We start from the raw sequence: 72,089 nt of genomic DNA, 5'->3' as shown, positions 1-72,089 counted from the left end.
TCTAGTACCCGGAACTCCATAGTAAATTCAACCGGTCTTATTGTCAGTTCAAGCACGATATCGCCAATAGAATCTTTTCCCCCTCTGTCAAAACCTCGAACACATATATTGTTCTTGTGGATCCTTTCAGTATCAATTTTCAACTTTTGCAGAGTGGAGAGAGGGAAAATGTGTGCACTAGAACCATTATCAACTAGCACCCTCGAGACCATAGAATCCTCGCATTTCACTGGGAGATAAAGAGCTCGATTGTGTTTTGTACCCTCCAAGGGAAGCTCGTCATCCGAGAAGGTGATCCTGTTTGCCCCAAATATCTTGTTGACAATCTTCTCCAAATGGTTTAGTGTGATCTTATCAGGGACATGAGCCTCATTCAAAATCTTCATGAGGGCCCGGCAGTGCTTTCTGAATGTATAAACAATGATAGACGAGAAATCTGAGCGGGTGTCTTCCTTAATTGTTCCACGATGGAGTAATCCTGCACCTTCATTTTTCTCAAGAATTCTTCGGCCTCCTCTTCGGTGACTGGCTTCTTCACCGGAATTGGATTATCTTTGAGTGACTTAGCTTTCCTTAACTCCTCTAGGTAAAGCATCTACCCGAACAAGTCAACCCCCGGGTTTCATTAACTTCCTCTTCCACTTCTTTCCCTTTATAAGTTACTATTACTTGTAATTCCATGGAACAACCTTGGTGTTATCTATCGGCAGCTGGGTCACAGGTTTGATAATAACAGGGGCAATGCGAGCCCCTTTCACGATTATGATAGGCTTACTTGCTACCCCCGACACGATCACCTTCGGCTTTCCTTACTTTGCTTCAACATCATCTGGGAATCCCTTCACGAATACCACAGGTGGCTTAACATTGGGCGTGATTAGCTTGTCTGTCAGCCCTTCAGCTATCGAAGAAGTTGCTTTTATAACAACTGGAGTTTTGACTGAACTACTTTCACTGGCGCGGATCATCATGACAGACTTTGAAGGCTTCTTGGGCTCCACATCCTTATGCTCAATCTCAATCATGTGTGTTACAGCATGGGTTGGCAATGGATTTTTTTTGATGTTTGGCGCTTTCGGGCTTTGGACCACAATTTGGTTTGTATCGATAAGCTCTTGGATGGCGCTCTTCAAATGCCAACACTTTTCTATGTCATGCTTGGGAGCATCAGAACAATATGCATATCTGAGGGAATAATCCAGGTTCTTCGGAGGGGGATTTGGTAATTTTGACTCAATCGGCCTTAGAACGTCCAACTGCCCCAACCTCTGAAACAGACTGGTGTAAGACTCTCCAAGTGGGGTGAAAGTTTGTTTCCGCCGTTGCCTTTCCTTTCTGTACTCCGACTTGGGTCGAAAGCTTGGACTAGTAGGGTTTCGGTATGTTTGTGGAGGTGGATAGGGATTTTGTGGAGCTGGGGCATGCCATTGCGGGTAAGGATGGGGTATAGCATATGACTGTGCATGGTGGACATGGTATTGGGGTGGCCTGACTGAATATTGAGGGTCTTGTGGTGGAAGTAGTGTTGGGGTGGATTATATGGAGCTTGGGTGTAGGTTTGAGTTTGGGGTCGAGGCCGGGTGTAATGGTGTGGTGAACCCTTTGGGCCATGCCACGATCCTGAGATGACCATAGCAACATCTTCTTTCTTCTTTTTACCTAACACGCCCCCGGTGCCATTCTGGATTGCTTGTGTAGTTGCTTTGATGGCAGAGTAACTCATGATCTTGCTTGATTTGAGTCCTTCCTCTACCACTCCTCCCATCTTCACCACTTCATTGAAAGACTTACCTATGGCCGAGATCAGATGACCAAAGTAAGTGGCTCCAAGGCCTGAAGAAAGTACTCCACCATTTCATCTTCCTCCATTGGAGGGTTGACACGTGCCGCCTGTTCTCTCCACCGGAAACCATACTCCCTGATACTCTCACTGGGCTTTTTCTCTATCTTTGTCAAGGATAGGCGATCTGGGACAATTTCTACATTGTACCGGAAATGCCGAGCGAAAGCCTAAGCCAAGTCATCCCAAGTGTACCACATGCTGTTATCCTGGTAGGTGTACCGCTCCAACGCTGCACCACTCAAACTTTGACTAAAATATGCCATCAACAATTCATCTTTCCCACCAGCACCCCTCATTTTGCTGCAAAATCCTCGTAAGTGGGCCACGGGGTCTCTATGCCCGTCGTACAAGTCAAACATGGGCAATTTGAACCCGGCAAGTAGCTAGACATCGGGAAACAAGCACAGATCTTTATAAGACACACTCACTTGGCCTCCAAACCCTTGTATATTTCTCAGCGACTGCTCCAAACTCTTTACCTTCATAAATATCTCCTCCTGTTCTGCGTTTTTGGGTGGCTTCTCTATTTCGACAGGAAGTTCAAAGTGAGGAGTGTAGGAGTAATGATCCGGGACTTTGAAAGTGTGCTCTGGAGCATAGTATTGGTTATCTTGGGCTTGGAATACTGGCTCACTAGAAGATCGATGGAGGGTAGCTCGCAGCGGGGCTACGAAGACAGGGGTAGCTGGCGGAGCAGGGTGTGTGGTTGCTTTGGCTGAGTGAGCTTGGACAATTTGGTTGACATACCAGGATAGTGGTAGTAAGGGGTGAAGCCTGGTGCATGTTGCGGGGATAGATCAACAATAGTGGGATCTTGGGATTGAGATAGTGGTGGATGAAAGCAGGGTTTTCCGTATAGTTGGAAGGGTAGGACGGTGGAGGATACCGCTTGATCCATGCTTGGTACATTTCGGCCATTTGGTGCTTCAGCTTATGTATCTCTTCTTTCAAACCAGACTCAGATTCCTCCATCCCTCTCGGCGGGTCAGCAACACTTGTGTCTAATTCTTTGCTAGCCATGATCGCCTTATTTAGACCTGGTGTTATATGGGTGGCTTGCGAGAATGCCAAACAAACTAACCACCTTCCTGTACTCAATAACAAGAGCAAACTTGTTAGTGTTTAAGAGTTTAACAGATAGTCAATCGCACGTTTGGGATGTAATGCACCTGAACAGTTAAATGCTTCTATCGTGTGTTTGAATGGTTGCATGCTTCATCCCAGCCTTAACTAACTCTTTTCACTTTGCACTTTCTTTTCTTTCACTCCTGCCTTTCTTTAATCACTATTGATTTTCTCACTTGGTTCTTGTCGCTCCCTTTTTATTTTTTGCACTCTCTTTTGTTCTCTTGTTTTGCCACTCTTTCTTCCCACTCAATTTTCTTTCCTCACTTTTCATTTTATGGTTATGATCGAGTCCTATGAGGATATTCAAAGTATCATGACGCCGCATGAATCAGATCATTACATAGTTCAGGGGATAAATGCGAAAGAAAAGAAAGAAATTTTTTGGGCTTTCAATCTTTAATTATATAAAATCTTTTTGGGTTTTTCTAATACAAGGACTCTGAATACAGATTTTAGAAAAACAGAACACACCTGAAAAATAGCTAACAGACTCGAAAAAAATAAAATACGGACTCAAAACCAAAGAAAATCAGGAATACATAATAGCCTCCAACACTACTCCAGCGGCCCGCGGGATATCGGTCGGTCTCGATGCAAGCCTGCGTGCAATATCTTCTTGGAGACGGTATAGGTCGTCCATCACCTGACGGACAAATGTCATCACTGCAGCAAAGAATATGGACCTGGTCATATCCTCGCATTTATTGCACTTCATCACAATATAATTAGCAATCCCTTTAATCCTCTCTCTGATGACGCCATTCTCTTGGAGTAAGCGCCTAATTTACTGAGACCTGACATCCAAAACCTGTGTGGCCATATGGTTTTGCTCTCGCAACTGCTGCATGTCCTCTTCTAGTTGTGACATTAATGCATAGCAATGCTCTTTTTCTGCTATGAAGGTTTTTGTTTGCTGGACCATTTCATTTTCAAGGGTATTCAGCTTTTTCTTTAGGCCCGTGAATCCTTTGTCGTACTTTTCCTTCAACTGCTGAACGAACCTCGCCCGTTCTCCTGCATTCCTGGCCAACTTTGCCCGGGCTTTTGCCAATTCATCCTCAGCATTTTCCAAGATAGCCCCATAATCACACACTTTTCGTCTAAGGCTATGGATGATTTTTTCATCTTTTTCGCTTCTGGCCGGGTTTTCAGCTGCTATTTTCATCTTCTGCATCTGAGCACGAAGGGCTTCATTTTCTCGGGCCAACCTTTCTTTTCCCCCTCGTCCGCAGCGGCTTGCAAACCACTATCAAATATAATGTCTCTGAGTTGCCCTTCTAATTTGCTTATGGTAGCCCTACATTAATTCTCCTTAGTTAACCAAGCCCAGTATTCTTGTGATGCGTCAACAGATTCTTGGATGTGGGGTCTTTTGGTTGGCCTTTCAGATTCATCATTTGCCACGACTCTCTTCCCATACCAAGCAAGATAGATGGGTAAAACCTCGCCTCTGGATAAATCGCGTACTCGGGTGTTTGCCCCCCAAATACTGGCATTCACTCCAGATCTGGCGAACCACTACTTCATGAAATTGGCCATCAGAGCGAACTTCAACTACATGAATACTAAGATCTTCGTCTTTAGGAACTATCTGGCATCTTCCCAATTGTCTCAAAACCTGGTATGGGGTATAGGGTTGGATGCTTCGGAGACCCATTAGGAGGAAGTAGGGACCGGTGGCAGGCATGTACACAATCTCAATAATGGGAAGCCAACCCAAAGTCCACTCTACTTGATCTGTAGTTATAGAAAGAAGGCAGGATATCCAATCTTTGACCCCTTCTGGCATTTTGAAACAGTCACCCTTGTACCAAACTCCTCGATGCAACTTTTTCCCGTTGAGCCGTAGTTCATGTATCGGGGATGGTGACAAAGGTTTTCGATCATCCACATTTGTAATAACAGATTGCACCTCTCAAAAAACTCTACTCCGGCTTTACAGGCTGTGAGAGCTCAGAATATATCTGATGCGATCATGGGTGCAAGGGTGCTCTTGGCATAGGTAGTCAAAACATTAACGACTCCAGCTACACGTAAATTAGTATTCCCGTCCTTCCTTGGAAACACTAAGAGACGTAAGAATGCCACCATGAAAGCGAAGTATCTGTGCTCTTCCCACTTTGATTGGTTTCCTTTACTGTAGAGTCCACTTTCTGGGTCTTCAAATCCTCTTAAATGCCCATACCGCTTGTATATAAAGTTTAGAGTGGAAAATCCACCCACCAAATCTGCATAGTGGACCTGCCTGTTTATTTTCAATAAGTCCAGAAACTTGTGGGGAGTAATGGCCCTTGGAGCTATCAAGTATTTATTTCTTAAACCCTCTGTACTCCTAGCATAACCTGCCATTTCCTCCAAGGTAGGTGTAAGCTCAAAATACGAGAAATGCCGAACATTGTGAATTGGGTCCTAGAATGTTACTAATGCCTCTATTACATCACTTCTAGGCTAAATCTTCACTAATCCGGTGAGTTCCCCCAGGTAGTGGTTGATCGTGTCTCGTCCCTGTTCACTCAAATCTTCCCACCACATATGGAGTGACAAAGGAATCTGAGTCATAACCTTCACCGGTAAATTCTAAATCCTGCTCATTCTGCACATTTAGATTAGGGTGATTGGTTTAAAACATGTGAGTTTTATTTAAAAACATATAAAAAAGTTTATTTTTGAAAAATTCAAATTAAAATAAATCATGGTTACTTTTGCAAATACGTCCCTTTAGCACTTCAGAAGAGAAGATTTTAGGGTTGCGTTCGCTAGGTGGCCAAAAATTACAAAGGAACCGTCAGTGGCTATTCATACAAAAATGGCCTTCTGGCGTCCCGTTGGGACATTTATGGCTATTTAGGCAAAAACAGCATTACCCACTTTATTTATGACAAAAAATGACGACATTTCATATTTTTGGTTATTTTTTAAAGCGGGGCTGGACCCAATGAGGGTTGCCTACGTATCCCACATCCGATGAGAATCAAATCCGCGTAGTTCGGTCAGTTTTGACCAACAAGAAAGTATGACTCATTTTAGAATGATCCTTCCCTTTTTTTCAAAATTTCGGCAGTGCTTCGGGATTTTTTAAACACCATTTTTAGAAACAGATGATTTTCTCTCTCCTACCTCAATCTTGGTTTTCCTTCGATTTTCTTCCCTAATCTAAAAGCCGGTCAACATGCAAGCTGAAACAAATAAATGCACAAATAGCACGTAAAAAATACACCAGGATGGTCTTTTAATTTGGGTACACCTGTCCTAGACGGACCCAACCCCTGTGTTGAGTCCCCAAAGTCAGATGCACGTGAAGCAAACAAGCGTTCCTACTAGGGATCCGGCGTGAGGCTATGTTATTATAGGTTTAAATCCTGGGTGTATTGTTCTAGACCTGGCTTATCCGAGCGGACAACTCAAAGCCGGGGGGGGGGGGGGGGTAGGGGAGGGGCGAACGGTACCGGGTAACCAAAAGGCCATCCGGCTTTGTAACTCACCCGATCCTCGTTCTAAATTAGGGTATGACTCTAACAGAAAAGAAGCCACACTAGCGCGCACTTCCTAGAAGATTTAGAAGACTCAGAGAGAAGAAGGTTTTAGTAACAATTTATATACAGTTCAAACAATATCAAGGCGGTAAAAAGCGACATTTAGCATATTAGGCTCAAAAACGTGAAATAAATCAGATAACAAACATAAACCAACTATAACAATTATTCTAAGCTTGAATTCTTGAACCCTGAACAAGAGATTCTGGGTTCTTTGTCCCAGTAGAGTCGCCAGAGCTGTCACACCTTCTTTTTCCTGCAAGGGAATATGGAGTTTTTCCAATTTAAGTAACATTAGTCGGAACGGGATTATTTATTTAATTTCAGGGTCGCCATTTGGGATAATTTATGGTGTCCCAAGTTACCCGTTTAAAATCCCGAATCGAGAAAGTTTGACTCTGTATTACAGTCCGCGAAATACAAAAATCCGGGTAAGGAATTCATTTAACCCGAGAGAAGGTGTTAGGCATTCTTGGGTTCCGTGGTTGTAGCACGGCCGCTCAACTAGTAATAATTGTCCTAATTACCAGATTTATTACATATTTTAAGCCTAAGTGTATTTTTAACTTTCAAACCGTTTTTATTCATTTATGGAATTATTCTGGAACACGTTGCGATTGTCGTACACTTGTCTGTTTTGTACACATTGCGAATCGTGTCTCGGAAATTGTATCCACGATATACAACATGTTTAATTTATTAATGGTTCGAAGTAGATTTGGGAATTATGTATCACAACTACGTCACGGGAACCGTACCCGTAGTTATGATGATTTATTATAACGCGCCTAAAGAAAACTACGAATGTTCATGCTTACTTCTTAAAACTAATGTAAAATTTGTTGTAAGGCCACGAATTATAGATATAGCATTGTGGAAAGATACGTATGCTTTTAACTATTCTGGAAATATGGGCTAGCAGCAGGCCTAATATTGTATTTCATCAAAAACCCTTAAAGAATAATATTGCTGATGTTGATTGGGCTCGAAATTGAGCCCAAAAGTGGAAAAAGACCTAGCGATCATGCCAGGCCCAACCATTTTTAACAGGAAGGCCTTTAACATGCTGAGGCCCTAACTGAAATTCAGTCTCTTGAAATACAAAAATAAAAAAATATTATATTAAATTCTGGAAATCAAATATGCTGAATAACCATATTATGGACTTAATTTATTTGTATTAACATGCCATTAGTAACAGTAGTACTAGCTTGAACTGCTTTAAACTTCTAATGAATCACGTTAACATCAGATGTATAATCACTTTATCAAAACTGGAATCCTAAGATAACAAATCTGAACATTATTTAGCAAATGAACAATGAGATTCTTTTTGAAAGTACATGAACTTGGACCTCAAACATAAAAAATGCACCATGGCCAGCATACTAGTCAGCACACCATTTCAATGAACAAACAAAAAATGAGCTAATGGCACTATACAATCATCCTGAACTTGCAAACAACCAACACACGAAAGATGAACCATTTAAAATTTTCGACACTGAATATCCTAACTAAATCATTGACTAACATAGCAGATTCATCTCACTTAAGTAAAAGCTAAAAAGGAAGAAGTTAAAAAGTTAAATGACTTGAAAGAACATAAAAAAACTGAAATTCAACATTGAATATTAGCTTCATAACATAAGTACATCCTTCAAAAAACATGCTTGCACTCTATTTGTCTTTCAAAGTTCAAAGAAGTACTTGAATACAAATAGTGAATGAGTATAGAAAATGTCTCTGAAATCAACAAGTAACAGCAACAAGATAGCATGAAAATGGCTGGGGAATATCTTAAACAACCCAGCAATTGAAACTAAAGTACTATGCACTCCATAAAAAATCAGAAATCCAATTGATCTTTTAGAGCTAATAGAAAGGAAAACAGGATTTTCTGAGGGTTTTTAGGGTCTGATTTTTGTGTCTGTTGAGTGAGGGGAGGGTCCTATATATATATATAAGGAAATGTGACATGTGCCTCGAAGATAAGGGAATCATTCCCTTTAAAACAACCCTAAAAATGAGGAAAAAGCATCTTTTCTTAACAGAAAATGGACAGCTGGCAATTTCTATTTAGTTTCGACAATTTTTAATTAGCAAATAGGGCAAGCTGTCCACACTCTATAAGCTTCTAGATGCCCTATCTGAAACTTTTATTTTCCTACTTTTCAAATGACCCCCCTTAAGTTTTTTGTCATTTCAATTACCCCTACAAGTGTCTATTGACTTAAAAACTATGGCAAACATCAACAAGGCCAGCAAATATCAAAAATCAAATCAAAATAAACAAATAGAGAATGAAACAATGCAATTGAACCTAGAGTATCAAACATCTAAAAACTTAGGCTAATCCTTGACCCAACTGAACTTAAAAGGAACCAGGTTCATGATGGAATTGTCAAGAACTATTACTAACGGAAACTGTCAAGCTCAAAAACCAGACATGTTAATTAACTTAGGCAAAACAAATAAACAAATAACAACAAAAACAAACAGTGTAAATAAACTAAAGCATGAAAACTAAGCAGAAAGAACGATTATGAAGAAAAAAAAGGGAAGAACAACAAAAGAAAGAAAAGAAATTACCACAAAGATCTGTCCTAAACAGTTGAACACTCAGATTAAACTTGGTGGGGTAAAATGAACTGAGACTAACATCAATCGATTGCTCTCACAAAGAGCAATCGATTGATATAGGTCTTGGGTTCAAATTGACCGGATTTGCATGACAAATCGAAGATAGAAACGGATCTAGGATTTCAACTTGGATCTAAAATTAATGAAAAAGGGTGGGGCTTTTGAGGAACTCAACGATGGACTAGTGTTTAAGGGAGTGTAGGGAGTGTGGGTTGTAGTTTTGGGGTTATTTGGGCGACATAGGATTTTGGGGTTGAACTTTCAGATCTGAAATTATCGTAAGAGTGTTGGAGATTTTGAGAAAATTAGTGATGTATTAATGTTTAGGGGATTGTGGGGAGTGTGGAGGGTGAGTTTGGGGTTGTTTGATGACGGGCCACCGCCGTGGGACGATTTTCGGTGGGCGGCGGCTGGTGGTGAGGGAATGGCATTTTAGGGCGGCTAGGCTTAGAGTCTTAGGAGACGGAGAGGAAATGGGAAGGAGTCTCTAGGTTTAGGGGTAGTGTTAGGACAGTTATATGGTAAGGGATGGTCAGTCTCGAGCCGTTCGATCAAGGAGATCAACAGCTAGGATTGGGAGTGACCAAAACGACGTCGTTTGGGTTAGTGGCTAAGCTAGGCTGGGTAAAGGAGATTTGGGCATGGCGGATGGGAAGGGGAATTGGGCTTTTGAGACCAAATTTGGTCCAATTTCGGAATTAAAACAAAGCTTGCCTTCTTTATTTATTTACTATCTTTTTTCTTTTGTCACTTTTTTATTCTGATTTTCCATTTTTCATGATTTAAACTTACTCAATTAACCAAAAATCCTAAACCAAAGATCTAATTTTTAAAATTAAATTAATGATTTATTTTTAACATAAAAATGATTAATTAACTTAAAGTTAATGAAAGGAAATTACTAATTTGTAACTAACGCCTAAAAAATGTAAAAAAGACAAATATTTTTTTATTTTTGTCTATTAAAACAATTAATTAACAACCTAAAATACAAATATCAACATATAAATGCAAGGCATGAAACTTGAATATATATATATATATATATATATATATATATATATATATATATATATATATATATATATATATATTTGGGTATTTTCTATGCTTTTAAAATACTAAAATACAACTAAAATACAAACAATCAAGCAGATATTCCTAAAAATTCCATAAAATTAAAATAAATTAGAAAACATCTATTTTGTGATTTTATAGGAGTATTTTGGTCGGGAAAAAATCACGTGGTCACACTCATACCTTCTCAGAGAAGTCTATGAAGGATAGTGTGGACACGCATCTGCAGCGGTAGAAATCCAACTGCAGTCGGCAAAATTAAATTGCGGTCCGCACTTGAGTAAAAGTACTCAAGTCCCAGAGAAGGAGTTTTCTGTAGGACAGTGCGGACCTCTCTTTGCGGCCGCAAAATTTCACAACCGCATAACTCGGGTTGTCAACGAAGCTACTTAAATCAACAATTGTAGATTGTAAAATTGCAAATGCGGTCCGCACAATCAAGAACAGTGAAAGACGAAGTTTAGTTTCTACCTTGGTTATGCAATTGTGTGTTCAATCCAACTGGGAAACATGGTAAAGGTATGATAGCGACGGACCCAACCTAATCTAAGCATGATTTCTTAAATACCCATTCTTAAACTACCCCACATGCACACAGATAAAGGATGTAATCATAGATGGCCTAACAAGAAGTTAAAAAGTAAAAATAGATTCAAAAGAAAAATAACAAGATAGAAGTGATTCATACCAGATTGTGTTAGTGTGATTAGAACGATTGAAGTGTGGGTGGCTATGTGTGTTCAAATGTGAAACAAAATTGGTCTTCAATAGAATCTCACTCAGAGGGTGAAAATGGAAAAAAGTTAAAGGAAAATCGATTGTTTTATATATACTTGTGTGTGGGTTGGTTAAAAAAGAGGGTGAGTGTTGCTTCAAAATTCCAATTGCAGTTCGCACTTTGTTACCTGGGCGGTAGAGAGCTTGTAGTTGTGCGATCCGCACTTTGTTACCTGGGCTCTGGAGAGGTACGACGACACTTCTGTTAGCCTATTTTCAGTGGCCTCTCTGAAACTGCTCTCCTGTGACCGTAAAAGTATCTAATAGGCTACAAAATTAGCATCGAACTGTTGTGAGAAAGTTCAGAGGACCTCCATTTTAGCACCCGAGATTCCTTTTGCAAGTGCGGTCCGCAATTAAAATCTGCGACCTCAATCAATTTTCATTTGTCCGCATTTCCTCTTTTGCGACGTCACAAATAAAAGTGAGGTCCTTAGTTTCCCATGTAAGGCACAACTTTAGCCATCTCTCAATACCTAACACTGATCACTGCAACATACTTCAAATCTAGTTAAAAGTAATAAATAACATCTAAACTAAAGGAGAAAAAGGAAAATAACATGGGTTACCTCCCAAGAAGCACCTAATTTAACGTCGTGGCACTATAGAATGTCATAGAATCCCTAATTGAAGTAAAGAACCGCCACCACATGACTCTCACCAACTTTTCCCAAGTAATGCTTCACTCGGTGACCATTTACTCGAAATATTTTGTTGTTCTTGTTCTTCAAATCCAATGCACCAAAGGATGTCACACCAACAATTTCAAACGAACCACTCCACTTTGATTAAGCTTCCCGGGAAACATTCTCAACTTTTAATTGAACAACAATACTAGATCACTAGCCTTGAACTCTTTATTCCAAATATACTTGTCACTGAGGTACTTCGTCTTTTCTTTGCACAAGGATGAACTCTCATAAGCATGATACCGGAATTCATCCAATTCATTCAAATGTGCAACCCGCAAGTTAGTGGCTACATCCCAATCAAGTTTCAGTATCTTCAAGGACCACATTACATGGTGCTCTAATTTCACCAGAAGATGACAATCTTTTCCGAATATGAGCCGATATGGAGACATTCCAATATGTATTTTGTAAGCCATTCTATATGCCCATCAAGCTTCTTAGACCTATCTGACCAATTGGCATTTATCGTCCTGCAAAAAATACTCTTTATCTCTCAATTGGAAACTTTCACTTGACCACTTACTTGCGGATAATAGGGATTTGTCACTTTGTAAGAGATACCATACTTGTCGAGCAAAATGAGAAAAGCCTTGTTGCAAAAATGCAACCCTCCATCACTTATGTTGCCCATGTAGTCCCAAACCTTGTGATAATATTCCTCTTCAAGAAAGCTACCACACGTCTAGCCTCATTATTGGGTAAAGAAACGTCTTTAACCCATTTAGACACATAATCCACCACGACCAAAATGTAGGTATTTCCACAATAACTCAAAAAATGACCCATGAAATCAATGCCCCAAACATCAAACATATCAATTTCCAAGATGGTTGTAAGGAACATCTCATGTTTCTTTGAAATTCCACCGGCCTGTTGACATTCATGGCATCTTCTTACCGAGTCATTTGCATCTTTGTAGAGAGTAAGACAATAGAAACCACAACTTAGGACTTTAGCTGTCGTTCTTAACCCACCATGATAACCGTCATACAGTGAAGAATGAAAAGCCCCAAGAATATCACTTGGTTTCTCTTCTGGCACACATCTTCTTATCATCCCATCCGTGCTAATCCGAAAAAGGTAAAGTTCATCCCAATTGTAGTCTTTACAATCCCACTTGATATTTTTCCTTTGGTGAATTCTTCCAGAATAATACCACTAACAAGGAAATTTGCCAAATCTGCATTCTATGGTACATCTTTCATTGAAAGTGCCAAGAGCTATTCATTGGGAAAAGTGTCATTGATATTAAGGCTATCATGTGGCCTCCCCTACTCCTTCAAACTAGACAAGTGGTCCGCCACTTGATTTTCACTACCCTTCTTGTCTTGGATGTCAATATCAAACTCTCATAACAAAATCAGTCATCTCATCAAACGAGCTTTAGATTCCTTTTTTCTCATAAGATAGCAAAGGGCCACATGATCCGTGTGCAAAATAACTTTGGCACCATCAAGTACGGACGAAACTTCTCAATAACAAACACAATGGCAAGGAGCCCCTTCTTTGTAACTGTATTGTTGACTTGGGCACTATTCATGCTCTTACTAGCAAAGTAGACCGAGTGGAAAACTTTGTTGATACGTTGCCCCAAAACAGCCCCAACCACTACACCACTTGCATCACACATGATTTGGAGATGTAATGATAGGAGTAGTGGTCAATTTGAGCTTCAATTGTTCAAAAGCCCTTATACAATCATCACTGAAATGAAACTTGGCATCGTTCTCTAGGAGTTTGCACAAAGGGTTCACCACTTTAGAAAAGTCATTGAGAAATCTCTGATAGAATCCCGCATTGCCCAAGAAACTCTTCACACCCTTTAACGAGGTAGGGGGTGGAAGCTTAGAAATAACTTCAATCTTCGCCTTATACACTTCAATATCATTCTTTGAAATCTTATGGCCAAGGACAATGCCTTCCTCAACCATGAAATGATATTTATCCCAATTAAGTACCAAATTTCTTTTCTCACATCTAGCCAACACCTTGCCCAAATTAGCAAGACATCATCAAATAAATTCCCAACCATCGAAAAGTCATTCATGAAGATCTCAAGGAAGTCTTTCACCATGTCCGTAAAAATAGCCATCATACACCGTGAAGAGTAGCTGTGCATTGCACAATCCAAAAGGCATCTGTTTGAAAGCAAAAGTACCATATGGACACGTAAAGGTGGTTTTCCCTTGGTGTTCCGGTGCAATTAGAATTTGGTTGTATCCCGAGTAACCATCAAGAAAGAAATAGAACGAATGACTGACCAACCTATCAAGCATTTGATCCATGAAAGGGAGAGGAAAATGGTCCTTCCTTGTGACTTTGCAGAGCTTACGATGATCCATACAAACTCTCCAACCTCTGATCGTTCTTGTGGGTAACAACTCATTCTTATCATTAGTAACAAACTATCATGCCCCCCTTCTTTGGGACATATTGGATCGGAGAAGTCCATGAACTATTGAAAATAAGGTAGACAACCCCAACATCCAACGATTTGATAATCTCCTTTTTTACCACCTCTTGCATAGCTTCATTGAGTCTTCTTGATGTTCAATAGATGGTGTAGCACAATCCTCCAACTTGATCTTATGCATGCAAAATGCGGGGCTTATACCGCTAGTGTGAAATCTACCCGCACGTTAGTCAAACAAAAGGAAAGAATAACCGATAAAGTAGAACATGGTCCAAGAAATTCATACCAAAGGTGGGGTGGCAATGGCTTCAATCCAAGGTAGGTGGCTCTTCAATTGAAGGCTTTGTAGGAGGAGTCTTCATATTCTGAAGATCTAATGACAATTTTCAGGGTGCATAATTGTAAGCCCTCATTACTTTCAAGGATTCCACACACCCAATAAAACCATCCATCTCATCATCGTCATCAAAGTTTAGCAAAACAGCTTCCAACATGTCACCAACATTGATTGTAGCACTAGTATCGTCAACAGTGACATCGGTCACCAAATTCACAAAAGAGAACACCTCATTGCTATTTGGTTAATGCCTAGACTTGCACATATGAAATACCACGTGTTCATCGCCAGCCTAAAAAGTGAGTACTCCGGCTTCCATATCACAAAGGGCCTTACCCGTAGCAAGGGAAGGCCTCCCAAGAATGATAGTCACTTTAAAATTAACTTCACAATCAAGAGTAAGAAAGTCCATTAGAAGAATAAATTTATCAACTCAGACCAATACATCCTTAATATGTTATAAACGTCAATACCACACAAGAGGGGGGGTGATTTGTGTGGTACCCAATTTTCGCTCTAGAAGAACCTGGTTCTTCTAGGTGTACTAACTACTACTATTTGTGGAATAATAAGTACATAAAATAAAGAACACATAGATTTTTACGTGGAAAATGCCTGCCTCAAAAGGTGAAAAAAACCACGACCTATTACTCAATAGGATTTTCCCAAACTTCCACTAATATCACTGAGCCAAAACAGCATTTATAAAAACTCTTTGTAAACCTAAGGATTAACTCTAATCCTCTTGTAGTACACAGCCTCAACTGTTGCGACAACTTCAAGTTAGCTTATAACTTGAACACTCTAAGTACCTAATACAATTGCTTCTATGAAAGCTGAAAGGTACAACTTTAAACCACCTACTACAATTGAACTAGAATAAAAGAAAGACACAATGGAATTGGTTCTTCTATCTCGTTCAAGTAGCTTCAGGAGTGCACACTCAAAATATCACATAAATTGCTTGCAAAATTGCCTTGCTCTTTTGCTCTCAATTTAGTATAACCTCTGTGTATGTGCAATTCACTATAAAAGAGAACAATCACTATCTTTTAATAGGTTAGTAATCAGAGTTTGATTGGGACTCAATTGCTGATCTTTTATCGTAGTTGAGTCCTTGAAGATCTCAAACTCCAACACTATCTTTATCCGGATTGTGTTCTCTTCATATAAGGAGACTTTCTCCCCTTATCCAATATGCAACCTTTTCGATCAGATCAGGAGATATTGCTGCTTGATCAGTAGGACTTATCTCCTTCATGTGCATCTCACATGTATAGGTTGATCATGTCCGTGCTTCACAAGATGGACCTGGTCCATGACTGAGTTCTTTTGTCATTCTTAAAAACTTTACCTGTTCTTGGCCAACAAATTCCCCCTTTTTGATGATGACAAACCCTGTGTGTTTTACTGATTCAAAACCTGTAAGAACTCAGCTTAACCATCAACACTAAACTTAGAAAATTCACTTATCATCAAGGACCGGGTTAATTAGGTTATAAACATCAATTATTTCAGAATATGTAAAGCACAATATCTCTTCCCCCTTTTGGCATCATCGAAAAGTTGCAGACACAATGTGAATCCCAAATTTTAATAAATACTCATGGCCACTGGGGCAACTGCAAGTGCAATCATGGTGCAATCATCAATAATCAACCAAACATATTTAAACTATCAAGGTCAGAGTAATCATTGAACATGAGAAAATAACAGTTGTCATTGATAGAGATATGTTGCCATTAAAAATCCACAAAAAGAAAGAAAAACATTCAAACCATGAGCAAAAACAGAAAAATCCCTAATCTGGGTCACTGGGGGTACTAGATAAGTTCAGGAGACAAGTGCTAGGAGTCCTAAGGCTTGGAGGAACTGGAAGGTTGAGTTTGCAGAAGATTTAGCATGTTCTGAAGAATTCCATCATTCTTCTCCTTTTATTTGGCAAACTCAATTCTAAGACCATCCCTCTCAGTTTCCACTTCAACCACACGAGCCTTGAGCCTAGCAATTTCAGCATCCTTAGCTGCACATTCCTGAACCAAAGTCCTAACTTTGCTGTTGATGGGTGTCTTCAGAGATGAACCAGGTTCAACTAGGATGACATGACTGGATAGTCACAGGCAAGAAGAGTTTTGATGCCAAAGTGTTCCTTGCTCGAAGCCATTTCCCATTTCTTCAGAGGCACATTTAGCCTGTCCAGAACTGTGGTCAGTATGAAGCCATGTGGAGTAGCATGAGCCTTGGAGCCATTTATGACCCTGTCTAGCAATTTGACAATGAGGGCAGGCCAGTTGATTTGCTTTCCTCTCTCCACGCACTCCATAAGAACCAGGTCCATATAGTTAGCAGTGTGCCTTCTCTCCTATCTTGGCAATAAGCACTTGTTGACAAACTCAAACACAACCTTGTGCTCAGGCCTCATCTCACTTTTATGCACAACCCTGGCTTCATTCACTTCCTCTAAGTCACAGAACCTCTTGGTGATTTCAAGGGCTGTAGGGAAGGAGTCCAGGCATGTCCACCTTTGCCTAGTATAGTCATCAAACCCTTCAGAGGGTATGTCCATAATCTCTCCCAGTTTCTCTGCATCAAACTTCACTGGGACTCCCTTCACCAGGCTACTAACAACTCCATCCTTAACAGCAGTATTTGTCATAAATTCAATTAACTCATTTCTGGCTAGCCTACCTTCCATCTGAAGGACCATGTCCTTCCATCCTTGAGCAGCTAAAGAATCTACCAATCTCATCATCCCTGGTTCTATCAGGTCCTTCAACAATCTACCTTTTAAAATCTTTCTTCTACCGAAAATGGCAAGCTTGTCCTGTTCCTTATCAGAATCATTTTCTTCTTCTTCTCCACTCCAGTCATCATCATCAGAACCTTTTGTTTGTTTAGCTTTCACTGCAGATCTTGTCCTCTTGGCTAGTATGGGTTCAGCAGCCACAGGAACAAAGGAGACTGCTTGGAGGAAGTCTTGGGCTTTTTAGGCTTGGGTGTAGGAACCTCCACTGTTGTACCCCTTTCTTGATGGACCAGTTCCATCTCCTCTTCCTCAACAGCCTCTGAGGATTCTGCAATCTTTCCCTTTCCTTTATCCATTTTCTTTTTCTTGCTTTCTTCTAAGGCCTTTTGTAGATCAGCTTCACTCTGTTTTACCCTGCTTCTTGTGGCTCTACCCCTAGGCACTGAAGAGGTAGTAGGTGTAGGAGATGAAGCTTTTCTTTTCTTGGAAGGCTTGGGAACATTTGGGGCTATAGTATGGGAAGTTCTGCGTTTCTTTGGATCATAGCTTGCCCCAACCTTTTTCAGTAGATCAGCCAAGGTCTCTTCAGTAGATGAAACAGGTTCATCTCTCTGTTTGCTCAGATGAACCAACCCCTCAATAGCTTCCCCAGACCCACTTCCCCCTGACTTCATGCCACTCTCTTCTAATCTCTCTTGTGCAACTCCACATATAGCAAGAACTGCTCCCTTCCTATTTCCCCTCTCTTCACCACATGCACCCTTTCTCTCTTTTTCTCTTTCAAGATTTTTTTTACCTCCACTCCTACGTTTCTCAGACAATTCAACATCCCTAATTGGTCCAACCAAAACAAACCTAGTCTCTAAGTTTTCATTCACAGATGAACTTACCTCAGTAGGGGATTCTTGAGTCTTCTCAAAGTTAGAAGACTCATGTCCTTCCTCCTCAGTCGCTGATTAATATGATTCTGACTCAGAGCTGGAGTTTGTATTTGGAGTTTTGCTTTGCTTCATTTGGCTTGCTTTCAACCTTTCATTTAGAACCTTTCTCAAAGCCCAGATGCTACAGTCTTTCGAGCAAGCATTTTCTGCCTTCGTAGTCTAGGATTTGGAGATACACTGGGTGGAGTAGATGAGGATGAATTTGAGGGAGATGGTGGTGGAGGAGAGCCATGGTTGTTTTGAGGGTTAGACATGATTGTCAATTTCTTGAAAGAGTTTGGGAATTTTGGAGAAGAGGGAACCTAGAAGTGAAGAAGAGTTTTTGACGATTTAGGAATTATGATGAAGATTGGAGAAATGGTGTTTAATTAAAGAGAATTAGACATTTAATCAGTAACGACAGCTTTTTGTAGGGGTCAAATAGGAGTCCAATCAAACTGTAATTCCAGAATTTAAATGATCGATTTGGCTTCCCTAGATATTTGGCAAAAATTACGGTTTAGAATTCTAGATGGACCAAATTGGTTCAATGCTAACGGATAGAATTTTCTAGGAATTTGACAAGTATAGGACTTCTGCTCATGATTGAATTATTAATCATTCTAATTGTGCAGAGTATAGAAAACATACATGAGCTTTCATATGAACCCATACTGATGAACCAGGTTCTTCATTTAGAACTCTCTTGAACATGCCTCAAATGCCATAATAGTGAATTTTTGTAAGAGATCAGTGAGTCATATAAACATTTGTCACAGGAGTATACTAATTAAAGTATGAAGCTGAGTAAGAATTAATCTAGATATTTACACAAGTTCAGAATTCCTAGCCAATTTTTTTTTTCATTTTTTTTCTTTGTGCATTCTGAACTTGACCTATTAGGTGATCTTAATCATCCGTAATTCCAACCTGTTCCTCTCAAAGTTTTCTCTACTCAGTGCTTTAGTGAAGATGTCAGCAATTTGTTTATCAGTAGCACAGAATTCTACGGAGATCAATCCTTTCTCATAGTTATCTCTTAAGAAGTGGCGCCTAACATCTATGTGCTTAGTCCTCTTATGATGAACATGGTTCTTTGTCATACTTATAGAACTAGTGTTATCACAGAATATAGGAATGCAACCAACTTCAATGCCAAAATCTACCAGCTGTTGTTTGATCCATATCAATTGAGCACAACAAGAAGCAGCAACAACATACTCAACTTCAGCAGTAGATAAGGCCACTGAATTTTGCTTTTTAGTAGCCCATGACACAATACATGATCCAAGGAAGTGTGCCATACCTGAGGTGCTCTTCCTATCCACTAGGAAACCTGCATAATCAGCATCAGCATATCCTGCTAGATTGAAATTACTACCTTTGGGGTACCAAAGACACAGATCAATGGTGCCTTTCAAATATCTTAGTATCCTCTTGACAGCAGTCAAGTGAGACTCTTTTAGATTGACCCCTATACGACTTTTGATTAACTGATGAACTAGGTTCATCAATGTCTAATTTAGTGGTAGTGGCAATGGATGTGTCTATTTCTTTTGATTCTTCCATCTTAAACTTTTTGATAAACTCTTTTGCATACTTCTGCTGATGAATCATGGTTCCATTAGGACTTTGTTTGATCTGTAAGCCTAAGAAGAAGTTAAGCTCACCCATCATACTCATTTCAAACTCACTCCCCATTTGTTTTGCAGTGTCCTTACTTAGCTTATCTGTGGTGGCCCCAAAGATTATATCATCAACATATATTTGTACCACAAGGAGATCCTTACCTTTTTCCCTTAAGAATAAGGTACTGTCAATTTTACCTCTTTTGTAACCATGTTCAAGCAAAAATTTGGACAGTCGTTCATACCATGCTCTTGGGGCCTGCTTGAGTCCATAGAGAGCCTTGTCTAACTTGTACACATGCTCAGGAAATTCCTTGCTCTCAAACCCTGGAGGTTGTTTCACAAACACTTCTTCTTTCAGATAGCCATTCAGGAAGGCACTTTTGACATCCATCTGATGAATAGTGAATTCCATGTGTGCTGCAAAGGCTATGAGGAGTCTGATTGCCTCTAGTCTTGCAACTGGAGCAAAAGTCTCATCATAATCTATGCCCTCCTCTTGGCTGTAACCTTGGACCACCAGTCTTGCCTTGTTTCTTGTAACTGTTCCATCTTTATCAAGTTTGCATCTAAAGACCCATTTTGTACCAATAACTGATCTATCCTTGGGTCTTGGAACTAGATGCCAATCTTGACTTCTCTCAAACTGATTGAGTTCATCCTGCATTGCAATGACCCAATTTGCATCCTGCAAAGCCTCAACAACATTTTTAGGTTCAATAAGAGATAAAAAGGCATCAAAAGAACACATATCCTTTAATTGTGATCTAGTTTTGACTCCAGATGTTGGATCAGTGATAATGTTCTCAATAGGATGAGAATTTTGATACTTGTGAGCTTTCACAACCAACTAGTTCCTACTAGATGCTTCTCTCATGTTCTGTTGCTGAGGAACAGGGTCATGAACAAGTTCGTTTAGGGGATTTATTTCAATTCCTCTTTGATTAGTTCCCCCTGTCTGGTTGCCCTGAATAGAAGAACTTGTTTCATCACCTGTTCCTTCTTTTGGTGCTACTTTGACTTGTGCTGAGGCTTTAGTCAAATCCTTTACCAATCCAATGGCTTCATCTTCATGTTCCTGTCTCTCAGAAAGAATGTTAGTTTCATCAAATACTACATGCACACTTTCTTCTACACACAAAGTTCTTTTGTTGAACACTTTATATGCTTTGCTATGTGAAGAATATCCCAAGAATACTCCTTTATCACTTCTGGGATCAAACTTACCTAGGGAGTCTTTTCCATTATTGTGCACAAAGCACTTACATCCAAATGCCCTAAGATGGGATATATTTGGTTTTCCCCTTTAAGTAACTCATATGGAGTCTTCTCATCAAGAGGTCTAGTCATGCATCTATTGATAATGTAACATGCAGTGTTTACAGCCTCTGCCCAGAAGCTATGGGGCAGCTTACTAGGAAGAAGCATAGTCCTAGCCATGTATTCAAGAGTCCTGTTCTTTCTTTCAACTAATCCATTTTGTTGAGGAGTCCTAGGGGCATAGAAGTTATGATCTATACCATTTTCATCACTGAATTCAGCAAACTTAGCATTTTCAAATTCAGTTCCATGACCAGACCTAATGGATGCAAGTTGATTTCTTAATTGTTTCTGAGTTTTTCTAACAAAGGCAGTAAATATGTCAAATGCTTCATCTTTAGATGTTAGAAATAGTACCCAGGTAAATCTAGAATAATCATCAACAAGTACCATTACATACTTCTTTCCACCTCTGGTCATGGTTCTCATTGGACCATAGAGATCCATATGGACCAGTTCCAATAACTTGGTTGTGCTTACCATTTTCTTGCATTTGAAGGATGATCTTACCTGCTTCCCCCTTGCACAGGCCTCACAAACTTTGTCTTCTTTGAACTTGATGTTAAGTAACCCTATCACCAAGTCCTTAGAGACTAGTTTGTTTAGGTGATTCAGACTGGCATGACCAAGTCTTTTGTACCACCGGAGGGGATCATTATCCAACACACTTAGGCAGGTTAGTTCATTTTCTGAGAGTAGACAAATCTACAATGTTAATATTGTTAACTCTTTTTCCCTGCAAAACAATCTTGTCAGTGGTAAGGTTAATCACAAAGCATTTGGTAGAGGTGAATGCTACAAGGTTACCTCTATCACACAGTTGTGACACACTGATCAGGATGTATTTCAAGCCATCTATCAAGTAGACATTCTCAATGGAGTGAGAGTCTGTCTTACTTACCTTTCAAACCCCAATAATCTCACCTTTCTTCCCATTTCCAAAGGAGACATTACCTCCCTTTAGGTCCTCAATTGAAAGGAACTAATTCTTGCTTCCAGTCATATGTTTTGAGCAGCCACTATCCATGTACCATATTTGGCTACTTCCCTTCACTTGGACCTGCAAAAAGAAATCAGGGGTTAGTCTTAGGAACCCAAATTAGTTTGAGTCCCTTTCTATAGGCAAGGGGATAATTCAGATTCCTTCTAGCCCACCCAGACAGCCTTTTTTTTCTTGAACAAAAGCTTTGTTCTTTTGACTGGCCTTTTCTTTTGCATTACATTCATTTTTGTAATGGCCAGTCTTGCCACAATATGTGCAGATTTTGTTCTCAGGAAGAGTGAGGTACTTGCTTTTAGGATCCCACTTAGGTGCTTGAGTCCCATAGCCAAGTCCTCTTTTGTTGCTACTGTGATGTTCTTGTAGCCAGGAGAGTGCATCAGAAGCCTTGTTCCTTTGAAAATTCTGTCTAGTTCATGTTTTACCTTCCCTAGATCTTCTTTTAATACTCTTATCTGCTCATCCTTTCTGTATAACTCATCTTTCATTTTTCCTAAGTTTTCTTCTAGGGTGAGATGTGTGTGATCAGCTTTCTTCTTTACTGTTCCTAATTTCAGTTTTAAGTTTTTAAACCTAAGTTCTAGGACACTAGTGTCAAATTCAAGAACCTGGTTCTTCAACTCAGCATTTTTAATTTCACTCTCATTAGCCCTAGACTCTAGATTTTTGCACTTGGCTTTTAGGATCACACATTCCCTAGACAGTTCTTTCTTCTCATTGTTCATTATCTCAGACTCATCAATGAAGTCTAGCAGTAGCTCAGACAACCTTTCTTTAGACAGGAATTTAATCTTGTCTTTAAGATGAAGAATACTTACCTCTTATTCATCATCTGATCCTCCGATGGCCATAATTGTTTGTTCACCTCCAGCTTCATCTTCTGAGTCCTCATCTGATGTTTCTCCCCAGGCACCAACCATAGCCTTTGTTGATCCTTTGTTCCTTTTTGGTTGAACCTGTTCCTTCTTCCTGTTCCTTCATTCAGCCCTTTCTTTCTTCCACTCAACTTTCCTTCGAGGACAATTCTTGATCATGTGATCAGTCTTACCACATTTGTAGCAACCCTCATTGGTCTGTTTCTCAGGAGCCCTTGGTTTGTTGAAGGTTGTACACCTCTTGAAGAACCCTTTCCTCTCATCAGGTACTTTTTGAAATCTCTTGTGATCATAGCCATGTCCTCATCCTCCAAATCCGAACCTTCAGCAATTCTAAGAGCCAGACTTCTTTCCTTCATGGGTGCATCCATTTTCATGGTTTGCCTTCTCAGTTCATAGGCAGTAAGGTTTCCAATTAGTTCATCTAGCTTGAGGTTAGCAATATTCTTTGATTCCTGAATAGCAGTGATTTTGCTTTCCCATGAGACTGGCAGAACCCTTGTTAAAATCTTCTCAACTTTGTCTTCTTCAAGGATAATCCTTCCATGAGACTTAAGTTCATTTGTCAGTGTGGTGAACCTTGTATTCATCTATTGGATGGTTTCTCCTTCCTTCATGGTGAAATTCTCATATTGAGAATACAGCAGTGTTCCTCTGGACCTCATCACTTGAGGTGTTCCTTCATGATCCACTTGCAAAGTGTCCCAGATTTCCTTAGCAGTGGTACAACTTTGAATTCTACTGTACTCATCTGGGCCTACTCCACACACAAGCCATTTCTTGGCCTTGGCATTCTTTTCCCACTTCTTCAGGTCTTCAGCAGTGCAGTCAGCTCTTGTCTTTGGCACATCCACTCCTGCAACATTCTTCTATGTTGTTGCTATAGGACCATCAGTGACTATGTCCCAGAGTTCATAGTCTTCTCCTATGATGTGATCCATCATCCTGTTCTTCTACCACGAATAGTACTGACCATTGAAAAGTGGAGGACTCTAAGTGGATTGCCCTTCCCAGTTCCCAGGTGGTGCACTCATGTTGATCTTTTCCTAAGGTGTTAGCCTCTTCAAGGATAACCCGCTATGATACCAATTGATGTTCTAAACGTCAATACCACAGGGGGGGGGGGGTGATTTGTGTGGTACCCAATTTTTGCTCTAGAAGAACCTGGTTCTTCTAGGTGTACTAACTACTACTGTTTGCAGAATAATAAGTACATAAAATAAAGAACACAGAGATTTTTACGTGGAAAACACCTGGCTCAAATGGTGAAAAAAACCACGACCTACTACTCAGTAGGATTTTCCTAAACATCCACTAATATCACTGAGCCAAAACAGCATTTACAAAAACTCTTTGTAAACCTAAGGATTAACTCTAATCCCGTTGTAACACACAGCCTCAACTGTTGCGACAACTTCAAGTTAGCTTATAACTTGAACACTCTAAGTATCTAATACAATTGCTTCTATGAAAGCTGCAAGGTACGACTTTAAACCACCTACTACAATTGAACTAGAATAAAAGAAAGACACAATGGAATTTGTTCTTCTATCTCGTTCAAGTAGCTTCAGGAGTGCACACTCAAATCTCACATAAATTGCTTGAAAAATCGCCTTGCTATTTTGCTCTCAATTTAGTTTAACTTCTGCGTATGTGCAGTTCACTGTAAAACAGAAAAATCACTCTCTTTTAATAGCTTAGCAATCAGAGTTTGATTGGGAATCAATTGCTGATCTTCTATCGCAGTTGAGCCCTTAAAGATCTCAAACTCCAATATGCAACCTTTTCGATCAGATCAGGAGATATTGCTGCTTGATTAGTAGGACTTATCTCCTTCACGTGCATCTCACATGTATAGGTTGATCATGATTGTGCTTCACAAGATGGACCTGGTCCATGACTGAGTTCTTTTTTCATTCTTCAAAACTTCAGTTGTTCTTGGGCTAACACTTAATCACACCCAACAGTCTTTCACACTGCGATCGGCCATTTACAACCTCATAGATGAGGGTTTTGGTTCCCAATCCCCAAAGTTTTGAACATCGAATAGGGAATCAAATTGATACTTTCCCCAAGATCACATAGAGCTTTAGCAAAATCGGCACTTCCAATAGTACAAGGAATTATGAAAGCACCAGGATCCTCCAACTTAGGAGCCATGGAATGAAAAATCTCACTCGCTTGATGAATGACCTTGATAGTTTCAAAGTTCATCGACCTCTTCTTAGTCATAAGATCTTCCTTAAACTTTGCATAACCGGGAATTTATTTCAAATCTTCCACCAATGGCACATTAATAGAGAGACTTTTTATCATATGAATAAACTTCTTGAATTGATTCTCGCCATTTTTCTTAGCGAGCGTTTGAGGGTAAGGAGGTGGCGGCTTTGGAAAGGGTGCCTTAGCCTTTTGCACGAACAGATCCAGCATGTCAATGGTGTATTTTGTAGATGGGTTCACCTCCTCTCAGGTCTCTTCCACACTATCATCAATGTCAATCTGAACGTCATAATGTACTTAAATATTATTTTGTGGGACTTGCTCCTCTTGGAATATGCGTTCATCATCTACAAGTTGTTTTTCATTTGAGGTGGGTGCATTCCCACCTCTTGCACTTCTAGTGATAACCGCCATGGCAGGTCCTATATTGTTACCACTCTTTGGGTCCACCACCGTATCACTTGGTAATGCATACTTAGGATGAATATTAAGAGCTTGTGAAATTTGCCCCATTTGAACTTCAAGATTATGGATTGATGTGGTATGTGAGGCAAGTTGGGCATCTAAATCCATATTCTTTTCCATCATTTTCTCGAACATGTTCTCGATACGACCCATTTTATTGCTTGAAGAACTTGAACCGTGGGAAGGATATGGAGGTGGGTTGATTAGTTGGTGGTACATTGGGGGTCTTTGAAAACCCGAATTCCGATTAGCATGATAATTATTGTTTCCCAAATTTCCATTGTTGTAACTGTCGCGCCCCCTTTTTTCCCTCCTCGCGGCGGGAGAATCGGGTTTATGACATTTTGGGTATGGGGCAACTCGTTCCTTTTGGGAAGTGGGTTTTGCATTTTTGGAGAGTCGCCACCTAATGATTTATGGTGCAATAGGACACCTTACAAGATTCAACAACAACTTCGCTTTTGATAACCAGAGGTAGGATAAGGGCTTTGAAATTATCCCGAAGGGAAGGTGTTAGGCACTTCTCAGGATCCACTAGTGTGGTTCCCAGCCAGACAGTTATTGTGAATTTAGAAAATAGACAAGTATGGGCTCAAATATTAGGGGATTTGAACACATGAAAAAGAAAGAACAATTGAAAGAAGAAAAAAAAAGAGTTTGCAAATAAAGGGAAAGAGGTCCTAGGTTTATTTATAATATGGATCACATCAATGCAATACCCGGTAATCACTCCTCAAGAGAGGGGCTACACGTGGTATTAGCGCACCGGTCATTATATCCATATCTACCCTTCTCACCCCCTTTAAGGTACTAAAGCGTAGATTGGTCTCGATTACTATTGCATGCAGTTACCGTCCCATTCCTATCAGTCCCGGAGGTACTTAGGACTACTATTCCTAAAGGGAAAGGATATTAGGCTGATTGGTTTCAAACGATAAAATCTAAGGCGACATACAAAAACACATACTGCATGTTGGGGAAACATATAAATAGATACATGCTCAAACACACTCCTTGAACAAAAGCACATAACTAGCAGGACTTACACATACTTTTAGGGTCTGATTGAAATGCTAAAGATGAGGGGAGTTTGATTCGGAGCCAGATTCATCAGATACCTCCGATAAGAAGCCAAAATCAGGCCTGCCTGCTGGTTGGAGCAGTTACTAATTAACAGAGACGAATTCAGTTTTATTGTTGTTATTTCCTAAGGCTTGCCTAAGTGTTTAGACGAAGTCCTATAGGCATGATATCTACTTAATTCAGAATGCGGCGAAATCGTAAAAACGAATTGTTTGGGATCCTATAGGCATGCTTGCTAAATCTCGTTAAGTAAGGGAATTATATTGTTTATAACTGATTCAGAATAGACTGATTTTAAAACAGACCAATTTCAGATTCTGCAGGTGATGGTATCTACTATTGCTGATTTAAACCCTATGAACATGATATCTAACATTGAGTGTGAATGAAACATATCAAATTTATTTAAGAGTCCCTATAGGCATGATTTTTATATGTTACTGATTTTAGCATTACGAACATGACACTTTTTTTCAGCCGTTTAGAACCTAAAACATGATATCTAAGTGGCATGTAGAATTTAAATACGTCCTATAGGCAGGTTATCTAGGCGTGACATTGACCATGAAGAAATTGAGATAAACCCTATAGTCATGGTGTCTAAGATGCAGTATTGAGCGCAAAATTTAAAACAGTCCTAATAGGCATGCTTTCTACCCTTGAGCATACATGATCACCCAACCCTTTTTACTAGCCAACCCCAAATGTTTATTACAACTTATTACAAACCAAAAATACCGAATTACAAAAGAATGAATGAAAGAAAATGCTAGAACCATTGGCAAGCATGATTTGACTTTCTATCTGAGATATGCAAGGAACTATATCATTGCCAATGCCATTGATTTCAAAGCCTTTCTTAAACCTGGGTNCCAATATACTCTCTATCTTGTTGTCCCACCACTATATCTTTGTCAACAGCATTGACTCACTCGATGTAGGTCGGAGGTTTCCCCAGCTAACTTCCTTCTTCTCCCTAATTGCCGGAAATGGTCTAACAACTGTATATAGGATTGCTGCCATCACCGTGAATGATCACTTTCTGGTGATTCCATTCAAATTTCATGGCCTGATACAACGTCGAAGCCACAGCCCCCGCAGAATGAATCCAAGGGCGTCCTAACAGCAGGTTGTAGGATATGGGCACATCTATTACTTGGAACTCAACATTGAACCATGTTGGTCCCATCTGAAGACATAGGCTGATTTCACCGATGGTGGCCCTCTGGGATCCATCAAAAGCTTTTACGTTGATAGCTCCTTCTTTTATCTCGTGCAAACCTTTGCCCAACTTCTTGAGCGTTACCAGAGGGCAGATGTTAAGGCTGTAACCCCCGTCGACCAGGATCCTGGTGATGGAATAGTCCTCACATTGTACGGTGATATGCAGGGATCTGTTGTGACCCAACCCTTCAGGTGGCAGCTCGTCCTCATAGAAGGTGATTTTGTGGCTCTATATACCTGTCCCACCATGTTGGCCATTTCCCCGCCGGTGATGTTGCTTGGTACGTAGGCTTCACTTAGCACCTTCAACAGAGCTTTTTTGTGTGTCTTGGAATTCTGCAGCGAAGAGTCGAGGATAGATATCTGCGCTAGTGTTTTGTTTAGCTGGTCAATGACTGAATACTCAATGGCCTGTATCTTCCTCCAAAGTTCATCTGGGCATGTTTCAATGATGAGTGGCCGATTAGAAGCTTGCTTACTTGACTCGACTAAGTGCTCCGGGGTATAGACTCTTCCAGTCCTTGTCATACCATGTGCTGCAATAGTCTCTTCGAACCTGACTTTGCCTTTCCTCCTAGCCTCGGCCGTATAATCCCAAGGGATAGCTTTTGTATGGAATGACGGCATGGGGATCATCGCCACCGAAATTGGTGCGGCTACCTTTACTTCAAATAGGACCTGTTCTTTGGGTGGAAAAACGGCAACTTCAAATGGTGTTGGTGCCTTTGCTGATGGAGCTGCTTCGAACTCAAGAGGTACAGACACATCTACCTCAGTGACCTTAGATGGTTGAATCTAGACCATGATGGGGTTAAGAGTAACCGTTGGCTTCTTTGGATCATCGCCTTCTGCGATCAACCCGATGGATCCCTCGGGATCCCAATCATCTTCCACTTCAATCATGTGAATACCCCCACCTTTATGGTCTAGCAGTGGGTTGTTAGGGACATTCGGGGTGGGTTCTTTTGCCACAATAACCTTATTATCGATCGGAGACTGGATCTTGTCTTTCAAAGAGCGAGATTCATCGATGGTGTGTCCCTTCATGCTGGAGTGGTATGCACAGGATTTGTTTGGGTTAACCCACTGAGAAGGATTCTCAGGGGTTGAAGCAGGGATGGGGGTGACATAACTGACGGCTTTGAGACTCTCATATAGTTGGTCAATGGGTTCAGCAATGACTGTATATTGTTTGGGAGCCCTACGGTCAAAATTTGGTCGTGGTCTAGGGATGTTTTGACGAGCAGGAGGTAACTGATAGTGGGATGGTTGAGTATTGTAGTTTTGGTGAACATGCAGGGGTTGGGAATATCTGGGTGAAGTAGGTTGATATATGGGAGGTGGAGATGGTTGATAGGCGGGTGGTGAGGGTGCTTGGTAATTCGGAGTGGGCTAATATGTGAGTGGAGGTGTCGGGTAGGTTTGGTATTTGATAGGAGATTTGGTTCTTTGTGCAACCATCACAGCTCATACGTCTCACTTTTTGGACACACCACCGAACTGCAAGGCCTTATTTGTTGCTTGCAAGGCCTTGAAGTTTGTAACCATGCCGATTTTGATACCTTCTTCAATTTTCTCACCCAGCTTGATGATGTTGGAAAACTTATGATTTTCAATCAACATTAGTCGTTCATAATGCTGCGGGTCCTGTGCCCGGACAAAGAATTTGTTCATCTGTTCCTCCTCTAAGGCAGGTCTGACCTTAGTGGCTTCCGACCTCCAGCGAGTAGCATACTCGCGAAATGTTTTTGTAGGTTTCTTCTTCAGATTCTGAATGTAGAACACATCTGGCACATTTTTTGTGTTAAATCTGAACTTGTCCGTGAAATTGGAGGCCATACCTACCCAACTTGACCATTTCTTAGGATCCTGGCTGATGTACCAGGATAGTGCATCTCCTTTTAGACTCTTCATGAATAGCTTCATGCAGATTCTCTCGTCCTTTGCTACCCCAACCAACTTGTCACAATACGTCCTCAAATAGACCCTGGGATCACCTGTACCGTCAAACATCTTGAACTTTGGAGGTTTGTACCCCTCGGGCAGTTCGACATCGGGCTGTATGCAGAGATCTTCATAATTCAACCCTTCAATTCCCTTGTTTCCTTCAACGCCCTAGATCTTGCTAGTCAATTTCTTAAGTTTTTCAGCCAGGTTCTTGATAAGCAAATCCTCATCATCAGACTCGGGTGTGCCTGAGATGGGTTGGGTGGAGAGTGGCATGGTCTCCACGTAGATGGGGGTGTTATGGTGGGTGTGGAAGTGGTCATTTGTGGAGTTTTATAGTTCTGGGAGAAGTAATGGGGTGTTGTTCGTGGGGTGGCAAATGTTGCATTGGGTCTTTGGTGGAATAATATGGAGCGGGATGATTTTGTTGCTTTGGTATATTTTGGGGTGGTGTAGGGTTTTGAGTATTGGGAAAGGTGACATCCGGGGTGCTGAGCGAGAATGACAAACTCGCCAGATTCCGAACCTGGTCGAGCTCTTCCTGGAACTTTAGCAATTTTTGTTCAAGCTGGGATACATTTTCCTTAGGAACTTGAGTACCATGACCATTAGTGACCCCTACCTGTTCAGTTGAATTCTCTATTCTGATGCTGTTCAAATCTCCATCTTGTCTTTGTTCTTGTTCTTAGCAGGACTTAGAGGAGGAGTGGATGGAGGGCCCTTGGATCTTATGGAATAGGATGATGTTGCCAGAGTGCTCGAACTAACCTTTGGGGAGGGGAATAACAAAACAAAAAATAAAGCAAAAACGTAACCAAGTTAGTTGGGATCATGAAAAGTATTGTAATATTTAAACACATAGTGCGGGAATGTAAATCGCGTCCTAATTTGGGGACCTCTTTGTGCCCGAGGTAGGCCTAGCGACAAATTAATTTGGAGAGCTCAGGATGCTAAATGCCTCATTTTATTGATAGAAAAATAAGATGAATCCCAAATCAACACTAAATAACAGGAAATGAAAGTCACTAATGGCCATTGACCTTATTACATTTTATATAGCAAAAAGATAAAATCCTATCTACTTGGTCCCTGAAGGACCTTCCCCAGATTCGACATCCTTGGCTCCGTCTAACAGCTTCCCCATCTCGTGAAGTCCCAGCAATAGGTAGGCCCTGGCTAGATGTCCGCCTTCGTTCCCCTTAGCATTCTGACAGTCTTCGACCCTTTTGAGAAACATTCTTTCTAGCTCCACTATGCCTCGCTCCAGGTATCCCAGTCGCTTGTTGGCACTGACAGCCATGTCCTTCCACTCCTCAATTAGCTTTTGATTGGCTTCTTGTATCTCACGGTGCTTGCTTTCACACTCCCAGATCCTCTTGCGCAGTTGGTTGTATTTGACCTGTGCCTCGACCTTTTCATCTATGACCCTGTGACCTCGAAAAAACCCAAGTTGGCTAAGACCATTATGATTATCCTCCAACTAGCCGGAATAGTAGGGAGCGCAACCAATATGGTATCTATCTGGTTCGATGGTATCCTTCCCCATGACGATCTTGCAGTGCCACATATGCTGAGCTTGGCACTTGTAAGGGCTATTGTCATCCTGGAAGTCAGCTCGGAAGTGACTCATCTTGTCGACCCTGGGTACAACCTGCTTCCTACCAGCTTGCCTCATTACCCGTAGAGGGACGTAAGGGTATGTTCCTCTTAGATCGATCAATATCAAGAAAGGCGCGTCTCTGGATCGGGCGATGAATTCCTCGGTCGGAAACCACTCGGACATCCATTTTACTTGCCCCTCGGTCAAATTATCAAACAATTCAAACCATCCTTTGGCATCCTCCGGCTGAGCAAACATATCGGGGATATAATTCATTCGCTGTGGGTGATGGAAAGCAATGTGATCGTCCCAGTCCCTTCGCTGGATCTCTTGTCGATACTCACCCTTTTGGAGATGCTCCATGAGCCAAAGTTGAAGTAGCAAATTGCAGCCTTCGAAGTGACTGGCTCCCTGTTGACACTTCTCTAGGACCCGGTATATTTCTGCAATGATCATGGGCACAATGCTAAATGGTTTCCCGCCAATTCTTTCCATCAAGGTCTTAGTTATCATGGCCAGTCTAGTGCGGATTCTTGTTTTCTTCATTGGAAACACAATTAACCCCAAGAAACAAAACATGAATACAAAGACTCTTCGGTGAATATGTCCTAATGATGTGATGGCAAACTTGTCAGGATAGGTACGGTAGGATTTTCTGTGACCGTACCTCTCATACAAATAGTCAAAGGGGATATAGGATTCTTTGAGGCATGTCAGTTCTGGATTTTTCTTTAGACCCATCATTTTGAAGAAGCCCCTGCGCTTGCGGTTCTCAGGCATTAGTAAACCCAGAGTTTCCCGTACCAAACTGGCCAATCCTCATATTTATTCTAGCAAGGGTGTCATCTCAATGTCCCCAAAGCGGAACACATCCCTTTCACAATCCCAAAACAATGTGGCAGCTTCTATGATTTTGTTGTGGGGTTGAATTTCCAGGAGGGAAGGTAGATTCCCTAGATATTTTTGGACGAGAGTCTAATCACTGGAGTGAAGATCTTTCCACCAACTTAGCAGTCTTGGGTGGATGTTGGTAACCATGCCGAATCTGGGGATTTCGTGCCTCATTATCTGCAAGACAGAAGGGTTAGACCCTACCCCCACCGGACTCGTCTATTTAACATCAACAATTAGCATTAAGCATTTGGTTCTCCAAATAAATGCACAGAACGTGATGATGTCCATTTGGGTTTAGGGAGACCTAGTGGACTTTGGACAGGGCTATCTTAAAGGATCATTATGTGGACAACATAACTGATCCGGCTAGGTTTGACCATGATGCATGTACAATTTAAATGGAGTAAGGTTTCTATGGGGTTTTAGACTGGTACCCTTGAGCGGACTACTCAAGGGGGAAGGCTAGGAACTGTCGACGACACCGCTGATTGACTAGTTTTACCGCAAATATGCCTTTCCAAATTTAGGGGGTAATGATATAGGAAGAGCGCAATAACTCAATATAAGCGTTGCTATAGTATTTGTTTTGGCACGAGTGGAGTATGATGTTGATCATGATTATGCAATAAATAAAGCATGTTGACATGTATTTGCACGTTAAGAAAGCACTAAATACAACAGTTTCATAATTTAAAGCAGTAATAAAGGAAAGAAAGAAAAAAGACAAGTCAGTTTTGCAATGGAAAAAGGGAATTGAATCCTTAAATGAATAAAACAAGTAATTGCACATAAAGAGATATAAATTCACAATGACAGTCTGAAATGGTAAAAAGCCTAAAATCCCCAACAGAGTCGCCATGCTGTCGCGCCCCCTTTTTTCCCTCCTCGCGGTTGGAGAATCGGGTTTATGACATTTTGGGTATGGGGCAACTCATTCCTTTTGGGAACTGGTTTTGTAATTTTGGATAGTCGCCACCTAATGATTTATGGTGCATTAGGACACCTTACAAGATTCAACTACAACTACGCTTTTGATAACCAGAGATAGGGTAAGGGCTTTGAAATTATCCCGAAGGGAAGGTGTTAGGCACCCCTCAGGATCCACTAGTGTGGTTCCCGGCCAGTCAGTTATTGTGAATTTACCAAATAGACAAGTATGGGCTCAAATATTAGGGGATTTGAACACATGAAAAAGAAAGAACAATTGAAAGAAGAAAAAAAAGAGTTTGCAAATAAAGGGAAAGGGGTCCTAGGTTTATTTATAATATGGATCACATCAATGCAATACCCGTAATTACTCCTCAAGAGAGGGGCTACACGTGGTATTAGCGCATCGGTCATCATATCCATATCTACTCTTCCCATCCCGTTTAAGGTACTAAAGCGCGGATTGATCTCGAGTACTATTGCATGCTGTTAGTCGTCCCATTCCTATTAGTCCCGGAGGTACTTAGGACTACTATTCCTAAAGGGAAGGGATATTAGGTTGATTGGTTTCAAAGGATAAAATCTAAGGCGACATACAAAAACACATACTGATGTTGGGGAAGCATATAAACAGATACAGTCTCAAACACACCTCCTTGAACAAAAGCATATAACTAGCACGACTTACACATACTTTTAGGGTCTGATTGAATTACTAAAGACGACGGGAGTTTGATTCAGAGCCAGATTCATCAGTTACCTCAGATAAGAAGCCCAAATCAGGCCTGCCTGTTGGTTGGAGCAGTTACTAATTAACATAGGCGAATTCAGTTTTATTTTTGTTATTACCTAAGGCTTGCCTAAGTGTTTAGACGGAGTCCTATTGGCGTGATATCTACTTAATTCAGAATGCGGCGAAACAGTAAAAACGAATTGTTTGGGATCCTATAGGCATGCTTGCTAAACCTCGTTAAGTAAGGGAATTAGACTGTTTGAAACTGATTCAGAATGGACTGATTTTAAAACAGACCAATTTCAGATTCTGCAGGTGAAGGTATCTACTATTGTTGATTTAAACCCTATGAACATGATATCTAACATTGAGTGTGAATGAAACGAATCAAATTTATTTAAGAGTCCCTATAGGCATAATTTCTATATGTTACTAATTTCAGCATTACGAACATGACACTTATTTTCAGCCGTTTAGAACCTAAAACATGATATCTAAGTGGCATGCAGAATTTAAATACGTCCTATAGGCAGGTTATCTAGGCGTGACATTGACCATGAAGAAATTGAGATAAACCCTATAGTCGTGGTGTCTAAGATGCAGTATTGAGCGCAAAGAATTTAAAACAGCCCTATAGGCATGCTTTCTACCCTTGAGCATACATGATCACCCAACCCTTTTTACTAGCCAATCCCAAATGTTTATTACAACTTATTACAAACCAGAAATACCGAGTTACAAAAGAAAGAATGAAAGAAAAAGTTACAACCATAGGCAAGCCTGATTTGACTTCCTATCTGAGATATGCAAGGAACCGTATCATTTCCAATGCCATTGATTTCAAAGCCTTTCTCAGACTTGGGTGTGTTAGCGTTCCATAAGGGCCTCAATAGGACCCCGGGCAGTGCTCACACCCAAGTTACACAATCAGAATAGAGATGAGTGCAGGGTGGAAATGTCAGCCCTCATGTGTCCAAGTTCAGAGGGAGCTCATGGGTCCCAAGGCAAGGCTCACCTGAGGGGGAAGAACTTAAGTCTAAGAAGAGAGTGAAAGTGCAGAAACAGAGTTTTAAGAGCTGAGGGGAAAAGAAAAAGGAGAAAAGGGTGATAGGGAAATAATAATTAGCAAAATACAGAATTGAAGACTTCATACAAAGAGTGGTCAGGGGTTGAGGATTCAAAGAGCCTATGTACTTAGGCAAGGGTCAGCTTTGGGGCATGCATAGTAATAGAAGATGATGGCATGCCTTTAAGCCAACCAGAACATACAACAACTAGAAAACATGGAGGTTGCGATCCCAAAGGGATCAAGTTTGGTTTATGAACAACAATGTTCAATGCTATCATGCCCCAAACCAACCACAGATACCAGTTACATTAGGGATAGGGATTCAAAAGTCCACAAGCTATGATAAATAACAAAAATATTTATTCAGACAGAAAGGAAGAACATAACATGCGTTAATAATGGAACTGTTTAAATACAAACAGGAAGCAAACTGGAAGGAAAGAAACAGTAAAGAAACATGTTGTTGTTGATGCGAAAAATTAATCAGAACATATCAATTAAAGAAGCAAAGTGCAGTAAAGAAAGTAAGCAGGACTTCAAAGTATAGCCTTGGCTTTCAGCCGGCTAAGCAGACAGTAGCACAAGTAGTAATAAGCAAGAGAGAGTTTTTTTTTAGTGTAAGTGTGTGTTCAGAACCAAAAGTGTTCGTGTCTGTGTGTGTTAATGAGAGAGCATATATATAGTTTGAAGCTAGGTAGAATAATAAGGTAAGAATCAAAGTCAAGCAGTAATTATAGAACTAGGTATCAATTAGTATCAAATCAGTATAAGTACTTCCATTAATTAAGGGAATCAATTCGAACGGTAAGAACAGGTAGCAAATAAGGAAAGAAATCAATGGTAACTGGAGCATAACAGATAAGGAAACACTTCAAGCATAGTAGGCACAGAGTAAATAATTAGGGCTAGGTTCATAAGGTTCTAATAAAGGAAATAATATAACAATCAATTAATAGCATAATCAACAGTAGAATAAGGTCAGAAAAACATTCTACAAGGTAAAAATCAGTAGAGTAATCATGCAGAATCAGTGAAAGATCAATCACAGGATTCAAAGATGCAAGAATAGGAGATAGCACTGATTTACCCCCATTCTATAAGAACGAACGCATGGTAAGCAAAATCAAAACCCTAAGAGGTCGAGTAGGACAAGAATCACATATAAAATGAAAGATTCATGCAGAGCATAATTTGAATTAGTAGGCTAAGCATGATACAAGTAGGAGAAGTGAAGAATCAGAAGCATTAGTGAACAAAAAATAAGGCAAAATCACACAATAGGCAAGGATAGCCATAATATGGAACCCTAACAAAGCAAACATTGGACAAAAGTAGCAGAATCATAGAAACACACATATTATCGTATCATAACTCAGAAACCCAAGGTTGAGGCTAAGAAGTTAGGGTTTTCAACATAGACGAGTTGAAAAAGGAGTAAAAACATAGAATCGTTCAAGATATAGAAGTTAAAACATGAAGAGCCGATTTAAACAGAGTGTAGAAGAAATTCCGAAAAACCCTAACTTTTAAAAGAAAAAAACAACTTGAAATCGATGATTTTTCAGAAGAAGCTTGAGAATAGTGTAAAAACATAGAAAGAAACAGATAGATTGCCAAAAATAGCACAGATCTTAAGGGATTCTAACAAAGTTAGGGTTTCAAAGGAAACCCAGATAGAAATGGAAGAACCTGCTTAGAACCTCAAAGATCATAACAAATATGGTGCGATTTTGCCCAAAATCACACCGGAGAAGCCATGAACAAAACAGAAACCCTAGATCCAAATCAGCATGGCCTAGAGCCCTTGAAGGCCTCAGAGATGATGAGCGAGGTGATGGTGGAACCATTGGAGGCTTTGCGGTTAAAAGGTGGTCGCCGGAGATGGCCGAAAATGGCCGGAGAAGAAGGCGGCGATTGAAGGGGATTAGGGTTAGGTTGAGAGAAAAGAGAGGAGGTGAAAGCATCTGAGGGTGGCGATCTAGGAGGAATGGCTAGGGTTAGGGGGTATTAGGGATTAAAAAGGAAAGGGTTCATTTGGACCGTTGATCTGGGAGATCAACGGTCAGGATTAAACCGGGTAGATGGGTTCCGGGTTCGGGTAGGTGTATATAGGGTTTGGGTCAGGTTAATTGGGTATGAATTTGGGCTGCCGAATGGGTTCAATTTGGGCTACAACTGAAAGCCAAATCTGGCTATAATTTAAATAGCCACTTTTCCCTATTTTAATTTATAAAAAATAATAAAATAATTTTTGTAAATAAATTAAAGGTACTAAAATGATTTATAGTACATAATTAATTATTATAAAATACCAGACCTAATCTTGTGAACATAAATGCAATTAAATTTTAAAAGAGGCTAATATTGCAATTATATGCAATTTAGCTTTAAAAATACTAAATAAATTTGTAAAAAATTTATAAAAATTCCCTTGGCTATATTTTAACATAATTATGAGAATACAATAGGTAAATTACCAAAATGATAGTTTTGGAAGTAATTATTGAGGTTTTATAGATAACAAAGGGGAAAATATATTAATTTATATCTTTGAAAATTGTGAAAAAATAATAAAACACTTGGATATACTTATATATGCATATATATACTGTTTTGAAAGTATTTTGCATATTGGAAAAATATGTAGGGAAAAATTGGGTGTCAATAGTTACCTCCCAAATTCCCTTGGTTGTTGTTGTTGTTGTTGTTGTTGTTGTTATTCTAATTACTTTGATTGTTAGAACCTTAATCGCCATGGTTGTTTTGAGAACACCATTGAGTTTTATTGGAGACCTAAATATTTCTCCGTTGCCCTTGGTAATTGTTCACAAATTATACCTCTTCTTCTTGCTCTTGATAAGAGTCATCTTGATCATAACCTCCATCATCTTGTGCATCAATATTCACACGAGGTTGAATTTGGGGACCTTTAGCTCACTTTTTGTTGGATAAAACATTTGCCCCCTCCATAGTATGAACTTGCTTAGGAGATTGAGTTCGATGAAGTTGAGCCATAGTGAGTTGAGTCATTGTGGTTGTCAATTCCGCAATAGCTTGCCCATGGTATTGAAATTTTTTTATGAAGGGGAATCATATTGGGATCACGTTGTGGAACATTGGCTCGGGTTTGTCAAGCCGAAGAAGTTTCCGTCATCTCATCAAGAAGCTCACATACCTCCGCATAAGGCTTTGTCATGAAATTGCCTTCGGCTAATTGATTGACCACACATTGATTTGTGGTATTAATACTGTGGTAGAAATTTTGTTGGGTCATGTTGTCGGTCATATCATTGTTCAAGAACTCTTTCAGCATATTCCTATACCGCTCCAAAATTTCATGCAAAGGTTTATTGGGCTCTTGCTTGAAAGCCAATATTTCATCCTATAGAGTTTCCATATGCCCGGGAGAGAAGAACTTTAAAATAAACTTCGCTGCCAATTCATCCCATGTATGAATAGATGATTAGGCCAGCGCTCTATCCAATCCAATTCCTTACCCCTTTGTGAGAAGGGAAAAAGCCTTAACCATAATGCATCTTTTGAGACACTCCTTTGATTGCTTCCCCGACACGTATCCACAAAACCTTTCAAATATTGTAAGCATTTTAAGTCGGTGCCCCGGTGGAATAACCCCGTTGCTCGAGCAAAGTGAGCATCACATTAGTAAATTTAATGTTTGCCTCCCTAATGTGAGGGGGGACTATGGCACTTGCATACCCTTCATTAGGCAAAATTCGGTCTTGCACCGCTTGTGATTGTGGTGGTGGTGGAGGCACATTGTCTTATTGCCCACAACCTCAACGATTTTGTTGTGGAACTTGTGGCATTTCATCAAGTTGTTCCTCTTCACCATTTACCTCTCCCAATGGTATGCTTCTATGTTGGTTGTTCACTATTAGAAACCTAAAATCACTTCAACAAGTTAGAATCATGAAAGTAAAAGAATATAATCAAGAGACAAACTCACGTATGTAGCTAACACTGTAAACTTTCCGGCAACGGCACCAAAAATTGATCACGTCCAATTCACACCCCAAAAAAGGAATATGAAACGATCGTTACAACAATAAAATCCAAAGCGAGTCCAAATTGAATCCACAAGGAATTTAAATTGGGTGTCAAAGAAATACTTGAGAGAGCAACTCGAAATAACTAGATTTAAATTTGAAAAAATAGTGTGTATCAATATTACCATATAAACCATTAAGGAATTTGACTAAGCTAGAAAACAAGTAAATAATTGAATTTTTCTTGAAGTATTACCAAATAGAGGAAAGCCTAGGGTTGGAATCTTAACCTAGGTGTAAACCTAATGGGTGGAGTAAACTCATGCTTGCTTGGTAGATCGGGGTTGTTAATTTTTTATGACTCTCAATACTCAAGTACTCCCTCAATATCTCTCGGTTAAAGCGTGATAATACTTAAAATTAGCTCTCTCAAGTCGAAATGGGTATCTTTAACTGCAACTAAATGTGAGTCCAAGTTAGATTATCCCTATCTCTGGTTCATATCCTTTATTTAAGCTAATCAATACTTCAACTAGTTCGATTTCTTGTTACCCAAGTTTTCCTAGACTAAATTTCTTTTTCTCAAATAATAACAATGTCAAATAGGCATGAATAAATATTAGCAACCATCAATACTAACTTTAAAACGTAAATAAGGCTAAATAACACTAACTCAATCAATAGCAAACATAATATAAAACACCCATAAATATTATACACTAGGGTTGGATCACAACCCTAGATAAAAAACCAGCTACTCATGTTAATGACATAGAAAGATGAAAAGTAGAAGAAATTAAAGACATAGAGCTAAAATAAAATGAAAGAAGTAGATGAATGATAAGTGAGGATTTTGACTACTTTTTAGTGTCTTTTAGCTTTCGTTTTAGTCCAAAAGTGTTTACCGAGTGGTTTTTGTGTGAACCGGGTGACTCTTCTCAATGATGGATGGCATGACAACCTTCTTAAGGGATTGAATCCGTTTTTGATGTTTAGGTAAGAATAGTAGTAATAATGAATAGGAGGACCTAATTGAGTTAAACTAGATGATTCAAGCACGCTTCATTTGGTACCAACACACTTAACTACATACTTATGATTAAAAACAAGTCCATGGAAAGAAATAGATCTAGTTAGTGACCATTTGACCCTTGTGTTGACTTAAGTAATCATCGAGTGGTTTAGTCGAACCATTAGTGATTTTCAATCTTGAATATGGTTGTTGTAGGCCCTCGACTCTACCCTCTTTAACAATCCAGTTGTGTGAGAGGTGAGATGTTTTGTTGCAAGTCCAAGTACCCGTGCGAATGGTGTAGAACTTGCCCTGGATGTGTTTATAGGAAAAATTCTAAGTTTTGCTTGGCTTTAGAAGTGATTGTAGGCTCTCCTTGACTCGCTTGAAAATTTTCCATGTCCCACCAATGTTGTTGTCCCTAGTCAACCCATTTGAGGGTAAGACCTTTCTCATTTTATAACCACGTTACAAGCTTTTACCCATTTTGTAGTGTCCCTCTCTGTGCTTAAAACTTCAAATCATTGTCTTGTTGATAATTCATAAGTGTTATGGGTAATTGTTGATCCTAATTGATGTGTGATTAATGCATTTTAGATTAGCTGGAATAGCTATTAACTTCTGAAGGTGGGAATTACTTTATTTGCTTGAGAACAAGCAAAAGCTTAAGTTTGGGGGAGTTGATAAGTGGGGATTTTGTCCACTTATTAGCACCTTTTAGCTTTCATTTTAGTCCAAAAGTATTTAATTGTATTTTGGAAAACAGAAGAAATATGCTTAATTGCAGGAGTATTGGAAAATGAGCCACAAAGATGAAATCCAACTCAAAAAGGAGTGATATGAACTCAAGGACAAAAATCAGGCACAAAGGCTTAAGGTGCGGACCGCAGATTTCCATCTGCGGCCGCAGAATGTCAAGGGAAGTCTACTAGAGGACTAGTGCAATGTGCTACCGCAGAATCTAACCAAGAGCAGAATTTCAGAGAGTATGCATGTGGAGTTCAAAGGAAGTGCGGACCGCACAAATTTTGTGCGGCCGCACTCAGAATTGTGCGGTCCGTAGAAGGGCCCTGTGCGGCCGCACCAGGACTTGTGCGGACCGTAGAACATCAAAGATGCGGCCGCAAATTTAACTCCTGTAAGACTAAAAAGAAAGTGTGGACCGCATATGGAATTGTGCGGCCGCAGAACCTCCGAGAGGAAATTTTGTCTGAAATTTTTAGCTTTGTAAAAATAGACTAGTTTCACGAAATTAGGTCATTTTTGAATATTGAAACTCATGTAGATGTTTTTCCTTACTGCTTTAGGCAACTTTATCTTACTTTGGTGATTTAACATTGGATTTTTAGCTTTTATTTTTTGAATTACCATCTTTTTTCCTTATTTTCTTCTATACCCATTATGATAGCTACAGTTTTAACTAGGGTTGTGAACCATTCCAAGTGTGTAAACCTAATGGGTGTTTGATATATGGCGTGTTTATGATTGGGTGTTTATTATTTAGCCTTGTTCATTCTTTTAATTATAGAATTAATGGTTGCAAACATTAGTTCATGCCTATTTGACTTGGTCTCTACTTGAGAAAGAAGGACTTAGTCTAGTAAAACTTGGCTAACAAGAATTTGGGATGAAATCAAGAGATTGATAGTCCCAATTAAAGGGTTGAACCTACAGATAGTAAAACCCAACTTGAGCATTTTATCAACTATTTTATTCAATACCCGTTTGGACTTGAGAAAGCCAAATTGGGCAAAGTCACTCTCTTACCGAGTGGTGTTGAGTGGGTACTTGAGTGTTGAAAGCTATAGCACACCCCGACACTACCAGAAAAAGGACTTATGGCAACAGTTATTTTAGCAACGGTTGAACAACCGTTGCCATAGAACAGCTATGGTAACGGTTACAACAGTTACAATAGCATTTAGGTGATATCAGCACACTTAAGCTAGACAACCGTTGCAATTGTAAAACAACCGTTGCCATAGATTAATCTGGCGCAACGATTATATAAACCGTCCCAATAAATTTATCTACTGGAACGCTTTTATTGTAAAAAATTCTATTGGAACGGTTATTTTTTCCCTCCTTATTTTGCTCCCTAAATTTTGTTAAACCCGCCAAAATAACCCCTATTTATTTTATTTTTGAATAATTTTAATAATGAATATTATGTGAAAAGACCGTTTTTGCCCATTCCCTGTTAAAATTGTGATTAATCCAAAGCTATAGCTAATACCCCCAAATTAAGAACCCTCAGAGACAAGTTCATCGATTGCAAACTCCTCTATCTCCAAAAATCTTCCTCTCCATCGTATTCCTCTCTTGCACTCTCTGAACTTGGTTTAATAAGTTTTTACACAGAAGTTTTGTTGGTTTAGTGGGTGTGGCAAAATTTTGGTATCGTGAAGGGGGTGGCGAAATTTTGAGGCATCTGAGCAAATTTCCTCAAAGTAGGTGCTCTCCCCAAATCCCTAAATCCAACAGCAGTGATTTTAGCCATGTAAGTTATTTTGATGCCTTTTTTTAACTCTTCAATCTATCCATGGAGGTTGTCGAATTGCTCTAGGGCTGGTGTATTTATATTTATATCGATTGCTGTAGGATTGCTCTAGGGCTGTGAATCTGAATTTTTTCTTGTTTTTTTGTTTTTTTTTGTTTTTTAAATTTTGTGGTGTCAAACCAGTTATTTTTTGGTGAAATAGTGTTTGCTCTCCTTTAATGATTGGTTTAATGAAGAAATGGTAATATAATGGTATAGGGAAGGAAATCAATCCCTGTACAAAAGCTACAAAAATTTCTCGCAGATTTTCCGATGAGTTCTCAGAGTCATAGCTGATTAGCTTTTTTTGCATTCCTCCTGAAAGCATTATAAACTCGTTATTACTGGTTTATAATGATTCATTCCTAACAGCTTCCTTTTTCTCAGATCTGTTTTTAGAGCTACTAAAAGGTAATTGGGTACTTCAGTTTTTTTTTTGGGGGGGTGGGGGGGGGGGGGTATACTTAGATCCAATACTTGGTTTTTGCTGTATTGATCTCTATTTTTGTATGTACATTTTCAATTTCTTCTGATTTTGAGATATCAACTGGTCATTTAATGTATCTTTGGCAGATCTGACTCCTTTTATATCTTTGTCGGTTAGTTCTGCAATTCTTTGAGATTGGGTTGTTTCTATTTGTAGTTCTGCTGGGTTTCTTGAAATGGGTTCTAGAATTTGGTTTGTCCTTTTTAATATTTGATGAAGATCTGAATGATTTGAATCAATTTTACTGTTAAAGACTGTTGCTTTGCATCTTCATGTGTCTTTATTACTCCATCACTTTACTATTTTTAGTATGAGTTGTTCCTTCGTAATTATTTATATACTCTTTTATTTGTGTCTTGTTTTGGCCATAGGTTTCCCTTTGTTTGGATATAGGTAGTAGTTTGTCATAACAGCAGTTGCATCTTAGATCCCTCAACTTTTCCTTCACATCAAGAATTAAACAAGTACTTTGTCTCCGTCTCATTTTATGTGATGTTGTTTGACTGGACTGAAGCTTAAAAGAGAAGATCGACTTTTGAAATTTGTGGTCTAAAACGAGCTATACATATTTGTGTGGTTATAAATCATGTTAATAAAGTTAAATTGCTTATAAACATGGAAATATATTGTTCTTTTTGGGACGTACCAAAACGAAAGTGCAATATTGTAATAAGATTCATGTGTTAAGACAAGAGAATTGAATTATGAGTTTAAGAAACTGTTTAAGTCTTAATCTAAACAAGCCCGGGAATCAAAATCTTTGTCCGGTTCTGGGATACTTATGGTTAAAATAAAAGAACTCGTGTGTAGACTGAACTATTCGGGTCAAAGGGGGTCCATTTTGCAAAAAAAAAAAAAGGCTCTATTAGGTTGTTAACGTTTCAGTTTTTTCTTTTTAAAGTGTTCTTTTTTGTCACTATTACAGAGAAATTTGTTGTTTTCCCTTTTAGAGAAACCTCAGGGAAAGTCCTAGCTATTGTTGGAATGGTGTCACTGGTGTTGTACCATTGTACGAATTTTTAGTGATTTGTTTTAAAAGCTTTTTAAGTCGAAAAGTTTCAATGAATACAGAGTAAAATGACCAATTGTGAATGGATTGCTTAAGAGGATGACATAGATAGCTCAACTGCCTTTTGGCCTTGGATTCTGATAGCTTCCAATAGTACATAAGTTCCATAAATTGTTGACATGAATATTTCAACATCTTTATCAGCATAAACTTCTTTGAGTATAATTAGTTTGTTTTTGTATCTAAGGCAAAATTATTTCTTGTTCTCTTTGCTCGAATGCTCTCCAAGTAATTCCTCTCTGATGTCAATTTTTGTTTTTTTTGCATGCTCCTCCTTGTTGAACAATAGAACCTTCTTTGGTGGTATAGATATTATTAGCTGAGAGAAAGTTTATTTCTGGTAGCCGAGGAGAAATCATTGCTGGTAATTTAGGGAACACCAGTTGCTGGTAAGTTTTCTTAGTTTAAATTTTTGGTAATTGAATTTGCTGGTAGTGTATTTCGCTTATTTATCTTGTTATGTATGTTACTCTGAATTAGTTTTTATTTCTATCTTGGGGTTAACTAATGATGCCTTGAGTTAAGTTACAACATGTTGCTGAAGTCTAATTTTTTTAGAACTGAATGCATGTGTTGAGTACGACTATAAATTAAAGTACTACAAATGACAGAATAGGCAAGCATTGTTATTTAATATTGTTCTGTAACTTTTTTGTTGCAAGAATGCAAAAAAGTCAACCTATTTTTTAGAGTTACCCAACTAGCTAGATATTTATTATGTCAGCATGCAGAAAACTCATAAAAATATACAAATGCACTATGTTAAAATTGATTATCTATGTTAAAATTAAAGATAAATATCCCACTTCTCTTCAGTTGCTCCTCCTTCTGAGTTTTCACCTTTAAAAGAATTAGTCAATATCTTATTATATGTAGGTTTATTTGGTTAATTTTGTTGATTTAATTTTATCGTATAGGATTTCAATGGATAATGGAGATAAAAGTTGGATGTATCTCCTATGATGGACGGATGAGTATATCCGTGGAGTGAACAATTTTCTTGATAAGGCATTTGAACGAGCTTCCCAGGGAGATGAAATATTATGCACTTGCAAAAAGTGTATTAATCGCTATTGGCACTATAGAAATGTGGTGGAGGATCACTTGGTTGTTAACGGTTTTGTTGATGGTTACACCAAATGGGTTTTCCACGGGGAAGGGTTTTCCTCTAGAAATGCACCTCACCAAAGCAATGATGATGAAGGTTCTAACATGCGTGATGATATTGATGGATTACTTCACGATACCTTTAGGAACGTAGAATGTGAGGCAGAGCAGGAAGAACAGATGAGAGAGACTCTATCTGAAGATGCTAAGAGATTTTTCAGATTATTAGAGGAAGGCAAACAAGAACTATATCCTGGGTGTGAAACCTTCACTAAATTGAGTTTTACTATTCGGTTGTACGTGTTTAAATCCTTGCATGGATTGAGTAATGTGGCCTTTTCAGATATGCTAGAGTTGTTAAAAGAGGCATTTCCCTTTGCTCAGTTGCCAGAATCTTTCAACAAGGCTAGAAACATGATAAAAGATTTGGGTCTTTATTATGAAAAAATACATGCATGCCCTAATGATTGCATGTTATTTTGGAAAGACAATGCAAATGCCGATAATTGCTTTGTTTGTGGGGCTTCTCGATGGAAAGTTGTTGATGCTTCCTTAACTAATACAAGCTCTAAAGTCCCAGTAAAGGTTTTAAGGTACTTTCCCTTAAAGCCTAGGCTTCAGAGTATTCATGTGTCCTGAAACAGCCATTGTAATGAGATGGCATGCTAATGAACGACCCACTGATGGGAATATGAGGCATCCTGCTGATGGAGAAGCTTGGAAGGATTTTGATTCTGTACACCCAGACTTCTCCAGAGATCCACGTAATGTTAGGTTGGGTCTTTCAACTGATGGTTTCAACCCATTTCGAACCATGAGCATTTCTCATAGCACGTGGCATGTCATGTTCATGAACTATAATTTATCACCATGGATTTGCATGAAGCCAGAATATATCATGTTGTCAATGATCATTCCAGGTCTTCATCTATAGGAAATGATATAGATGTGTATCTACAACCATTAATTGAAGAATTGAAGGAACTATGGAAAACTAGGATAGAAACATATGATGCTGAGACAAAGCAAACATTCCAAATGCGTGCAGCCTTATTGTGGACAGTTAGTGATTTTCCAGCTTTACCAATGCTTTCAGGCTGGAGCACAAAGGGTAGATTGGCATGCCCCACTTGTAATTACGACACATGCTCACGATATCTCAAACATAGTCATAAGATGTGCTACTTGGGTCATCGAAGATTTTTGCCTCTTGATCATCCATCGAGAAAAGATAAGAAGTCATTTGATGGTAATGAGGAGCATAGACATACTCCTACTCCTTTGTCGGCTGTGGAAGTGTTTGAAGAGCTCCGTGAAGTCAACAATGTCTTTGGAAAGGGAAAAAAAAAGACCTCGGGATAACAAGGGTCCGTGGAAATATTTTTTTTAATTGCCATATTGGGCGCATAATAAATTAAGGCACAATCTTGATGTGATGCATATCGAGAAAAACATATGTGACAGTTTACTTGGAACTTTATTGGAAATAGAAAAAAAGTCAAAGGATCATGTAAATTCTCGCTATGACTTAGAAGAAATGGGGATACGAAAGGAGTTACAACCAAGAGAAGATGATAATGATAGTGTGAGTTTGGCCCAAGCTTGTTTCTACATGAAACCAGAACAGAAAAATTTGTTTTGCACCGTTATGAAAAATGCCAAGTTACCAAAAGGGGTGTGCTTCGAATATTTCAAATCACGTGCAAGTGAAGGAGATGAAAATATCAGGGTACAAGAGTCATGATGCTCATTTTATAATGCATTACTTGCTCCAGGTTGCTATTAGAAAGGCGTTGCCCAAGAACGTCTCGTTGGCCTTGATTAGGTTGGGCAATTTCTTTAGATCCATATGTAGTAAGGTCAAAAGGCGAAGAGATCTTGAAAAAATGCAGTCTGAAATTGTTGAAATAACTTGTGAGCTTGGAAAGATTTTTCATCCAACATTTTTTGACATAATGCCGCATTTGCTTATTCATTTGGTGAATGAAATTAAGCTTGGGGGTCCGGCTCATCTTCGTTGGATGTATTCTATTGAGAGGAACCTATGTATGTACAAGGCATTTGTTCGTAATCGATCTTGTCCAGAAGCATCAATAGCAGAGGGATTTTTGGCGGAAGAGTGCTTGAATATTTGTTCGAGATACCTACATGATGGCGTGAAGACAAGATTCAGTAGATACACAACAGTGGATGATGAGTGCCCTCAAAATTTGTCACCTATATTCCCTATGATAGGACATCCAATTGGAAGTAAGAAGAAAAATACTTTTCTCATGGATCCACAGTTATGTTATGAAGCCCATCGGTATGCTCTGTTCAATACTAGCGATGAACAAGTGGAAAAGTTTATCGAGTAAGATAAATTATATAAGATTTATTTAATTTATATGTTTCTTTTTCTTTATGATATGATTGATTTTATAAAATTCATGATTGCAGGGAACATAAGAATTTAATTGGTAGTCACAGTAGATCAAATGCATGGGAAAGGGCAAGGAAGCATAGTCAGGAATTCAACAATTGGTTTGCAAAAAAAGTTAAAAATATTGAAGAACCCGATTATTTAAGATGGCTAGCTAAAGGGCCTAATACGATCGCCAAAAGATATACTGCATATTTTATGAATGGATACCGATTTCATACCATAGAACGGGATTCCCGATGCAAGAGTCAAAATAGTGGAGTGACTTTATCGGCAACAACCGATAGCTTTGCTAGCTCTAGGGACCAAAATCCCATCGATGGTGAGGTTATCTATTATGGAGCTATTCAGGATATCATTAAGATTGATTATTGGGGTTGTTTTAGCGTTGTACTATTTAGATGTGATTGGTTTCGTAACGAAATAAATGAATATGGATTAACTCGTGTATACTTTAACAAATTATGTAGTATAGATGACCCTTTTGTGTTGGCATCACAAGTTTATCAAGTTTTTTATGTGGAGGATCCAGTTGAGAAAGATGTTTATTATGCAAGGAATAAAGTTCCTATTGATTTGTATTATTTAGAGGAAGAGAATTGCCCTAATATTGAAGACGCATTTTGGAGAGAGCCTAATGATCACATTGGTCCCTTAAGTGGATTAGTTGATGCTGACGTTAGATGGTCTAGAGACGACGTACCGGTTGATGTCGTTGATAATCCATCTAATGCACAACATTCAAATGATACAATTATAGAAACATCGGAAGAGGAGGATGAGTTTGACGATACTGATTGGGACTGGATGGAATCAGATGATTAAAGAGGGAAATTCTGAAATTCTTTTAAATATATTCTGGTTTGAGTGAGTGATAATTTTTTTTACCAATATTTTATAATTACTCTTGTTTCTAATACTGCTCTTTTTAATATATATTTATTTGTTTTTCCTTTAGCATTTTATTCTGATGCTTCATTTTTGCAGGATTTTTGGTTTTGGATCTTGTGATATTGTTGCACTTGTTGATAGCAACTGGTCGAGGCTTGAATCTACATATAATTGAGGTACTGATAACATTTATAACACTTGTCAATACTTGTCATTTACTTTAAGGTTATGAATTTTAAGCTTTATATTTCTCTGGTTAGTGATTACTGTATTATTCATATTAATCACCTTGTAAAAAGATATGTGTGTATCAATTAAAACAGTTATTTTTTTATATCACAATTCACTATCATACACTTATTCTGGTTAATCAAAAAATGTTATCAAACATTAAGGGGCGGATAGAATAATTTTTTCCATTTTAAGAAAACATATAGTACTTTTTCATGTAACTTTAATTATATAACTCGACTACATTTCTCTATAATATTTATATAATTTTTTAAAAAAATCTCTTCATTAATATAAAGGATCCTATGACTTTTGTGTGTGTTGTTAGAATTTCTTTCTATTTTTACTAGCATATATAAGACCTACACAGGTATTTCCAACTAGAATCAGCTATATAGATGTATATCTTTTGCTAAACCTGCAGGAATTCCAAACTATTCAGTTAAATGAATTACATTATTTCATGAAACGAGAAATAATACACGAGACAAGATGAAAATATAAACAATACTCTCTTGATTAAGTAGAAGTAAGACGTAATATGTGAACAGCAAGTTTAGACCCATAAGAAGAACAAAGGTCAAATGAGATTGGATGGAATTGCGGTGCCTATATGCAGACAATTCAGTTGTTTAAACTTAGTGTTCTAGAAGAATTGCATAATAGGTAAAGATGTGGTACATAAAACTAGAATAGGAATCATTAAATTGAGGACTGTATGCAATAGAATGATACCTAACAAAGCAAAAGGTAACTTCTATAAAACTTAAAACAGTTGTGAAATGGTAACGTTAAAAAAATGAATATTAGGTAGAAATGCAATGTTAAGATCTTACCTGATTTCTGAAAATTTAAAATAGCAGATGTTAAGAGTGGGTATACGGTCATACAAAACTAAATAAGATTAGGAATGATCATATAAGACAGAGGTTGCAAGTAACACAAATAGAAGATAAAATGAGAGAAAGTCATCTGAAATGGTTTGACTATGTTCTATGCAGACCTCCAGATCTGCCAGGCCTAAGCATGACATAATGATGATTGAATGTACTAAAAAGAGACAATTTAAAATCATGTGGAGATACATTTTCTCAAACGATCTACAATATACCAGAATCAAACCTAACTTAGCTAAGAACTAACACCTTCGAAGCAAGGGATACTACCATACCAACAGGTTGAGATTTATGCTTAATTGTTATTGTTGTTACACTTGGACTAGGTTTGGTAGGACAAGTGTGAGATTTAAGGAATCCTAACTTTGAAAAACATTTGAGTTGCCCAAACAGATAAATATTCACGGATATAGGAATAAATTACCCAAAAAGAACAAAATGGATACAAAGGATTAAATAGTCGAGCTCAACTAGTTTTGGATTCAGGTGTGGTACTGTTGTTTATGTTGCCATAATGTTGGTTTTTTCCAAAATGAACCTCAGCTTACTTGAGGAAGATGAGAAAAAACAAGATATTAGAGTTATATGAGCAAGAGGGAATGAACAGAAAGACAGCTTAATAAGTTGGGATGAAAATTCAGTAAGTGGCACACTTGACATGGGAATGCACAGGGTACTGATCTACATTTATAAAGCTTGAATCTAAAGATTGTTCAAAAATATTAGATTGTTCAGCCACAGGGTTTACCATGACTCTTGTACCTACTGTTTGTATCTAAGCAGCATGAAGTTACTCAATTGATTCTATTGTTTGTGTTCAAATACTTCTTAGCTCTCATGTGTATCTAATTTTGAACAGAGGAAAGCGGATCATGAATCAGGAAGGGCGTTCAAGTAAAATAAAAAATTAACAAAATGCATAGCAGCTGGATCGCTTGCATATTTGCGAAACCTAAAGGTTTCGTCATTGAAAACAAACAGAGTTATTAATGATCCAAGGTCACTGCCTCTGCATTCTACTTCTACACCAGCACAAACAGTACATGAGCAAGTGCAACAAATGCCACTGAACACTACACCTTCTGCATCACAAGCAGTGCGTGAACAATTGCAACATTCTACTTCTGCAGGTGGATCGCTGCCTCTGCATTCTACTTCTGCACCAGCACAAACAGTACATGATCAAGTGCAACAAATTCCACTGAACTCTACCTCTCTTGCATCACAACTAGTATGTAAATAATTGCAACAACTACCACTGGATTCCACCCCTCGTACTTCACAAACGGTACAAGAACAAGTTGAGGATTCTTCCAATCATGAAACAAACGAGCAATCCGAGGAACAAGGAAAGAACATATAGATTTCAATCGTCAAATTCAATAACGTAATGACTTTTGGTGATTATTCTTACTTCATATTTATGTAGGTCCTTCTGCCGAAAAACGAAAAAGAGGAAAAACTCAGATGCAAAGTGTTCATGGTAGGAAAGAGCGCAAGCAAATTGTGCTAAATGAGAACAATCAACTCATAGGTCCTACTAATGATGATGTGAATGAGTTGGGTAGCTTCCTTGGTACATTGGCAAGGACTGCAACCTTTTGTCCTCTTAACGTGTTTGATTGGAGGAAACTTGAGACAAAAGAAGATATGTGGAAATATGTCAAGGTTTGAAATTCGCAATATTCAATAGGTGTGTGTGGATATTTCATATTATTTACTCCAACCTAACTACTCTAAATTTGTAGGAAAAATATGACATTCATGAAGGTGCAAAAAAGTGGGTTTTTGATTCAATTTCAAAGGCTTGGAGAAAGTACAAAAACCAGTTATATAAAGACCATTTTGAACCCTATGAGAATGACGAGCTTTGAATGGAGAATAGGCCGGTTGATGTTCCGGATTCTCAATTTAGGGAACTTCTTAGATATTGAAAGTCTGATACCTACAAGGTAAAACTGAATATTGTTCCATGATTTGCTTAAAATGTCTGATTTTTGTTTATTTAGAAATCATGTTCTTAGGCGAGAAATATAGTTGCTCTTCAGCTTAATTTGCTTAATTTGCTCTTCAGCTTTTCTTGTTGATGTCATTTATCTGTTACATTTGCATAGTAGATTTTATAGCCGGAATCTATTATCTTGCTGATCTTGTGAATGTGTGTGAAGTTGAGAAAGAAGGTTGACAACCCATCTGTTGGCACTTCTTCCAGCCTGCTCACAGTTATCAAGTAAGCAGGTTTTAAAACTGCAGCTCAAGTCTATAAGCAGTGGTATTTGCTTCATTTCACTTAAGATTGGCACTTCTTCCATTTTAGTGACCTACTTCTTGCACTGACATCCTTATGCATGGTCAGTACAAAAGTGATATTAGTAAAAGAAATCTTGTTAAGATTTTTCCTTAAAAAGTATTAGGAATAGGGACAGATTGTTTGTTTACTAGGTTGCAAGTTTTATTTATGACTTATGGATAGTTTATCAAAAATTTTGCATAGTTTTAATCTGTTTATGCATGTGTGATGGCATCTCATCGACCGCAAGTCAGTATATTCAACACCCATGCTCGTTTTTCATTCTTGGAAGAGTAAACTACATTCTTGGGAAAAAATCAGATTTGTTTTTTTAAGTGCAATGTAGCCATTTACACTTTGTTGTATTTCACAATCTAAGTCTGAATAAAAGAGCTTTTGTCAATGTTTCTTTTTTGTTGCAGAAAATAAAAGAAACCAACACTGAGAATCGCAAAAAGTTGAGATATCCACACACTGATGGCAAAAAAAGTTTTGCTAGAATATGCGAGGCTTGATATTTTTTTTCTTATTATTCTTTTAAATATGAACTTGCTATGCATAATCTGAACTATTTTATACCACTTTTTATGTAACCAGGAAACAAAGAAAGAAACTTCTGAACCTCTATCAAGTAAGGATATATTTGTGGCTACAAGAAAAAGAAAGCCCGATCGAGTTTACAAGGCCTCGTATGCGGATACTCTTAGTAAAATTGTACGAGTTACTAATTTAAAGTTTGTTGATATCATTTGTCTGTTATTAGTTATTTACTCAATTTTATATACTTTCTAATCAAAAATTGACTCAATTTGGTCTTGTAGGCTGAAATGGATAGAATACAATCAACACAAGAAACTGAAGATGGCAGTCAATCAGTTGTTGCGTTTGCGTCCGTCATGGGACCTGAGCATCCAGGACGCCTAAGATTGTACGGACGTGGGGTTACCAAGACTTCCTTAAAAAGAAAAGTGGGAGATATTGGAACCTCTTCAAGTTCTACCGATGAGATGCTGCAACAAAAAATGGTGGAAATGGAAGAAAGGATGCAACAAAGAATGCTGGAAAAGTTCAATGCACAAAAAGATGCCATGGAACTACAAGTTGCAGTTAACATCATTTCACAACTTAAGCGTCTGAATCCAGACTTACGGGTTGATCCCAGCATGCTAGGTTTCAATGCTTGTTCACCTGGAGATGCTTCCTCTGCACAACAAGCTGTTGTGCAACTAATCAATCGTCTATCTACTGGGAGTAATAATCGAGGTCAGTACGTACTCTTCTTCTCTTCCTTCTCCTCCTCCTTCTTCTTCTTCTCCTTTTGTTGCTTTTCTGCCACTGCTCTCTATGATTTAATATTATCCAATGATTTAATTTTGGTGTGATCTCAATTTGATAAGAGCCTCGGGGGTAATCGACTAATATGGATTTGGATTTCGAGCTTGGCTAGCAGAACGTTGAATCAAACTTGTTCCTTTTGAATTGTAATGGGATGTTCTATTATCATCTTTGTGCCTAAAGTGTGCTAAAATTCTTAATCTGTGTGTCATTAAAATTGACTTTGATTAATTCTTTTGATAACGACAGAGTATTAGTGCGAGATGAAACCCCATAAGTTCTGACTAGATGAAGTAGTATCCCCTTGCTTAGTTTCACATTTATGTAAGAAATATGGTCTAAGATGGTATTATAGCGTGTTTGCTTTCCTGGAGAAGCATGTTCCATCTCGTTTGACTGGTAGATCTGAGTTAAATTGCTTGTAGTTATGTCTGAGCTAAGGACTGCTGCTTTTATTTGTTTTCTTCTTCTGCTGGCCACATGAATTGTTGATTAGCAACGTTGTTTTGAACTCGATGTCTTCTGAATGCTTGGTGTCCATGTTGTGGTGATACTATCTCTATGTCTTATTCCATCCTTTACCATGATTGTAACTGGAATTAACATAGCTAGAAAGTTTTAAATGGATAACATCTTAGAATATCAGAAGGTCCAGTGTATTAGGTGATAAAATGACTAGTTGACAACTCGACACATGGCAGAATTCTTTCGCTGGCTTGATGATTGGTTGGTTACACACAACTGTCGGTTTGTAATCGTATTTGAGCTAACTTTGTTTCCAGCGGCTAATGTGTTTATCCTGTTTATGCTTCTGCATCTAAAATGAATGCTTGTTTGGTTCTGTTTTACTAAATTGTTAAGCTTGAATCGATTCACGCTTGAGCTAGAAGACTAAATTGTTCGTAGGAAGTTGGCAGATCACTTTTTAACAGTGTTTCTTGTGAGTTTTGCATGTTTTTGGTTGCGTCTTAGTTGATGTACTTTCACTTAAAATCCAGATTGTTTTTTTCCAAATGTCCATGATATTACTTCAATAAGTTTAAGATGCTGGAGTGTGGTGAATTCTATGTGAATATGCTTAGACATGAAGTGTAGGTTCGAAAGTTTTCAGTTCATATTGGTGTGTCTGCTGGTGTGTTAATTTTGAGGGACTAAAGTCAATGCACTTTGACTTGGCACAGTTATTATGGTCTAATCTTGGGCATTATGAGTTTGATGGGGACAGAAAGTGTAAACGGTTGCTCACTTGCTGTTAATACCTCAAATAAATGATAAAATTGATGTAGTTACTTCTAATATATATAGTAAAAGTTGTTGAGCTTATTTGAAAACCACTTTAAAAGTCTTTTGGTCACATTTGAAAGAATCTGCATTCTAGTGAATTATTGCTCAATAAAAGTGGAATACTAATTCTCCTTTACCATTCAAAGCATTGGTATTTTACTGATGTGCTATGCTATAACAATGACAGAGTTGTGTTAGTGTTATTTGATTCTTTAAAAGTCAAGAGACAAGATAGTTCTCCGACTAGGAGAGCATTTCTCTGAATCCAAGTTCGAGGGACACTAGCATGTTGGCACGTATCCTTTGTGTTTGTACCTGCCCTAGTAGAACCTGATGCAAACTGCTGCTCGACGTGGTTCTCATTGAATGAAGCTTTTACTTTGTTCTAATCTATTTTATTCGAGTTCCTGTTAATGAACTAATTCGTGTACAAACATATTGGGATGGACTTCCCAAAAGTCAGCATTGGCCTTGGCAGTAGGATTTTTCATTTACCCCCTATCTCCTAATTTTTCGTCGTTTGCTCTTTCCCTTATATTTGGCATTGGCTTATAAAAGCCAAGACTAGAATGGTTAAAAGTTATACAATTAGAAGAATGAAAGGGAAGATGCAACCAACCCATTCTCTACTTACAAAGTTACAATTAGAGAAAATTCTACTATACCCATTCTTATTTAATGACTTTATTAATTCTCTTTTGTAGTTGGAGCAACTGAAGAAAGGGAAGATGGAGAAGGTGGAGCAACCGAAGAAAGGGAAGATGTAGATAGTGAAGATCTAGACCTTACTTAAGAAGAACTTTGAGTTGTTGTCGATATTCTTGGAGTCTTTTGTTATAGCATTTGAAACTTTAACTGTTGAAGTGTTGAACTGTAAAACTTATGTAATTGGGTTAAAACATTTTGCTATTATCGTTATTCTTAGCTTATTGGATATGAGGGTTGTAAACTTTAAAGCTTGTTTGTTGGTCGCACTACTGGAAAATTGGCCTATGGCAACAGCAGGTAAACCGTTGCAATTGATAGGCCAACCGTTTCCATAGATGTATTGGAACGGTTCAGTGACCGTGACATCCGCTCGCGTGCCAATAGATCTACAACAACGGTTTTGGCAACGGTTGACAGCACCGTTGCTATAGATCCAGCTATCGCAACGGTTTTTCCTCTGGCTGAAGCAATGAGTATTCATTTCAATTGCAACATTAAAAACCGTTACCGTATAGTTTATGCAACGGTTGTAAACTGTTACCATATTATTTAGTACAATGGTTGGAAACTGTTACAGTATAGTTTATTGCAACGGTTATGTACGCTATTGCAATGGTTATGTATGCTATTGCAACGTTTGTTTACAGCTATTGTAACGGTTTTATTGCGCTACCGTAACAGTTTTGTTTCTATTGCATCAATCTGTCACACTTTATGGAACGGTTTGCAAGATCTATCGGAACGGTTCGGAATGTCTATGGCAACGTCATTTGTGCTTATTGCAACGGTTCTATTAGGCTATTTTAAACGTTTAGTTGACATTACCACCTGGAAATATTTGTAATTATAACCTGGAAATTATATAAATAAAAAGATAACACACTTCATAATCTTTCCGTTAGGCAAACACCAAGGTGAAGGTCATAGCCCTAGGCCTTTTACATTATTTGAAAACAACAACAAAAACATAATTTCTTAGTTTCAATTATTTATCTTGCAATCTTAGTTTAAATTAGACCTACAAACAACCATATTTGTGGAAGTGCGATCTAGATACTTGACGTGCTTAGTCCAAATATATACTACTTTATCTCATTCATATAGCTCCTTGTAGAATTCGACCCCGACTCCCAGTTGGGTATTGCTATCGCATCGACCATTTCATTACCTCGAATAGAGGTGTGACTAGGACGAGATCAATGAACCTCTCTAATTGTATCTCAAAATTACTCTAAATGGCTAAAAGTAACGAACTACCAACTACTACAATGAAAAGATGCCTTAACAAAGTCATAAAATCTTATTTATAGGGCTCTCTAAATCTCAAAAAACAATATGCCCTTCGAAGGGTTCTACAACTGCACTTCAACTTATGCAATCTACCATTCATATGGGCGATAACGCTATGGAGGATTTCTGCAGTTGCATTTCAGCTTTTGTGGCCGCACTTGAATTTCTGCATATCGCATTTGAGGAGGCTTCAGACTTGTTCGATTGCACATTCTCTGATATTTCAAGCTTGTTAGTGCGAACCTCTTTTGCGGACCAAGTGGGACCGCACATTTTAGTTTGCGGACCGCACTTTTGCCAAAAATCCCTCAAGCTTCAGTTCTTCTTCTGCGGCCGCATTTTATCTTCTATGGACCACACTTGCTTTTGTGGCCGCCCATAGAATTATGCGGACCACACTTCTCTTAGCACTTCTCTTCTTTGATGAACTTGGCTAGAACATCTCCTTTTTGAGTCATATTTCTTAATTGAGCTTATATTTTCCAACACACTTGCAATTCAACCATCTTCATTATATTCGGAGACAAAAGTCATCACTTTCGAACTAAAAACTATAGCAAGAAGGTATTAATAAGTTGTTAAATCCACATTTATCATTGGTCTGCCCCGAACATACTCGTGTCACCACTTCTTGGCAGAGTCATGCATCTGAAACATTGCGAAGTCAACTCCGTTGGACTCCACTACCCCCATGTTGTGCAATACTTCATGGCGACTGTGCAATAAATCCTGGGGTCCTCAGAAGATATACCACCAAAACAACTTGGTGAACTTTTCCAAACTCGTCAGCCCCTCGGACAACATTGTGGTTCCCCCGGTCTGTATAGCAATAACAGGCTGAACTGCTTCAACTTGTTGAACTACCGATAATACCCGTGAGTCATCAACTCTGGAGTGTGAGTAGTGGGAGTCTGGGCTCCTCCCCCAGTCTAAGAGACGGCTAGTGCCCTAGGGAACACACCGACCTAGGCCACACCCTCCATAGGGCGAACCAGGCGGACTAGGATAACTTGAAGCATGAGGGTAGCAATGAACCCCTCTAGGGCCTGAACTGATCTTACTGGCACGGCCGGAGTAGGAATATTCTCCCTGTACTCGATCTGAGGCTCTACAATAGGTGTTGTTGCATGTGTTCTAGGCTTAGCTCTGCCTTTGCCTCTGGCTCTACCTCGGCCCCAGTCTCTACCCCTAGTAGTGGCTGCAACCTAGGGCTCTGATCGGCTATGGATGTCGTATGTGTCCTCACCATCTGCGAAGATTAAGAGAAGAATGATACGAACTCAACTATAGAATAATGTCACACGATAGTGAAAGGAAGAAAGAGAAATGTCCTAAAGCCTTATAGCCTCTAGAAGATAAGTAGACATCTCCCTACCGATCCTCATGACTCTACTAAGCTTGCTTATGACTCGTGAGACCTAGGAAACCTAGAGCTCTGATACCAACTTGTTACAATTCAAAATTCCAACCACGGGGCCATGATGGCTCCTAACGTCCACTTGCTAGGAAAGCCAAAGTTAGTTAATGAATTTACTAATTTCATAGTTTTGAAAGAAGAACAATAATAATTAAAGACTCAAATACTCTGAATACATATAATAAATACATAAGTAACACTATTTATACTAATCCCAGATATCTGGAGTCACAATTACATGATCAACTAGAATACTACTAATATAGTCTTAAATGAAATACAATTGTTCGAAATAAGATAAACAATCAAACAAGATAAGCAATGGGACTTCAGGGACTACGAATGCCGAGCAGCTCTACCTCAAGTCTCCTGAATATATTTGATTTGAGAAATCTCCTCTATGTGCTGTTAGGACAAACTCAGGGATATGCATAAGAAGTTCAGAAGTGTAGTATTAGTACAACTAATCCCATGTACTCCGTAAGTGTCAAGACTAACATCGACGAAATAGTGACGAGACTATGACAAGACACTCACTATAAACCTATACGGATAGTAAATAGAAGACAACCAAAATATTAAAAAAATGTACAAACTCATAAGAATGGGAATGGTAAGACAGCTAATAGAGGGACCCAGAATAACGGCATCTCATAACCTCAGATAATAGTACATAAATACAACACCATAGCTACAAACAGTCACAACACATCATACCCCGTTGCGGCGCGCAACTCGATCGCAGAATCATTTCAATATCTGTTGCAGTGTGCATCAGGATCCCAATATCATATCAATATCCGTTACAACATGCAACCTCTTCCCATTATCAATTCATTTTTATTTTATTATGGCGCATAACCCATTCCCAATATCAATTCACTATTATTAACAACTCAACACAACCATTCTGAAATCCCAACACAAAAGGTACTAAAGCGCATAAAACACTAAGGAACTACAAGTACAAGAAGAGAAAAACCAACATCTCATATTCACAAACCTCAACAAATCATAACCAAGAATAGCCAAGAGCTCACACAATCGGTATAACATAATAGGTACAACAAGTAAGGTAAACGCAACAAAGGCAACTAAATGCATAAAACAATGAAGATGTTCAATTAATACAAGTGAGGGAATATAGCAGGTAAGCAAATATTGATCAAGGAATGAATAAATAGAATCAAGTAACAATTAAATGACAGATAACAACTAAGGCATAAAATAACAAGTAATGACATGTAGCAATCAAGCATATAATTAGTTATAACATTGGATAAATGATGATATAGAGGTAAATTGCACACCCTTTATGCTTTAACCCATGACAATGCATATACACTCGTCACCCTGCATATCCATCATCCCCACAAATAATTCACGTAGCCAATAGATCAATCAAGTCCTAATTCCCTCAAGTCAAAGTTACACACAACACTTACCTCTTTCCGGAATCAAATCAATAATCAACCGCGACTTTTCCCTTAAAACAAGCTTCTAAACCAATTGAATCTAGCCAACTATCAATTAAACAATCCAAACTGATCTTTAAAAACTACCCACAAATGAAAAAGGTTCTGTAAAGAAGAAAAATGAAACTTCTTGTATTTTAGTATGTTTTTACATCCAATAAGCTCTAGTATTTATAAAGAAGTTTCTATGGTTAATTTAGGAAAGGAAATCAATTACAGTTATTACGCAAATCAATTAGAATACAATCTCCTAGAATAGGATCAAAATCTCCTAAAATTAAGTTTTCTATAATCAATCTAGTCAACATAATCAAATCTCCTAAAACTAAGTTTCCTACAATCAAGCTAGTAAACACCCCCCCCCCCCTCAAGTTGGTGCAAAGATGCCACACGTACCCATCTTGCAAACCAAAGTGTGGAAGGTTTGTCTGTTGAGACCTTTTGTAAGAACATGAGCTAGTTTTTTTCTCTGATGATACATGAAGTAAAGTCAAGACACCATCTGTGATCTTTTCTTTGATGAAGTGTCGATCAATTTCAATATGTTTTGTTCGGTCATGCTGAACAAGATTATGAACTATGATGATTGCAGCCTTGTTATCACAATACAAGGAAAGTTTTCCCTTTTTAGACAATTTAAATTCCCCTAGTAGCTTTTGCAACAACAAAAGTTCACAAACAACATGGGCCATAAATCTATATTCTGCATCGACACTTGATCTAACAACAATACTTTGCTTCTTTCTTCTCCAAGTAACTAAGTTCCCTCCTATGAGTGTACAATAATCGGATGTAGATCTTCTATCATCTAGAGAACTAGCCCAATCTGCATCTGTATAAGTTTATATATGGAGGTGACCATGTTTGGAGAAAAGGAGACCTTTGCCTGGAGCACAATTTAGATACCTCAAAATGTGGAAGGCATCTTGCATATCAGAATCCCTAGGATCATGCATGAACTGACATACCAGGCTGAGTGAGCAAGCTATATCTGGTCTAGTGTGGGAGAGATAAATGAGTATTTTAACCAACCTTTGATATCTCTCTCTTTATCAACAGACTCTCCAACCCCTGTTTATAACTTGTGGTTGCTTTCAATAGGTGATTCTGCTGGTTTGCATCTTGTCATACCAATTTCTTTCAACAAATCTAAAATATACTTTCTTTGAGAAATGAAGATCCCCTTTTTCGATCTGACAACCTTAATTTCCAATAAGAACTGCAATTTTCCAAGATCCTTCATCTCGAATTCCTGTGCCAATAGCTTCTTCAACCGAACAATCTCCTGTTTTTCATCTTCTGTCATTACTATATCATCAACATAAACTACGAGAAGAGTGACTTTTGCTCTTTGGTGTCTTATGAAGAGAGTATGATCGACATTGCTGTATTGGTAACTAAAATAGATCATTGCTTTACAAAATCAATCAAACCAAGCTCTAGGGAATTCCTTCAATCCGTACAGGCTTTCTTCAATCTGCACACCTTTCCTTGACTCTGTTCAGTATCAAATTCGGGAGGAACCTCCATATACCCTTCTTCTTCCAAGTCTCCATGAATAAAATCATTCTTCACATCAAATTATTTTAAGTCTCAATCAATATTAGCTGCACAAGATAAAAGAATTCTAGTAATGTTCATTTTACCAACATGGACAAATGTTTCTTGATAGTCCACTCCATTAGTTTAAGTGAATCCCTTGGCCACCAATCTTGCTATGAATCTTTCAACTGAGCCACAAGCTTTGTGTTTCATAGTGAAGACCCATTTGCATCCAACCAACTTCATGTCGGGGGTTGATATGACAAGCTCTCAAGTGTCATTTTTTGACAAGGCCTTCATTTCTTCAATCATATATTTCTTCCATTTACGATCTATAAAAGCTTCCCTCCAATTTTGGGGAATAGATATAGAAGAAATAGATAAGTCAAAGGCTATATAGGACGGAGACAAAGAATTATAGGAGACAAAATTGGATAAAGGGTATTTAGTGGTGCAAGATCTGACTACTTTTCTATGAGCAATGGGAAAACTTAAATCATTAAGAAATATAGATAACTCACCAAAAGAATAGGGCTCAGCAAAAGAGGATTGAACTTCAGTATATTGCATGATGGCTTCTTCTACTCTATTTCTCATTGAGTTAGTTATTAAATTAGGCATGTCCAAATGCTCAATAGTGTCCCTCAGAATTCTTTCTCCAATTTCACTTTCCTTTGTGGTATTGGTAGTGATATCAAAAGAGGCCATAAGGAGAATAACCTCTTCCTCCTTATAGCTCTCCCCTTGAAGAGGTAACGGTGTGATACTAAAATAGGGCTCAGATTCTCAAAAAGTAACATCCATACTGACAAAGGATCTCCTAGAGTGAGGATGATAGCATTGGTACCCTTTATGTGTTTGAGAATACACGATAAAGACACATTTAAGAGCTTTGGGATTAAGTTTCCCAGAGTTTCTAGTGTGAACAAAGCAGAGACGCCAAACACCTTCGGTGAAACAACATAGTCATTTTTACCTTTTAAAGCTTCCAGAGGACTCTGAAATTGAGGGTTTTAAGTGGCATGTTATTGATAAGATAGACAACTACTAGAATGGCATCCCCCCCCCCCCCCCAGGAAGATCTTGATAGATTCATGGTTAACATAAGAGATATTGCCACTTCTAACAAATACCTATTCTTCCTTTCAACAACCCCATTTTGTGCACTAGTATAATGACAAGTTATTTGGTGGATAATCCCATAAGACTCCAAATAATCACCAAAGTTTCTATCTGTGTATTTTTTGCCGTTGTCAGTTCGTAAGACTTTATATCTTAGTCTCAAATTGAGTACAATTCATCTTATGAAACGACTGAAAATAGGAGAAAGCTTCATCTTTGGCCTTTAACAAATATACCCAAGTCATCCTAGTACAACAATCAATAAAAGTAACAAACCATTGACTACCAGACAAAGAAACTATTTGAGTAAGACCCCATACATCAGAATGAATAGTTGAACAAGGAGTTTTCTTTTATTATCACTTAAAGGATAAGAGTTTCTAATAGGCTTGGTAAAATCACAAGCATCACAAAACAAAGACTCAAACTCAACAAACTAGGATATAGCTTCTTCAAAGCAAAAAATGATGGGTGCCCCAACCATCTATGCGACTATATTATTTTTTGGTTGACATCCTTATTCCTCCAAAAAAGACCTGACCTAAGTTTTGAGTTCCATCAATCCAATATAAGTCATCATGCAATCTACCACTTCTAATTCTCTTCCTTGCTTAAAATCCTGAAAAATACAATGATCAGGGAAGAACTCAACACTACAATTCAGCTTTTTGGTGACAGATAACAGGTTAACAGGAAACTCAGGTACATGGAGAACCGATGATAATGTAATATCAGGAGTACAGACAAACAATTGGCTATTTTGACATAATCCCCATTGGGGCTAAGAGTGTAATCTTGTAAGCCATTGGAGGAGCCTGTCATGTGTCTATTCGCACCATAATCAATAATCCAAGAATTAAGGTGAGCATTAAAGGCAATACCTGACTACAAATAGTTGAAACTGGCAACAGTAGAATGGTCAAGTTTGTTCAGGAGACGACGAAGATACTGAACTTCGTCCGAAGACAAAGATTCTCCTGAGATAGTTTCCCTAGATGTTTCCACATTTTCTGCAATATTAACATGGCACCTTGATGGACCTGCACGCTTTCCTCCATGAACTCTAGTTGGTCTACCCTGTAAATTCCAGCATGTCTCTTTTGTGTGCTTTGGCTTTTCATAATAATCAAAATGCATATTATCTTTATCAGAAGTGATTGCCCTTTATTGCTCGTGAGACACAATTAACCCTGATTTCTTCATTGGTGATGAATAAAGCATGATCCCTCGTCGGCTTTCCTCTTCTTGAACATAAGAGTATACATCCTCAAGCGAAGGAAACGGAACTTTACCGAGAACTTGAACCCTGATTCGATCATATTCTTGCTTCAAATGGCCAAAAAATCATAGACCATTTCCTTTCAACCAATTGTTGAAAGAGAACTGCATCATCAGTACACTTTGCTTGGAGATCCTGATAGTAGTCAATCTCCTGCCATAACCCACTCAACTCGGAATAATAATCAGTTACAATCAACTCACCTTGCTTAGTCGCATGGATTTGATTTCAAATCTCAAAGATCTAGGCATCATTTCCCTTGCGAGAGTAAGTGACCCTAGCTGAACTCAAGATCTTTTCTGCGATATCAAGCAATAAATATTGCTTAGAGATTTGAGGGTGCATAGTGTTCAAAAGTAATGTCATAACAAGGGAATTATCAGAATCCCATTGACTATAGTTAGGGTCTATCACGACCCCAATTTCCCTCCGTAGAATGTCGTGATGGCACCTAGTCTCTAGGACTAGGTAAGCCTAAAAATTAATAATAATTTAACAAGAATAATTAACAAAAAAACTAAAGCAACTTTGATAGACCGATATAACCTTCTCAAATAGAATCTCAACATCACACCTTCCAAAGCCGGTGGAAAGGATTCATAAGCTCTGCAGAGTAAAATGTCTACAACATTATTGTTTGAATGAAAAATACAACAAGAGTAAAGATAAAGGAAGAAGACTTCGTGGCCAGCGAATTCCGAGCAGGCATACCTTAAAGTCTATGTAAGCAGCTAACAGTCATTCACTAAGGTCCAGCACGAGCAGACGTACCTACATATATACAAAAAGATTGCAGAAGCATAATATGAGTACACCATAATGGTACCTAGTAAGTGTCAAGCCTAACCTCGGTAGAGTAGTGATGAGGCTAGGTCAAGACACCTACTAGGATATAAATAAACACTAAGGATAAATAATGGAAGGCAGAGAAATAACTGATATGAAACAAGTTAATAGCATGAACTAATACCGGAATTGTAAGCACGAAAATAACATAAAGAAATCAATTAAAGAGAACCACAATTATCATATACAGACAATGGCTGATAGAACAAGGAAGAGAAAACAACAAGAAGTATTCCCACCAAACTTTTTGCAACATGAGATAAACAACAACATCACTACTAGGTACCGCCACATGTACAATAAGAATCACAACCGAGGTGTCACCTCATATATATATCAAGAATCACAGCCGAGGTACCGCCTCGTATTCACAATTCACAATCTCAATCACAACCTTTCCTCATACCGCCGCGTGAGCCTTACATTTAAATATGTTTTGAAAATAGTTTTACCGGAATAGCTACATGCACTTTATCCTACCTTATGATGCCGCGTGACTTCACGTAAATCTTATACAAGCAACACGCACATAAGTCCCACCTTATACTGCCGTATAAACATTAACCCCTAGCCTATACCACCGCATGCGCGTCAATATCACATCACAATAACAACTCGCACCCCAAGTGCCCATATATCACAACTTGCCAACAATCAACAATATCAACATTTCTAAAACAATTGCCCATGTCTCCGCCACAATGTGTACAAGAATATTAACAATAACAATGAATGTTAAATTCTCAACAAGAAAGATATCTCAATAACTAACAACTTTGCCTCAAAGTGATATAGCGTACACAACATCAACACCAATAGCTCAACAATGAGAAAAATAATGTGTAACCATGAACAATAAATAACTCATAATGCAAAAGATAACATAACTTCAAATAAGAATAACAACAAAGAACGAGGTAGCTTGTAACAATGACTTCAAATAATGATAATCAACAACAAAAGAGGTAACATGCACAATGACTTCAAATAATGGTAATCAGCAATGAAAGAGATAACATGTAACAATAAAAGGGGCAATGAGTTCAACTTTAGCGTAAGAGCAATTTATCAAGTAGGATGTACAATAAGTGTTAAACAAGTTATCTAAGGCATGCAAGGATAGACTAACACAAGTAAGAATAGATTGAATTTGAGAAATTAGAACATTATATGACATTTCAATTGAAGCATGAAAAGATTCTAAGTAGCCCAAATTGGTCAAATACCACTTATAACCCGTGGGCAATTCTCAACCAAAGAAAATATGGCTGGAGATGATGATAATGTGGATTTGGCTGCGAGGGAGGCAGCTCAAATCAGAGATAAAGCTACAAGGGATGATGAAGAAGCAGCGCTGAGAGATGCAAAAACTGCTTACGAAGAAGAGAAGGCTCGAAGAATGAGTCAGAATCATCCTTCAGGTGCAGACTAGTTCAGAAACATACCTCCCGGCCAAGGGAGACCACTTGGAGATTATGCTAGACCGGTCTACAACCAACGCTTATCAAGTGTGATACCTCCACCAATTGCAGCTAATAATTTTGAGTTGAAGAAAGGGTTGCTCCAAAACCCTCCAAAACAGTTGCGTCTTTAGAGGAAAGATGAACGATGATCCAAACAATCATTTGATGGACTTCGAGGAGATTATGAACACCTTTCAATAAAATGGTGTGTTACAATATGCAGTATACTTAAGAACATTCCTCTTCACACTTAAAGATTATGCAAAGAACTAGCTTCGAAGCTTGCCCCATGGATCAATTAGAACATGGGAGGAGATGACCAGAAAATTTCTTGCTAAATATTTCTCCTCAAGTAAGACGGGTAAGTTTAGAAGGGAAATCCATAACTTCTGCCAGAACGAGACTAAAACTATGTTTGAAGCATGTGAGGGGTTTAAGGAGTTAGTTCAAAAGTGTCAACATAGAGGAATTGAACTCTGGATGAAACTCCAGGACTTTAGGGATGGTTTGACACCAGCCTCACAAAGAACATTGAGCAATGCAGCTGGAGGTCCATTGATGAAAAACACTCCAGAGGAGACAGTCACTATTCTAGATGAGTTATCTGAAGATGCAAATCAGTGGCCCTCTGAGATTGCGGAAAGAAGAAGATAAACTGGTGTTCACCAGGTTGATACTAATACATCTATGTAGGTACAGCTTGATGCCATGGCCAAAGAAATAAAGAAGCTGACCTTAGCCTCAATACACAGTGAGCCTCATGCAGCTTGTGATATATGTGGAAGAGGACACCTTACTCATGAGTGTCAAGCTCCAATGGATGAAGTAAATGCTGTTGGGAGTTATAATTTCAATGCAATGGGTGAGAAGCACCCCTATTTTTCATGGAGTTCACCTGGGGGACGGCAAATGCATGGCAACAAAGCAATCCCAGATTTTAGGGACAATGAGCTCCTGGTTTTGTAAATTAGCCAAGAACGCAATTTCAACCTCAACAATCCACTCAGATTGGTTTAGAAGATCTGATGAGGTCCTTTATTGTCAAGATGGATGATAGGATAGATGCTCATGGTGTAGCTATTAAAGAACTTGGCACAGGTTTTCGAAACATGGAGAAGCTAGTGGAACAAATTGCAACCATATCGTCTCTGAGAATCCCAGGTACTCTCCCAGCTGACACTGAGAGAAATCCCAAAGAACGGTAAATGATGTGACCTTGAGATGCGGGCAAGTGTTGAAAGAGCCCACTCCAATCGAAAAAGAGGTTATACCAGGAAAAGAAAGTGGGAAGGAGTTGAAAATTGAAGATGATAAGAAGAGAAAGGCAAGAAGGGAGCTGAGAAGAAGAAAAAGAAGGAGGAAACTTCGAGAAAGGAAGAATCTAATGAGAGCGAACATATGCCTACTCTACCTTTTCCAGAAAACTCTATAGAGAAAAGCATGACAAGCAGTTTGAGAGATTTCTAGATATGCTGAGACAGGTTAATGTAAACCTTCTATTCATTGAAGTTCTCTCACAAATGTCAGCTTATGAAAAATTCTTGAAGGAGATCCTTACAAAGAAGAGAAATATAGAAGAGACATTGGTAGTGAAGCTCACAGAGAATTGCAGTGCAATCTTGCAAAATAAAGTCCCACAAAAGTGTGGCGATTCAGGGAGTATTATTATACCTTGCTCTTTACGCATTCATAACTCTAATAAATTTTTATGTGATTATAGTGCCTCAATTAATCTAGTGCCTTTCTCTATTTATAGGAAGCTGGAGAATGAGATTGGAGAGATAAGGTATGCACCATTATCTTTGCAACTGGAAGAACAAAAGACTATAATATCGTAAGGGATGGTGGAAGATGTCTTGGTGCGGGATAATAAGTATGTATTTCCTGTAGACTTTATAGTGGTGAAAATGGAGGAGAACAAGGAGGCCCCCCTTATCTTAGGAAGACCATTCTTAGAAACGGGTAGAGCTATATTACATATACATGGTAGAAAACTCATACTTAGAGTGGGTTATGAGACCATAACGTTCGAGATGAATGTAGAAACGGGGGTGAAAAAAGAGAAGTGTACGCGGGAAAATTAGAAGACTTGATTTTTGCTATCAAAATATTTCGGAAGCCTTCCCTGAGACCCGAGGGTGGAAGGCCGCGATCGAGTTATCAGCCTTAGGGCTTGTCGAAGTCCGAATCGGAAGAAACAAGGTCCGAGGTCGGGATAAAAGGGGAAGCCCCCTGGGCACGTGGCTACGCCTGACAGGCCCAGCCTACCTAGAGCCTACTGTAAAGCCTCGCATCAAGTTGTCCCATGTTTGTACTCTTGCAATTAATATACATGTACTATACCGAGTCCCCTCACCTATATAAGGGGGACTCACCCTACCTTGTAAACGACTGATGTTGTTCCACTTCTCCAAAAATGCAACTATATTTTTGTCTCTCTCTTTCTTCTAAATTGTCTATCTTCAGTGGCCCCGAGGTCACCTTAGCACTTTACTACTTTATCACTTGTTCTTCATTACTTTGTTCAATATTGGTTATATAGAGCCTTGCTTAGCTATATTTTTACCTATTATCCCCCTTCCCGACTACCCTCGATAGCCCGAGAAAGGCTTGCACCTCGGCCCCGAGGCAACCGCTGGCCGATCTTACGCCTGGGCAACAACCCCTTACTGGTTCGATTACTGCTTAGCTTAACTCAATTTTTATCATTTTACCTCACACTTTAGCACTAGCTGCCTTAACAAACTAGCTCGGGAATAGATCACGTATTTTTAGAATCCCATTTACAAATCTAATTGCTGCTACCATTTCACGGTAAACAGTTTGGCGCCCACCGTGGGGCTAAAAATAATAGTGATTATTCTCTTGTTAGTTTCGTCACTCGAACGCACGATATCTTTCACACTTTTTCTTTCCCAAGAACATTCGATTTCAGGTTGATGTCCAGCTCGATAAAGGAAATCGAGAACGATAACCCCAAAAATCGCAGAGAGAAGAGTATGGCCATTCCAACGACTGGCGCAACGGCGCAGGACCCCGATAACGCATCTAGATCGTTTCGATCGGACGCGGGCCTGCACGTCGCTCAGCGGGGCAACGGAGTCTCACACACCAATGATGACACATGGCGCATCGACTAACAAGAAGCCCAAAAAATCCCAGCCCGAGTGGAACAGGAAGTTAATCTTCGTATTATATTTGAAATGTTACAGGAACGTCATTTGGCTATCGCTCAGCTACAGAATTGCCCGGAGACTCCCAACGCGGTAGTACCAGAAATATCTCCTTATGTCGAGCTAGTGCCCGAGATATCGGACAGCAACGGACCGACAACCTACCTCTAGCGATAAGGATGTTGGAAGACCTCATCGAAAGAATTGAATCATGCTCGCGAAAACTCCTACAGCAACCGTCCCCCGAAGATACGACCCTGGAACTTATTTCACGAAAGTTGGAAATGACGAAACCCCCTAGGAGTGACGGGACCTCAAGTCCTTACGGGCGCATCACCGCTTACGCATGCTCGTCTAGGAACAGCGCCCTCCAAAATAGAGAACTCGATGCCATCCCGATAATGATATTCGAAGAAACTCCCTCGGAAGAAACCATGACGCAACGCCACTGTTCGGCACCTGATCTCGAGGACCCGCTCACCGTACTAGCGCGGTCCGTGGAAGCGCGCATCGACGCCATCAAAGCAGTACCAAGAAAGCCCAATGCACCAAAGGCTGGAAGTAGAAGAAATAAAGTGTCGCAGGAAGCCGCACCCCGCTCCTCGACAGGACGAACGAGACCGTTCCCGGTTTTGAGTAGTTAGGCGGCACAGTCCTTCACCCAAAACCTAAACAAAGCATACTCAGCAACTCCGGGGCATTTCAAGCAAAGCTTTGTCAAATATTCGGCCGAGGTTCGGTCGAATGCCCGCAACCAACACCGGTCCCGAATCAGGGCTGTAGACGACCGTCTGGGAAGCTCCTCGGGTTCGGCATATCCGGGTAGATTCCCAGCAAAGAAGTTGACAGTGAGTGGATGGAGCCATCATCCATGTGGCGCGAACGAAAGAGATGATTCGAGATGCAACACGTCTCGCAACAAGAAGGCAGCAGCCCGAGGACAACACCTTCGAGGAACCTCCAATGGTACTAGGTTCAACAAGACACAGCCGGCGAGGAAACCTCGCCCGATGGAGCACGATTTCAACGTTGCGTTCTAAGCATAGTGGTCACCATAAGCGAAGCCAACCCGAAATTGTAAGACCCTAGAGGGCAGCCTCGGCACAACCATATCTATTCTCCATACACTGTAAGACCTCAACAGGCATGAAAAATCCCATAGTTTAGGCTATACGTCGCATTTGTAAGAATCCCTAAAGGGCATACCCTCGGTGTTGACTCCTAAAACTGCCTCTCGGGATCAAAAATGGCCCCGGCCAAACGCACATGACTCCGGTCGAAGCGGCTGCTACAGCCCGAAAAACGCGACTCGGGGACGCGCGACTGTCGCTAAAAAATCCTCTGAATCTACTTCGGAAAGAACCGATTAAAAGTCAGGCATCCCTCAACAGGCAAAATAAACGAGTCCCGACCATGTCGGCTCAAAAATTGCAAAAGTGTCAATCTACTCGACCTATGAGCTATGAACCTTACGAGGTGCTCAAAACATCACCGACTACGACTTGAAATCGAGGTTCTTTTAGAACCGACGACGAGTCAGGCAAAAACATTCAAAAAGACCTTAACGAAAGGAAACAAAGCCTACAAAAAGCCTCTGGGCCGCATATCAAAAGGTCCCTACGACCAAACAACATAAGAGCCATTGTCGCCGGCTAATCAAGCCTCCGGGCCTCATATCAAAAGGTCTCTACGACCAAACAACGTAAGAGCCATTGTCGCCGGCTTGAAAATTGACAACTTGTGGATTAAAGCGAGCTCGAATCGTAACCCAATTCGGAGACCGGATCCAAAATAGTTATCTAAGCAAAGCCTCCGGGCCTCGCACTAAATGGTCTCAACGACCAAACGGCAGAAAGGCCACCATCGCTGGCCAAAAACTCAGTATGATTTGAGGGTCGATTAAAGATCGAGTCGCAATGCGACTCGCAGAATGGACCCAAAAGTTATAATACGCCCAAGGGCGTGACATCGATGCCACTACCACCATCCGGAATCTCCAGAAAGATTAAGGGTCAAATACAGCTCGAATCACAACGCGACTCAGAGATTGGACCCGAGAAATCGCCAAAAGCCCAAGAACAGAAAATGAAAACCATCATCGCCAGCCCAAACAGGCTCAAGGGTATATCAAGCTCGAGTCGCATCCCGACTCAGAGACTGAACCCGAGGACAATTCAACCACAATACGCCTAAAGGCACGGCCCAAACGATGCTATCGTCGGTCAAGACAAATCTCCAGGCCATGCGCCCCCAAAATCGCTTCGGCCAAGAGCATAAAGGGCCATCGCCCTCTGCCCATACAGGCGAGGAAAAGCTGGAAGGCCAATCAAAGCTCGAAGCTCGAGCCGTAACGCGATTCGGGGACTAATTCCAAAACCAGTCTGCACGATCGAGAGCTACGACAGAAAAAAAGGTACAAAAGGAATAAAGCTTTAAAATTCTTCTTATATTACGTACGAAAAAACATTATCCACCTACAGGCACGCCTTGCGCGCGCCGGGAACAAAGTTACAAAATGGTGGTACTTATATTTTACGCCAAAGGACTACAGCTCGTCAAGTTCTCCCTCCGCAACGTCCGCAAGGAGTGACCGAGCGTCACCCTCATCCGCCCTTGCTCGAGCCAATTCCTCCGAGAGTATGAAGCCCCTCGCTTTAACCTCCACGAATGCCTCTCTCCGGGATCGGTAGCGAACATATTACTCGATCCTCTTTTCACGGTCAAGGGCTCGCCTCAACTCGGATTGAGCGTCAGCAACATCCTTTATGCAAATCTCCATTTCACGATCAGCCCTGGTTCGGCTTAATGCCGCTTCCGCCCGGGCATAGATTATCTCATCCCTGACCTTCGAGAGATCAGACTCAAGTCTCTCGATCGTATCCGCCTGAACTTTGGCATTGTCACGGGTCAAGTTGAGCTGGACCTCGAAGGGAGGGATCCTAGCCGAGGAACTCATCTCCTCCAGAGCTTGAGCCTGCACTTGAGCTCTTAGCTCCTCACAAGCGGCCCTAACGCGGTTCACGTCGCCTTTAAGGTACTCCAAGGCCTCTGGCTTTTTCTGCAACTGATATGGCGAGAAGAAATTAGCCTTAAAATTAGAAAAAAGCGAA

The 72,089-nt window shown here is 39.3% G+C and overlaps 3 protein-coding genes across 3 annotated transcripts; all 3 read left to right on the top strand.

Moving 5' to 3' along the window:
• Positions 45,140–46,677, top strand: LOC109235995. The gene is made up of 4 exons (XM_019402233.1): positions 45,140–45,195; positions 45,294–45,908; positions 45,973–46,152; positions 46,236–46,677. The coding sequence occupies exons 1-4, from the start codon at positions 45,140–45,142 to the stop codon at positions 46,675–46,677; spliced, it is 1,293 nt and encodes a 430-aa protein (XP_019257778.1).
• LOC109235994 lies at positions 46,853–48,562 on the top strand. Its single transcript, XM_019402232.1, has 3 exons — positions 46,853–47,044; positions 47,091–47,668; positions 47,755–48,562. The coding sequence occupies exons 1-3, from the start codon at positions 46,853–46,855 to the stop codon at positions 48,560–48,562; spliced, it is 1,578 nt and encodes a 525-aa protein (XP_019257777.1).
• On the top strand, positions 48,724–55,600 carry LOC109236212. The gene is made up of 6 exons (XM_019402410.1): positions 48,724–48,804; positions 50,615–51,423; positions 51,504–51,707; positions 52,468–52,759; positions 52,867–53,308; positions 55,369–55,600. The coding sequence occupies exons 5-6, from the start codon at positions 52,873–52,875 to the stop codon at positions 55,455–55,457; spliced, it is 525 nt and encodes a 174-aa protein (XP_019257955.1). The 5' UTR covers positions 48,724–48,804; positions 50,615–51,423; positions 51,504–51,707; positions 52,468–52,759; positions 52,867–52,872; the 3' UTR covers positions 55,458–55,600.

Source organism: Nicotiana attenuata, chromosome 12, assembly GCF_001879085.1.
Source record: "Nicotiana attenuata strain UT chromosome 12, NIATTr2, whole genome shotgun sequence".
NCBI classification, from domain to species: Eukaryota; Viridiplantae; Streptophyta; class Magnoliopsida; order Solanales; family Solanaceae; genus Nicotiana; species Nicotiana attenuata.
This window is presented reverse-complemented; position numbering and strand designations above follow the sequence as displayed.

What these genes read in the sequence shown, in the direction of transcription:
- LOC109235995 (XM_019402233.1), top strand. Translation starts at nt 45,140, where the DNA reads ATGGAGATAAAAGTTGGATGTATCTCCTATGATGGACGGATGAGTATA. An exon ending in CGGATGAGTATATCCGTGGA is followed by an intron (nt 45,196 to 45,293) that starts GTGAACAATTTT and finishes TTGGCACTATAG; the next exon opens with AAATGTGGTGGAGGATCACT. An exon ending in AGCATTTCTCATAGCACGTG is followed by an intron (nt 46,153 to 46,235) that starts GCATGTCATGTT and finishes TGATCATTCCAG; the next exon opens with GTCTTCATCTATAGGAAATG.
- LOC109235994 (XM_019402232.1), top strand. Translation starts at nt 46,853, where the DNA reads ATGGGGATACGAAAGGAGTTACAACCAAGAGAAGATGATAATGATAGT. An exon ending in AAGGAGATGAAAATATCAGG is followed by an intron (nt 47,045 to 47,090) that starts GTACAAGAGTCA and finishes TACTTGCTCCAG; the next exon opens with GTTGCTATTAGAAAGGCGTT. An exon ending in CAAGTGGAAAAGTTTATCGA is followed by an intron (nt 47,669 to 47,754) that starts GTAAGATAAATT and finishes TCATGATTGCAG; the next exon opens with GGAACATAAGAATTTAATTG.
- LOC109236212 (XM_019402410.1), top strand. Translation starts at nt 52,873, where the DNA reads ATGGATAGAATACAATCAACACAAGAAACTGAAGATGGCAGTCAATCA. An exon ending in TACTGGGAGTAATAATCGAG is followed by an intron (nt 53,309 to 55,368) that starts GTCAGTACGTAC and finishes TCTCTTTTGTAG; the next exon opens with TTGGAGCAACTGAAGAAAGG.